Source organism: Microtus oregoni, unplaced genomic scaffold, assembly GCF_018167655.1.
Source record: "Microtus oregoni isolate MIOR12 unplaced genomic scaffold, Mior012 000011F_ref0000422, whole genome shotgun sequence".
Classification (NCBI taxonomy): domain Eukaryota; kingdom Metazoa; phylum Chordata; class Mammalia; order Rodentia; family Cricetidae; genus Microtus; species Microtus oregoni.
Window position 1 is genome coordinate 50,819,808 of NW_024543070.1, and position 60,450 is coordinate 50,880,257.

Consider the following 60,450-nt stretch of genomic DNA (forward strand, 5'->3'; position numbering starts at 1 on the left):
CAGCAACCCCCTGGTGGCTCACAGCCATCTATAATGAGATCTGATTCCTTCTTCTGGTGTGCAGTCACAACACTGTATACATACTAAATAAATAAGTCCTTAAAAAAAAGAGCCAAGTGGTGGTGGCGCACACCTTTAATCCCAGCACTCAGGAGGCAGAGACAGTGGCTTTCTGTGAGTTCAAGGCCAGACTGTCTACAAAGGGAGTTCCAGGACAGCCAGGTCTGTAAGATGCTAACTTCAGGCACAGCCAAACACCATGGTCTCCCGAGTTTGCCTGTTTTTACTTTTTTTTTTTTAATATTTATTTATTTATTATGCATACAATATTCTGTCTGTGTGCAGGCCTGAAGAGGGCACCAGACCTCATTACAGATGGTTGTCAGCCACCATGTGGTTGCTGGGAATTGAACTCAGGACCTTTGGAAGAGCAGGCAATGCTCTTAACCGCTGAACCATCTCTCCAGCTCCCTGTTTTTACTTTTGTTGGCTTGATTCATTCCCGGCATGCTCTTCTCTGGAGAAGGTTTCATTTCCCCAGTTTAGCTCCGCAGCAGAGACACCACCTCAGTCCTTCTGGTACCTGGAGGTTCTGATGCTGCCTCTCATTGGCTTAGCTTGAGTCACGTCAATTTCCCCTAGTCATGATTGCCTGGGGCTGGAGTCTGCCTACCCCTGTAGCTGTCAGGTGAATCTCCATCTTGTCAAAATGGACAGGTGGCTTGGAGCTCCATCTGAACCATGGTGACTGAGGGATGGGTAGTGCCCTGAAATACATCAGGCTGATGTTACCCTAAGAAGGGAAATGGTCGAGACAGCTGCTGCTCCAACTGGGACTGCATTTGGCTGCAGTAACAGAAAAGACCATTGCACTGCTAGAAATAGGGTTATATATTTCAGTCAAAAGAATTCCTGGGCTAGAGTGATGCTCAGGGGTGCCTGGTATTATATAATGCTTGTTAGGTGACTTCTGAGGCCCAGGCGGGAGAGACAAGGCAAATACCGTTCTTCCAGTGGGGTAGGGTGTGCTAGGATCAAGCCTACGCCTTGCATGTAAGGTTTTGCAGTTGAACCCAAAAAATACAAACTGACTTCCATTATTGGCTAGAAATACTATCTGTCCCCCTTGACTACATGGGAAGTAGGAAGCCCAGTGTGCTTGTCACATTAGCTGGCCATGGGGGGAGGGATGTTGGTCCCAGCCAGACCCCATAGGTACTGGTGCTCAATTATACATAAAGTAGCATCACTCGCATGTGACCGATGCACGTCCTCCTCTATACTTCAGCCCATCTCTAGATCGCTTATAATCCCTGATAAAACATAAATGTAACATAGAAAGTTGTTACACTGTATTGTTTAAGGAATAATGACAAGAACAAGAAGTAGCATCTATACTCAGGAGGCAGAAACAGGTGGATCTGTTTTTGAGGCCAGCCTGGTCTATAGAGTGAGTTTAGGGCAGCCAGGATTGAGAAGAGGGCACCAGACCTCATTACAGATGGTTGTGAGCCACCATGTGGTTGCTGGGAATTGAACTCAGGACCTTTGGAAGAGCAGGCAGTGCTCTTAACCGCTGAGCCATCTCTCCAGCCCCTGTTGATTAATTGTTAATCAAAGCCGCAGACTGGACCTGAGGACTCTGAGGGCCACTTGTGCTTTTGCCCTCCAGTCTGGGTTGCAGCTGCCAGCAGAAGTGAAGGGAGTGTTCAAAGCCACGAACAGCCAGCCAGTGTCTACTGCTCCTAATGTACCACGCTGAGACTGGAAGATAGCATGCCAGTACTTGAAACATTTGATGCAAACCCTGTTTGTCCCTCAAAAGCTAAACACAAGAGCATAATCCAACCAGGTTTTCTCTGCACAAGCCTGGCTACCATCAAAACATGACTTGAGACTTCATTGATATGTGTAGCAAGAATGTAAACCTGGCAGGCAGGTCTAGCCTGTGATCCAAGGGGAGCCCACTCCCAGGTGCTCTCATTGGGGAAGTGTGGGGACTGTAGGTGTCCTGGGCTCAAGGCGGGGAGCAGAACAGGTACGGGTGACAACCTGAGTGGGTTTCTATTCTGCACTATAGAGACTGAGACCTGGAAAGGGATGAGTATGAAGTTGAGAGCTGGGCGGTGGTGGCACACATCTTTAATCCCTGCACTTGGGAGGCAGAGGCAGGTGGATCTCTGTGAGGCCAGTCTGGTCTATAAGAGCTAGTTCCATAGTTCCAGGACATGCTCCAAAGCTACAGGGAAACCGTGTCTTGAGAAAACAAACAAACAGAAAGTGTGATGTTGAGCCCAGAGCCACTCCAGTGTCAGATTTTCTGCCAGTTTGGGCTTCTCTGCTTTCTGTTTCCTCCTCTCTGGATACAGAGGCAAGGCTGCTGGGTGTGGCCAAAGAGTTCCCAGTGTGACACTCAGAATAGTGAGGAATAGAGAACTCTTAGGAGCTTCACCCAGAGGTGGCCTGGGACTGAATGGTAGGTAGATTGAGGCTACTTCATTTTGTTGTCCAGCCATTCTCAGCATGGACTCGTAGTCCAGGATGCCTCTTGAGCCTTGGCCAAGGTGTCCACATTCCAGCTAGCCCCAGATCAGAAAAGGAAGAAGAGACGGGAGGCACCCATCTTTAAAGGGTGCTGTCAGTTAGCCCTTCTGCTGCCAACCTGTTAATCAGAACCCAGTCAGTGACCACACCGAGCTGCAAGGGAGGCTGGGAAACACAGCCTTTATTTTGGGTGGCCACATACCTTGCAAAGGAGTTTCATCAGTTGCCTGAAAGGAAAGAACTTACCCTACCAGGGATAAAAGTGTGACCTCATCCGTCTTCCGGGTGTTCCAGTAAGGGCCCTAAATCCTCCCTGCTCCTGACTCCACACCCACATGCAGGAGTCGGAGAGCAGCACAAACCTCAGATGATGTCAGCATTGTCAGAGTAGGGGGTCTACTGCTGGATACCTGGCACGATCTAGGGATAGCCTGACGGCTCTGTTCTTGTCCAGTCACGGACTTCACTGCTCGCGTTCATGCGGCAGCCCTCCAGGCTCTCCATCTTCTCAGAGAGCTCCAGTCCCTCTCCTGCAGAACCTTGGCATCCTAGATCCTCTTAGCACCGCCTTCTTCCTCAGCCTGGACTTAGCTGTCACTTCCTCATGAACCTCTTCATCTTCCTCTTATTTTTCTTTTTAATGGCATGTGCACCCGTGAATGAATGCAAGTGCCCTTAGAAACCAAGGGAGCGTGTCAGATGCCCTGAAACTGGAGTTACAGCTGGCCTAAAATGGGTGCTGGGAACCAAACTTGGGTCCCCTTTAAGGCAGTACATCCATTTCTCCAACCCCAGGAATACCTTTTAATTAATTAATTAGTTAATTTGTTTATTTACTTATTTGTTGAGATGGGGTTTCTCTGTGTAGCCCTGGCTATCCTAGAACTCACTCTGTAGACCAGGCTGGCCTCAACCCCCGAGATCCACCTGTATGTGCCTCCTCAGGGCTAGGATTGAAAGGGGTGCACCATCCCTGCTCTCCCCACCAATACCTTCTCTTCCCATCAGACCACCCTCTGCAGTCACCTCACTGTCCCGTGTCCTTTGTCCTGTCCTGCACCCCTTGCTGTGGACTCTGAGTCAATAGCAGAACTGTTTGATTGAAGGACTGTGCCCCATGGTGGAAGGTGGTCAGTAAACACTTGTGAAGGCCAGCACACGTGGGAATTCCCTCAGAGAAGGCCACAAGCGGAAGGACAGTTTGTGACGCAGGTGTCATTTGAGAGGGGGAGGGATAAGTGAAGGGGGGAGTGAAGGCGGTCTGATGAGCTTCAGAAAGCTTTGGGGGGGACCAGGGCAGTAAGGTGCCAGACACAGAGATGACTAGGCTGTGTAGTTTTGTATAGTACAGATGTACTGTCATCTCAGAGCTAAGATGTCCCCCAGAATTATGTTTGGCATGGCCACGCTTGTATTTCTGAGTCCGTGAGCATTATTTACAGATCTGGGCTAGGTATAGTTCAGTGGTAGAGTAGCCTAGCACACGAGAGGCACCAAGAAAAACAAAAGGTTTCGCGTCATTCGCACGGAACCTGTCAGAACCACCGTTTGAATCAGTCCAGGTAATCCCCGAGTGACCCAAACTCCACTTGGACCCATCTGGCTCCTAAGAACCTGGGGTCCCTGGCTGCAAACCTGGGGTCATTTTCTTTTCTTTTTTTTTTTTTTTTTTTTTTTTTTTTTTTTTGGTTTTTCGAGACAGGGTTTCTCTGTAGCTTTGGTGCCTGTCCTGGAACTAGCTCTTGTAGACCAGGCTGGCCTCGAACTCCCAGAGATCCACCTGCCTCTGCCTCCCGAGTGCTGGGATTAAAGGCGTGCGCCACTACCGCCCGGCTGGGGTCATTTTCTAAACAGTCCAACAAGACTGGGTTCTGGTACTTAGTTCCCAAGATAGGTAGCCATGTTTTACAAGAGGATAAAGCTCTTGCCGAGTGCCCCTCCACAGCCTCTGGCTGAGGTGAACTTAACAGTTCCAGGATGACCAGTCTGTCCCTAGGGAGAGCTCATCCTCTGGGGCCAAGTTCACTAAGGACCCACAGTGGGTTAGGTACTGTTGGAATAGATCCATTCGCAGAGTGGGTCTTCCTCGTCTAAGAAGGATGGGGGAAGAGGGAGGGTGTCAGTGAAGTAAATGTTCCAGGATAGGAGAGGGAGAGGCCCTGCCAGTGTGGTGTAGGAGAGGTGACTTGGAGTGGTCACTGGTGTTAGAGTGGGCTTTGTGGGGAGAATGACTTCTACACAGAAAGTCAGAGTTGGGGAGACTTCAGGTGGAGAGGACCTGTGTGGGTAGAAGGATAGCTGGGATGTATCCCCAACATGGTGTGCTTGGCGTGTGAGTAAGGGGAGGGAACAGGACAGGCCTGACTGCTGGATCCTGCGCAGGGCTTGGCTTTTCTTAAAGACAGGACCTTCATAAGCTGTGTAGGCCATTTGAGCTCTGTACCCAGCAGGCCTTTGAATTGTCACCAGGCTGGGTGTGTCTCAAAGGTGGACCCTTTGGTACTCACTGATGGGTACGAGAGAAAAGGGGAATTTCGAGGCAGACGTGGTGGCACACACTTGAAAACCCACCCTCAGAAGGCGGAGAAGAGCTTCAGGAGTTCAAAGCTCGCCAGGGTTTCATGAGACAACTTAAAAAATAAAACAGAGGAGGTGGATTTTGGCCTGAACAGATGGAAGGCTTGACTGTGGGAGGAGCAGGTTTGGGATGGAAAGTCTGGAGCTGTTTGAGACATGCAAGTCTGAGGAGACCTAATACATGCGGACTTGGAGAGTTGGCAGTGTCTCTGGGAGCTGTACATATGTAAATGTAATATTTCACGCAGTGTGAGGGCCCGTGCCAGCTTTCCTGTGTTCTGGGGGCTGGGCTGAACCTGACAGCAACTGTGGCCTCTTCCAGGAGATCATGCATGCTCTGAAGATGACCTGGCACGTGCATTGCTTCACCTGCGCTGCCTGCAAGACACCTATTCGCAACAGAGCCTTTTACATGGAGGAAGGGGCGCCCTACTGCGAGCGAGGTATCCGGTGGCCTAGGAAGTCGAGGAAGGCCTGGGTTGGGGGGCTGTGTGACTATACACCCTCTTTTCCATGACCCCATTACCAGACTATGAGAAGATGTTTGGCACGAAATGTCGAGGCTGTGACTTCAAGATTGATGCTGGAGACCGCTTCCTGGAAGCTCTGGGCTTCAGCTGGCATGACACATGCTTTGTTTGTGCAGTAAGCACACCCTTCCCCCCCCAACGTGTGTGTGTGTGTGTGTGTGTGCGTGCGTGTGTGTGCGTGTGTGTGTGTGTGTGCGTGTGCGTGTGTGTGTGCGTGTGTGTGTGCGTGCCTCACCACCCCACACCCATCTCCTGCCTGCCTGAGGGATGAAAGGGCCTCTCCCACTCCCACCTGCCTAGTATGACTGGACCTTCATTGTCCCCAGATCTGTCAAATCAACCTGGAAGGAAAGACCTTCTACTCCAAGAAGGACAAGCCCCTTTGCAAGAGCCATGCCTTCTCCCACGTCTGAGTGCCTTCCACATACTGTTGCCGCTCTACCCTGCCTGAGGGGTGAGAAATCGAGAGTAATCACCCTCAACATTTCTGTGTAGAGCTGGCAGTGGTTGTCCCAGCCCCAACTCCTGGCCGGATCCTGGGGTTCCCTGAATCCTGTTTCACCTTCTTCACAATCCCCTTACTTCACTTCCATCACCGTCACTCACTGGTGCTGGCCATACTAGGCCCGGTTCCAGTGCCACAATAAACCTGTATCTAGCTGTCTGCCTCCCCCTTTGCATCTGAAACAGTAGGACTTCAAGCAGAAGGGTGGGGGTTAAGACGGTTTTTGGAGCCGAGCCTCGTGTGAATGTCGAAGCTGCATAGTCACTGGGAAGAAGGTGCGGTGTAGACCCCATGTGCTGGGCCCAGTGCCCACAGCTGGGAAGGAAGCCACTGGTCAGGCCTGCCTTGGAGGCTAGGGTATAGCTGGGGGTGGGCGTGCAAATGTGAGACATGGCCCGCAGTGACTACCAGGTGAGCCTGCGTGTCATCTGCCGGAGAGGGGAGCCAGAGTGCCAGGCTCAAGCTCTAGATGGGAGTCTGAAGTGTCCGAGGAGGTTCCAGGGAAAGTCAGTGTTGGAGACGGGACCCCATGACAAGCCGCAGGGATCCCTGGACAATGTTGCTAGGAATCCAGTATGTACCAGAAGCTACCTACCCGTCATATGATTGTCCCACCCACCTTGCCAGGTGCCTGCAATTCTTTTTTTTTTTTTAACTTTATTTTATATGCATTGGTGTTTTGCCTGCAGGTATGTCTGTGTGAGGATGTTAGATCCTCTAGCACTGGAGCTACAGACAGCTATGAATTGCCACGTGGTTGCTGGGAATTGAACCCAGGTCCTCTGGAAGAGCGGCCAGTGCTCTTTAACCACTGAGCCATCTCTAGCATACAATTTTTTTTAAGGCAGGGTTTCTCTGTGTGGCCCAGAACTCACACTGTAGACCAGGCTGGTCTCAAACTCAGATTCCATTGCCTCTGCCTCCTGAGTGCTGAGATTAAAGGTGTGCACCACCACTGCCCAGCTTTTTTTTTTTCCTTTTAAGAGTTATTTTTATGTATGAACATTTGCTTGTATGCATACATGCATGTATGTCTGCATCTTGCATGCCTAGTGACCCTGGAGGCTAGAAGAGGTCATCAGATTCTCTGGAACTGGAGTTTAGATTTTTAGCTTCCATTCGGTGCTGGGACCCAGACCTCAGTCCTCGGACTGATTCCTGAGCCTTCTCTCCACCTTGATGCCGTTGTTCGTTGTTCGGTTTTTGAGACAGGGTCCTTCTATGTAGCCCTAGAGCTCTATGCTGTCCTAGAGCTCTCTGTGTAGACCAGGCTGGTTTCTAACTCAAAAAGATCCACCTGCCTCTGCCTCTGGAGTACTGAGATTAAAGGTGTGGGCCACCATGCCCAGCCTTGTTTGTTTTCTGAAACAGGTTCTGTCCTGGAACTCATTGTCTCCTGGCCGGCTTCAACTTAAGTTGGTTCTCCTGTCTTAGCCTCCCCAATGCATCATGACTTATCTGTTACACCCTGGGTCTCTTGGTTACCTCTTTTTTTTTTTTTTTTTTTTTTTTTTTTTTTTTTTTTTTTTTGGTTTTTCGAGACAGGGTTTCTCTGTGGTTTTGGAGCCTGTCCTGGAACTAGCTCTTGTAGACCAGGCTGGCCTCGAACTCACAGAGATCCGCCTGCCTCTGCCTCCCGAGTGCTGGGATTAAAGGCGTGGGCCACCACCGCCCGGCTTGGTTACCTCTTTTTTTGTTATTTTGTTTTGTTTTGTTCTGCTTTGTTTTTGAAACAAAGTTTAATGTATCCCAAGGTTGGCCTTGGATTTACTATGTAGCTCAGGGAAGATCTTGAACTTCAGAGTCCCTCATCTCTACTTAAGTGCTGAGATAACACCTGGTTTTATACAATGCTGGGAATCGAACTCAGGGCTTTGTACATCATAGGCAAGGCGAGGACTCTATCAACTGAGCTGTAGCGTCTAACTTTGGTTACTCATTTTCTAGATGCGGCCCAGAAATGTTAAGACATGTAACCAAGGTAACCAGTACAGCCTCTGGACCAGGAACAAAGCTGGCTGAATTACTCTAAGACTGGTTGGTACTGAGTTATGTTTGTAATCCAGTCAGTACTCCTCCAGGAAGCCTTCTACCCTGTGCCATTTATGATTTTTTGGTTGGTTAGATTTCTTTTTGTTTTTTGTTTTGATTTGGTTTGTTGTCTTTTTTTTTTTTTTGTTTGTTTGTTTTGTTTTTTTCGAGACAAGGTTTCTCTGTGGTTTTGGAGCCTGTCCTGGAACTAGCTCTGTAGACCAGGCTGGTCTCGAACTCACAGAGATCCGCCTGCCTCTGCCTCCCGAGTGCTGGGATTACAGGCGTGCGCCACTACCGCCCGGCCCTGGTTTGGTTTTTTAAGACAGGGTTTGGGTTTCTCTGTGTAACAGCCCTAGCCGTCCTGTCCTGGAACTAGCTCTGTAGACTAGGCTGACCTCGAACTCACAGAGATCCCCGTCTCTGCCTCTCGAGTGGTGTGTGCCACCATTGCCTGGCTCATTTATGGTTTTAAAATTTATGTGTATGGGTCTTTTACCTACATAGATGTATGTATTCCACTATCATGTGTGGTGCCTGTGGAGCCTGAAAGAGAGCTTTGGATCCCCTGGAACAGTGGTTACAGATGGTTGTTCACGCTAAGTGCTGGGAATTGAACCCCAGTCCTCTGGAAGAGCAGCAAGTGCTCTTAACCACCAAGCCATCATTGCTGCTGTATTTGATGGGTTTGGGTGGATTTCCATAGAGGCACATCATTCCCCAGGGTTCCTACTTAGCGCTGATGCCTTCTACCATTCTAGAGGGACTATCATCTCCTGTCTCAAACCTGAACAGGTGGGGAGCTGAAGAGGGGACTCAGATCAGAACAGCCTAGTGTGCTCACGGCATGTGCTCTTTGCGGGGTGGGGTCCCTGTCTTAAGTACCTTCAGGATGATCCCTTTTTATGAAAACAAGGTCTCAGAGGGCTGGTCTTTGCTCCTGCAGAGTCTAGAACATCTATATAGAAAGTAAATGTTTGCTTAAGGAGTGAAGTGTTAAGGGTGTTTAGAAGATAGTTCTCAGAAGCAGCTGAAGATGCCCGCTAGATTCACCTTAGCTTCAATTCAGGAGTGAACTTGGGGCAGGGGCAGGCACTCAATATAAATGCTTGTAATTAACACCTGGGGAGAGCTGAGGCCCAGGCCCCAGCAGGTAACAGCAGAAGTGAATCAGGTAGGATGTGTTAGTCTTTCAACACAGACATGCTGAGCATATTAAACACAGCATCTTTTAGTTCACAGGGAAATGTACTCTCCTGTTTCTCTTGAACTGTGAAGCCCTCTCCGGCCATTCTCAGTTTCCATGGATACCAAAGAGCAAGAGCACAGGGTGGGTGGCAATTGTTGCCAGGCGCCCTTCTGGGGGTAGCCACCCCTTGTCCTGAACACAGGGCCGCCATGTCCTCCAAGCAGGGAAGCCAGATTTGCCAGATAGCAACAATGTGTGCGTGTTCATGTGTTTCCTGTGGAAGCTGGTTTTTTAGTATTGGCAGCTGCGCTTTATTTTTTTTAATCCTGTTTTAAAAATAATAAATGCCAGCCAGATCCAGTGTGAGGATAGCTAGGGACTCGGCACAGAAAACGGACAAGGGACCTGAAACGGTAACACAGAACTGGGCACAAAAAGCAGAGGGAGCCGCCAGGGACAGCATGACAGCCTGCAGGGCACCCCTGCAGGACCTCCATACAGGCCAAGAGCATGTCCAGAAGTTGCCAACAATGTCAACCAGGCAGATAAGGCCAAGGAGTCCCCGTGGTATTTCAAAACAAGGTGACATTTGCCAGATCAGTTTAGCAAAGAGCTGGGCCCCTGCCAGCATTAAAGAGGAACAGGTGTATGTGTGGAGAGCATGCAGACAGCTCTTGAGAGGCTTGCGGGGGTGTGGGGGGTGTAGAGGCCCACAGTCAGCTAAGCACAGGATAAGGGTAGGGAGCAGAGGTGTGACTGAAGACAGATAGCTAGAGGGCTCACGAGGGATGTGACGAAAAGCAGTGAGGGCCACATCAGAGGAAAGATGAAGTAGGGGAGAGAAATACCAGACACTATCAGGCAAGTGCTTAGGACCTAACTACTCTGTCCTGTCACCTGTTAAGAGTGATGGTTCAAAGCCCGATGGTGGCACATGCCTTTAATCCCAGCACTCGGGAGGCAGAGGCAGGCAGATCTCTGAGTTCAAGGCCAGCCTGGTCTACAAGAGCTAGTTCCAGGACAGGCTCCAAAGCTACAGAGAAACCCTGTCTTGAAAAACAAGAGTGATGGTACAAGCCAGGCATGGTGGCATAGGCCTGGAATCCCAGCATTCTGGGAAGCAGAGAAAGGAGGACGGTGGGAATTCAATGGCAAACTGCTGCAGAAAGCTAGGCAGGCCAGAGCTGTATGTTAAGACTGTCTTTAAAAATCAAGAAACAGGAACCTAGGCTCAGAGAGGCAAAGATGGCATGTCCAGAGCCAGCCCAAATGGCAAGAAACCGCTGTTCTATGGACTAGAGGTGCAGGGACTCCCCACTGAGCTCTCCTGTACCTCCCCCCACCCTTTGATAGCCTAGCGCCCCCCCCCCCCTCCCAGCTCCAAGATCACCCTGTTCCCAAGCTGGAGTGTGAAGCTGTTCGACTCGAGCCTACACTTGGAAATGAATGTCTTTATGCCAGGCAGGAGAAGCCATTAGCTCCCTTGGAGAGAGAGCAGCGTCCCCAGCCAACAGGGCAGAGTCCATAGCAGGGGTTGGCGTGGGCAGCCGGTGAGAGAGGGGCTTTTTCCTACTTTGGGCAACTTGAACTCCTTTGCAGTCAGCAGGGAGGGGTGGTGGCGGGCGAGGGACTGCTTCTCCAGAACTAATGCTTCTCTGCTGCCTCTTCCGGGCTCAGCCCCACATGGCCTGGGTACACACAGAAGGCGCACATCCGCCTCTCCGAGCCTCGCTACAGGAAAGGAATGGAGGCGGTAGGCTAAAGGGCTTGGTGGCTGCCCACCCCGGGAGCAGCAGGTACAGAGATCCACAGCCATCCTTGAAAATATTGAAAGGGGCCAGGTGGTGGTGGCGCACGCCGTTAATCCCAGCGCTCAGGCGGCAGAGACAGGAGGATTTCTGTGAGCTCGAGAGTTCCACTACAGGCTCCAAAACCACAGCAAAATCCTGTCTTGAAAAACCAAAAATAAATAAATAGAGACTATTGGAAGGGGCCCCTTACCAATGGGAAGAAAGAGGCTTAAACTAGAGTCCAAGATCATCATAGTGGGAAGCAATGCTTACTGGCTCAGAGCCAGGAGAGAATTCAGGACACCTAGTGCTTCGGAGATTTCAAGAGTAGTCCAGGAGGACCCAGGACCTTTTGCTCAGCCCTGGGGCCATTAGGTCAACTCAAGTTTCAGCCACTGACAAAAATGACCAGTACTTAGGGACTGTGTAGATGAGGAAGAATTATTGCTGAGATTCAAACTCACTTAAGAAAAAAATGGAGATAATTTTCCAAAACTAGCTGGTGGCTTCAGCCATGGCAGATGCTGGATACAGTGATGGCGGCTTACTCTTCCCCTTAGCTCTGCTTCTTCATGGGGTCCATCACCAGGGCACAGCTGGTTACACTGAACTGACATGGGTCACAGGTCCCGAGGGTACAGGGAAGAACACAGAGATAAAAGCAGGAGCAGCGAGGAGATCTGAGCGCAGATAAACGGCCTCTGCTCCTTGACTCCATTCCCACACCTCTCAGCCTAGCTTCTGGGACTGCTGAGTGATGTTTAGTCCACGATCGAGGAAATCCCTGTGCTGGGGAAGGAGTGAGCGTGTGTGTTGTGTCTGTGTGCTATGCCATGCTGAAGCCACATGGACTTTACCACTCGATTGTGGGCCTCTCGGCAAGTCACTGCCCAAGCCATCAACTCACCCAGAGCACCTGGTGTATTTTTGCACTTCAAGTACTTCCTAGATAGTGTTGAAAAGAACCAACTAACTGGCCACATTAGATTGTGTCTCAAGGCTCTCTAATCCTAGTTACAAGAGTGGCTGAGGCAGGAGGATCACAAATTCAAAGCTTGCCTGGGTTACAGAGTGTGTTTCAGGTCAGTTTGGGCGACTGAGTGAGACCTTGACTTTAAATTAAAAGGATCAGGGCTGGAAGATGGCTCAGCAGTTGGGAGCACGATGACTCCTCCAGAGGACCCAGGATCCAGTTCCCAGCACCCACAATGACACTCATAATTATCTGCAACTCCAGTTTCAGCGAGTCCAACACCCTTAACAGATGTACATGCAGGCAAAACACAAAAAATGCATACAAAATAAGAATAAATGCATTATTTAAAAAATTAAAGTCATTAATCCCAGCACTCGGGAGGCAGAGGCAGGCAGATCTCTGTGAGTTCGAGACCAGCCTGGTCTACAGAGCTAGTTCCAGGACAGGCTCCAAAGCCACAGAGAAACCCTGTCTCGAAAAAACCAAAAAAAAAAAAAAATTAAAGTCAGGTATTTTTAATTAAAAAAAGGAATAAAAAGGGTCTTATATAGCTCAGATCCATCAAATTACCAGTAGGCAAATCTGTGGGACATTTTCTTGATTACTAATTGATGTGGGAGGACCCTGCCCACTGAAGGGGTGCCACCCTTGGCAGGTGGTCCTGGGTTGAATAAGAAAGCAGGTGAAGAGAGTTAGGAAGAGCAAGTCAGTGAGCAGCACCCTCCATGGCCTCTCCTTCAGCTCCGCCCTCCAGGTTTCTGCTCTGACTTCCCTGCATGTTGGATTATAACCCGTACAATGGAATAAACCCTTTTTCCCCAAGTTGCTTCGGGTCATGGTGTTTTAGCACAGCAAACAGAAAGCTAACTATGTCTCTTCCAGGGCTGGGGGGTGGGGCAGAGATCACACTGAAGCCAGACACACATGAATGAGGTGGGCATTTGTGCTGTAGACCCTGCCTCAAAGCAAAGCAAGCCACATACGGATGCTTCAGATCCGCCTAAGGTCACACCAATGGCAGGGCACCTTTGGGTGACGACACTAGTGTTGTGAGAAGTAGAGCTGATGTGCTTGGCTCAGAGCCAAGACGCTGGGATGATGCCTGGGAAGCGCTAAGTGTCTCAAAGATGAGGGGAATCTGGAACTCAGAAACTACCTAGATGTGCTAGGTAGGATCTTAAGGGGCAGGATAAGGCCAGGGAAGGCTCCTCCCGCTGATGCTAGAAAGTCCTGTAGCCCACATGCTCCCCTCAGTGTTGAAACCTTTGAAAAGTGTGGGGGAGCACAAAGTGAGAGGGAGCTGGAAGGTGGGGAGGAGGGCAGGGCTGCCAGGAGGAAGGGCAGGGGGTTCCCATGCTCTAAGTTGCCATCCAGGCCTATTTTATCCTGCCAACAGCCTCTTAAAAGGCAACACAGAAGGGGGATGTGTTCTAGCCACAGGCACACAGCAAGGAGCTGGTTTCTGAATCTGGATCCTGCCTCTTCTCATCTTTTCCATTCTAGGGACCCAAAAGCCACGAGACCAGCCTCCTAGTGTGTGTGGGGAGCTCCGGGGGTGGGAGAAACCAATTTGTCAGTGATGTGAAGGGTGATCAATGCCAGGGGTGGCAGACAAGAAGCCTGGTGGGAGGACCTCCAAAGTGCCACCCACCAAGACTGGGTGTGGTTTTCAGGGGCAGCTAAGTGGCTGCAGGGGGCAAGGTGGGGGGGGGGCAGGTGAGCAATGGCTATCCTCTCCCACAGATACAGTCAAGGAAACAGCTACAATAGAAGGCTGAATTGGTAATTGGAAATGATGACCTTGGCTAGAAAAACTCTAAGAAACTTGGTGACTGGGGGTAAGGAGGAAACCCCATGACTTATAAGCAGTGGAACGCTCCATCCTTTGAAAATAAGAAAAGCAAGATGGAAGGCTGTGGGATTTACACACTACAGATTCTTTTTTCTTTTCCCCTTCAGTGCTAAGGAGCTAACACTGACTGGACATGAACTCTTCAGCTCACTCAGCTGTATCTCCAGTCCTAAAACTGTTTCATTTCTGGGTTGTTTGTTTGTTTGTTTGATTTTGAGACAGGGTCTCTCTGTGTAGTCTGACTATCCTGGAGCTTGATAGACTGGCCTTGAACGCATGAAGATCTGCTTGCCTCTCCCTCCCAAACGCTGGGATTAAAAGCTTTTGCCACCACCACTCCAGGCTTTTGTTTTGTTTTTGAAACAGGGACTCTTGTGGCCCTTGAGCTCCCTATGTAGTGGATAATGTTCTTCCTGCCTCCCTCACCTAATGCTGGGATTACGGTCACCATCATGCCCACCAGGCCTGAGATGGCAAGCCAAATACGCTGACTTAAAGCCTGCGATTCCAGCATTCTTACCCAGCGTTTGAGGCCAGCTTGTAGTGTAAGCTCTGTCTTTAATAGCAACAAAAGCTAAACAAGGGCCAGTGGGATGGTGCAGCTGGTACCAGTGCCACAGCCAGGTGACCTGAATTATATCCGTGGAACCCGTGGTGGAAGGAGAGAACTGACTCCCGAAAGATGTCTTCCGACCTCCACAGGAAGGCTGCGGTACATGTGTGTGCCTGTACTCACACACAGACACTAAGACAATTTTGTTTGTTTTTTTGAGACAGGGTTTCTCTGTCTAGCCCTGGCTGTCCTGGAACTCACCAGGCTGATCTAGAACTCAGAGATGGGCCTGACTCTGCCTCCCATGTGCTGGGATTGAAGGTGTGTGCCACCACCACCCGACTAAATAATTTTTTTTTTTTTCGAGACAGGGTTTCTCTGTGGCTTTGGAGCCTGTCCTGGAACTAGCTCTGTAGACCAGGCTGGTCTCGAACTCACAGAGATCTGCCTGCCTCTGCCTCCCGAGTGCTGGGATTAAAGGCGTGCGCCACCATCGCCCGGCTAAATAAAATATTTTTAAAAACTAAACAGAACGATAGATACAGATGGGAGGTAAAGTGGGCGTGGCTAGAGACAGTTGGTAGTCTGGTGGGGAGGCGGGGATCTGAGGAAGGAGCCCTGCACTGTGTCTGTGGGGTATGAAATGAACTAAGCAGGAGGCTGGGGAGACAGGAAGGGTTGGAAGCAGGAAGAAGCAGGAAGGGGCTGGTGCCAGAGATGCCTATGCCTAGACCTGTACCTAAGCCTGCAAGCCTCCTCCCTCGCCAGGAGGGCACTCTTCATGCATCTAGTTATACAGCAAACTGAAGCTCTGTCCTTGCCCTCGTCTTGAATCCTCACTATCTCCTTCTGCCTTCAGCACTGTGTTCCACCTGCATCCAGGGCCCAGGACTGACCATCCCTGAGGTTCACTGTAGATGTGAGAAACTGCCAGCAATAGGGGTCCAAGGGTATGGTGGGCACCCAGCACTCCTGAGGCAGGGGACCGTGAAATGCAGAGGGCTTTTTGTTTGTTTGTTTTTGGTTTCTTGAGACAGGGTTTCTCTGTGTAATTATCCTGGAACTTGCTTGGTAGACCAAGCTTGCCTCGAACTCACAGATCCACCTGCCTCTCTTCCTGAGTGCTGGGGTTAAAGATGTGTGCCACCACTGCCTGGCAAAACTCAGAGGTTTTAAAGCCTCCCCTCCCCTCTGTCCAATTCCAAACATTGCAGTGAATGTACCTACTGGCTTCTGGGTATAGATGATTAACCACATCAGAACCAGGAGACCCATAGCAAACCACCACCCCCTCTTCACAGATTAGCCCCGGGCAAAGCTTGGAGGGATCCTTGGTCCTCTGGTCGACAGGAGTGTCTGGAGGCCATTTCTGTGCCTCCACTTCCCCATAGGAACTTCTCTGAGGCTCCGGGCCTTCTGTGCTCAGAGTTTTGGGAAATAAAAGGTGCCAGAAATTTCACTCTGGAGTGGCTTTGGAGGTGCCCTGCCTTGGAGACCATACTTGGGGTACCTTCCGAGGTATGGAGTTTGGAAAAGAAGACGTGATTTCCTGGATACCCCATCCAGGAGGCAGAAAATGATTGGTATCGTAAGGCGTGAGCTAGGGTGGGGTGGGAATGGCTGAGACAAGGTCATGGGCTAGGTTTAGGAAGAGGGATCAGAGTGGGGTTCAGGCAGAGGGTGTGGTGTGCGGTGCTAAGCAAGGGCCTTTAGCTGGGACAGAATGTGCAGTTGGCCCTGGATGGCCCTGGAAGTGATGGTGGTAGACCAGAAAGGGTTCTTAGAGAGGAAGTGGGCTATTGACAACCCAGGCCTGGCTTTATGGGGAACTGAATTTGGGGCAGGGACAGGGTAAGGACCAAAATGGATTTAATGTAAGGTGGGATGGACCTGGGAATCGGGTGAGGCTAAGCTGGAGTTAAATGAATCAAGGGGTTCAATGGACCAATTATTTTGGGAAGGCAGAGAAGGATGAACCTGGGCCTGGGTAGGGCCTGGAATCTTGGTGGGTTTAGGGCTGAGGAAGGGGGTGTGCTACTAGATTGGTGACCAGGACAAGACAGGTGCATGAGACTGGCTCTGGGAGCATGGTGGAAGCTTGGAGTCCCGGTACAGGCAAGCAGGGAGGCGGGCATGGGGGCGCCCCGGGGCAAGCTGGTAAGGGGGGGCGGACCTCCCCCTGGGCCCGGCCGGGGCGGCGCTAGGACCGAGCGAGCCGAGGGAGTGAGCCGGGCGGAGCCAGCGCCCCCCGCCCCCCGCCGGCCGGCTCCCCTCCCCCGGCCGCTGGCTCGCTCGCTCTCAGCGCTGCAGAGGTTCTGAGGCGGCGGCGGCGACTCCCTCATCCCCTCCCTCCGGTGTCGGTCGGTCAGTCCGTGCGTGCGTCCGTCTGTTCGGCCTCGGTCCGGCCCGCAGCATGGCCGGCGTCAGCTTCAGCGGCCACCGCCTGGAGCTGCTGGCGGCGTATGAGGAGGTGATCCGGGAGGAAAGCGCGGCCGACTGGTGAGCCCCCCGTCCCTGCCCCCGCCCCTGGCCCCTTTGTCCCCAGGCCGCCACCGCGCCTTTGTTTCTCGGAGGCTCTGCCACCGGGAAGGGAGGGGGGATACCCCGAAATGGTGCAACGGCCTGGGAGAGCCGGGGAGGGGCTGCCTTTGTGCGAGCCGGGGGAGGGGCCGGTCGGGCCAGGCGGGGCGCGCAAGCCGGGGAGCCCTGAGGCCGCCCTAGGCGCACTGGGGGCGCGGGAGCCGGATACCAGCCACGCGGACGTGGAGCTCAGACGTGGAGCTCGGGGTGCTACGGCCCTGCCGGAGCCCATCCCCCTTCCCCCCAGCCTCTCTCCACGGCCCGGGGGACAGGTGTGCACGGGCCAGCCAAGGGCACCTTCGCCACCTTCGAGCGGGCGAGGACCGGGTGGGGACGGGGCGGGGACCGAGCTAGCGGAGCTAGAGCAGCCTGCCCGGCCACAGCACAAAGGAAAGCTAGGGCGGGGGAGGAGCGCAGAGGGCCGGGGGGCCAGCGTGCCCCGCCCACCGGGGGCTTCTCAGGGTTGTCTCCCCCCACATCTGGGGTTGGGGTGTGATAGATGGAGTTCACTGCCACATGGTAACCACGAAGTGACTCTTTTATCCCTCACGGGTCGCAGAGGAAGAGAGGTAGGGTTGAGCCCTTCTCTCCCCTTCTGAAGGAGGAGATCGCTAGGACTAGGCAGCTAGGCAGGAAGAGATCCAGGAGATGGACCCAGGCAGCTTGTCTAGATGGTCAGCTAGGAGAAGGCATGGTGGGAGCCCACTGAGGGATACCAGAATGATATCTGGGACCCTAGCCTAGTCACTCCCCAGCATGGGGCTGTCAGCCTCTTAGGAGGGAAGTGTGGACTTGATTCTCTCCCCCTCCCCAGCTGTTACCTTTTCCAGGTGGAGGAGGCTGTGAACCACCTGCTCTGGGCTGAAGCCCCAGGGTGTCAGGGCAAACCAAGGGGTTCGATGCCCCCATTCTGAACACAGCCCCCAAGTATTCTTTCTTCTCAGGAGGCAAATCCCCATTTTGTATTTAGGTCTCTTTTCACCTCAGGCAGGAAGTAGCCTCTTCTTGAGAAAACTGAGGCAGAGTTGGGGCTTGTCTGAGGGACCCCACTTGGGCTGGCCTCACTCTCACCCTGGGAGGGCAGCCAGGTAGGGGGCTGGAGGAAGGCACAAAATAGCCAAGCCTCCATGCCATGGTACTGCAGCACTGGCGGGCAGCCAGGCCTAGGGATGGACTCCGGAGACAAGTTCTTGTGTCTTGCAGGTCAGTTATAGGAAAAGCTGCACAGGCCGAGCAGGCGATTCCCACATTGTTGTCCCAGCCCTGTCTCTGGGGGCGCTGAGATCATGGGAGGCTATCTGGGCAAGTGGCCTGGTTGGCCTGGTGGAAGAGCCGGTTTGGGGGTATGGCCCTGACTGTGGAGAAACACCGCTGCTGAGAACCCCGTCTTTTTCTCTAGTCTAGGGGGTGTAGACAACCTCACATCTCTTAACCCCTCAGATACCGGCGGTCCAATTCTGGGGCTACCCAGCCACTGCCACCCCACATCCTGCTCAGCAAGGCATGGGCTTTCACCACCAGCAGCATCCATGTGGCCAAAGGGAGTTAGTTATGCATCCCTGGCATGCGTCAGCCCCATCTGGGTGGTGTGTGGGACACACACAGATGCACATATGCACCCTCGCATGCATGCATGTTTGTTTACTCCCGAGGGCCTAAGCCTAAACAGCATGTTGTCAGAAGGACATGAGGATCACATCTTCCTCTTTTCACACAGCCGGGAGCTGGGTGAGACCTCTAGGTTCAGTGCAGACCCTGCATTTACTAGTTCAGGGGGAGGGGCAATGTTCTGGGTTCAGATGTTGGGCCATGAGTATTTGGTGTCTTCCTCCTCTGCCTTGATTTTGAATGTGGGTGTGGTGGAGCTCGGGGTGACTGCCCCTAGGTGGCAGGGTCTCCGACATGGGCCACTGCTCTTGTGCTGGAAGCGGAACACTGGGGAAGTCCAGATTGGAAAGGCCAGCAGCAGCACCCTGGTTGTGTTATGATTCATTGTGTGAGAAGTTCCTGCTCCTCTTGAGTATTCTGAGAAAAGAGGAGGCTGGGCACAGTCCCTACAGGGTTTTCAGGGCCTTTCCAGTTCTGGCTCCCTGCGAGGATGCTGGTCCTCAGTCTTACCTTCCCCTCCCAGCAGGCCTGGAGCTGCTGAAGTCAAGCTCTCACCTTGCCCTAGTCTCGTTTCCGTGGCTTAGATGTTTGATAAGACTTTGTGTCAACATTACAAATCCCTCAGGTGCTACTTCATGCTGGGCCCAGGACGGAGGACAGTGTGTGTTAGCTGAGTCCATCAGAGAGCTGACAGTCTGTGGCGGTCACTGTCCCCAGGGTTTGCTGCTACTGAGCGAGTCCACCCACAGTCACAGTCCCCTTGTCCCCATCTACTTTTCCCTGCTTGCTCCCCAGCTCCCACCAGCCAGGCACCGGGTGCTTGTGCTGTGTTAGAGAAACATTATCTGGCAGGGTCTGGGGCGTGAAGCTCAGGCTGAGGCTGCCCGTGGAGCTGGCAGTGGCGTCCTGAGTCGTCTTCACATAGAAAGCAGCACAGTGCAGCTCTGGGCAGAAAATGTTCTCCAGAAACGAACGTGGGAACCAGTGTGGCCCAAGTCTGGCGATGAACACAATGGCCGTTTGGAAAGGTGGGCTGAGCAGAGCTGAGAGACGGAAGGGCTGGGACTGAGCGAAGAAGGAAGGGTTGTGGCCCTCGCAGGGAGGAAGGGCCGTTTGGAGGGGAGTGGGCAGGCTGGAAGGGGCCTCAGAGGATTGAGGCTGAGACAGGCAGCCCCTCCCAGGGAGTTGTGATGCCCGGAGCGGTGTAGGAGTCCTGGTGTTTTCTCCGTGTTTCAGCTGCGAGTGGAGAGGGCTACACCCTATTTCTTTGAGGGCTCTTTGTTCCTGGCCATGGGTTAGGGCAGCCTGACAGGTGGTGGGACAGCTGTGCTGGGAAGCAGCTGTCAGGGCAGCGGCTGGGGCAGCAGTTGCCCAAGGGCTCCAAGACCTACAGCCCACCTGTGTCCCTTTGTGGAGAAAAGCAGGGGAGGGGTCCATGAAAGGGAGGGGCAGCAGGGCCCACTTGGCCCTCCTAGCAACTAGGGCTAACAACCTCTGGGGGAGTGGGTGAGACCCTCCCTCTTTTTGCTCCTTTCTACCCTCTTCTCTTCCTTCCCCCCCACCGTCCTCTTCCTCCATTTTTTTCATTCTCTTGTTTCTCTACTTCCCTCCGTTCTCTTGTCTGTCCTCTTCCTCCTCCTCTCTGTTCCTCCCTTTCTTCCATCTCCCTTTTTTCCCCCGTTTCTCATGCACCCCAGCCTCCTGACTTAGCAGATGGGAAATGGGTATTGAGAAAGGGTCTGAGCCCATCTCAGTCTCAGGGACCACGCTTCTCTCTTCTCCATGTATCTCCAGCCTGTGCCTGTGTCAGGACGGGTGGTGGGGGGAGAATCTCGAGGTTACCTTCCACGAAATGGATGCTGTGGTGTGCCTGCCCAGAGTGAATGCAGAACAGAAAGAGCTGGGAGGGAAGGAAGCCCTGGTCTACACGGCAGTCCTAGGAGGCATCAGCTAGGACAGAGGCAGCCTAGGGGTTAGAAGACCGGAAGTGTTAGAGTCTGGGAGTGACCACAGTGACCTCATCCCCATCTCAGAGAGGGAGAGATTGAGTCTGAGGATGTCCCCGGGGTCCTTTGTGTTCGAGGAGAATACAGCTCTGGTGGGCTGGTTTCTGTGCCAATTGCTGGGTTGCCATGGTTACCAGGGGATGCCCAGCATTGAGCACCAGATTCTTCTCCTCCTCCCTCCCAGTAGGGGGAGGGGCAGCGGGTACCAAGGCACGCACCAGGTAGATTCCTGGCTCTGGCCAATGAGGGATGAGAATCATGGTCTCCAGGGAACAGTAACCAAGGAACCGTTGCCTTGGAATCTCCGTTGCACACCCGCTCCACTGGGTTGTGGGCTGCCAGGGCTAGGGCCGGACGCTGAGCTGACTAGGCAGAGATTTCTCCCCCACCATTCCCTGATTGCCATCTGACCCAAGTCTCCGGCTCAGCGGAAATGATGCCTGGCCTTGTTATCACAACCAACCAACAACCAAAGCTTTCCCCCTCCTTGCCCTGTTCTCTGCCCTGCCCTCCCCCCCCATCACTCTTCTTCCCTCATGCCTTCTCCACCCAAAATTGGCTGCCTAGGACCTGACAGTTCTATGAGCCACCCCTCCCTCTCCCCAGGGCTCTGTACACATATGAGGATGGCTCAGATGACCTCAAGCTTGCAGCATCAGGAGGTAAGAATTCCAGCCGTTCCTCTTCCTTCCCACCACCTACTCTGGCTGTTTTGTTGCCCTCCCTGGCTGCAGTTCACTTTCCTGCCTCCGTCCAGCAGACCCACTTGTCGGATGGTGTCCTTCCTCTTGTCCTCCCTGCATTCTTCAGGGTGTAGAGGGAGGGAGCCTTGTTTCCCATTTGGCTTCCGGGAAGGCACAGTGAGGAAAAGGAACTTGCCTGACATCACACAGCTAGGGAAGGGGCCTAGGAGGGTGGCCAGGCTCAGCATGACTTTCTTTAGTGCTGGAAGACTTCCTTGAAGCTTCGTTTACCTTGCTGGGCACTAGCACCCGGTAAGACGTACGAGGTGTCATCGCTGAGAGATGAAGATGTATGAACAGACAACTCTTCAGTCCCACCTCGAATCAGGCCCAGGAGGGTTCAGAGGCAAAGCACCCCTTCATTACACAGAGATCTGGGCCTCTAGCTCGCGGACTAGAAATCCCCTGGGCGTTTTAGGCCCTTTGTAGGGTCAAGGGTGTAGGAGCTTGGCCAGCCCTGACACCTTCCTGGTTCCCCTAGAAGGGGGTTTGCAGGAGCTTTCGGGCCACTTCGAGAACCAGAAAGTGATGTACGGCTTCTGCAGCGTCAAGGACTCCCAGGCGGCCCTGCCAAAATATGTGCTCATCAACTGGGTATGCAGCTGTGGGATGGGGCTGGGAGCTGAAGGCCCCAGAGTGGTCGGTCGCATTCCACCCATAGCCGCTGCTAGGGAAAACCCCACACTCGTTCTTAGGAACATAGCCTGGGCCTGCAGGATATCGGGCCGGCAAGCTGTTGCCTTCCTCTTGCCCTGTCCTGAGCACCTCTTCACCGGGTACATTGTAGGTTGGTGAAGATGTACCTGATGCCCGAAAGTGTGCTTGTGCCAGCCACGTGGCTAAGGTGGCTGAATTCTTCCAGGTATGTGGGGACTGGGTCCAGAGGGGGCAGGACCAGTCAGCCAGGGCCGGGTTTGTTTGCTAGGAGTGGTGATGGGAGTTTGGATGCCACCTAAACGCTGCTTTCTTACGGAAGGGTGTTGACGTAATTGTGAATGCCAGCAGTGTGGAAGACATAGATGCTGGTGCCATCGGGCAACGGCTCTCCAATGGACTGGCACGGCTCTCCAGCCCAGTATTGCATCGACTGCGGCTTCGAGAGGATGAGAATGCCGAGCCGGTGGTCAGTGCATTCCTGGGACCTGTGTGACATGGTCCCTGAGTTGGGCCTCCCCAGCCCCTCGTAGCCCTCACTCTGCATGTGTGAGTATTGGACCGTTGAGTCTCCTTCTGTTGCTCATTGTCAGGGCACTTGATTTTGCAGGGCACTACCTACCAGAAGACAGATGCAGCCGTGGAAATGAAGCGACTTAACCGGGAGCAGTTTTGGGAGCAGGCCAAGGTGCGCAATGCTGACCCTAAGCCTTCAGGCCCAGGTGGCCCTGCTTGAGCCTTCAGGGTAGTTCTGACCTCTCCCAGCTAAACGAGTAATCCCTTTTCGGTCTCTGCACATGGGACTCATTACCCCCAATTCCTAGGTCACCTCCCCAGCCTGGGTGGGAGTAGAATGGAGGGGCCAAGGCTGGCCTGGGCTCAGGGCTTGTACTTCCTGGGTGTGGGGTGCAGAAGGAGGAAGAGCTGAGGAAGGAGGAGGAGCGGAAGAAGGCCTTGGACGCCAGGCTCAGGTTTGAACAGGAACGAATGGAGCAGGAGCGGCAGGAGCAGGAGGAGCGGGAACGGCGCTACCGAGAGCGGGAGCAGCAGATCGAGGAGCACAGGTGAGGCTTGGCCCGAGGCAGAGGGCCGCCTACCCCCCAGCCCACCCTGAAGGGTGTGCTTGTGCTTCTCATTCCAGGAGGAAACAGCAGACTCTAGAAGCTGAAGAGGCCAAGAGGAGGTTAAAGGAACAGTCTATCTTTGTAAGTCATTTTCTGGGGCTCTCCTGCCTGGCCAGGAAAGTGAGGGTGGTCCATGTGTTCTGGGGTCCTCTGGGGACATCAGTAACCCTCCAACACTGCCAATACTGGATATTCTGGGAACATACATGGGCATCAATGTCATGAGTGTGTTAAGCCCAGCACCTGGTATGGGGGTGTGGGCTGGTGTTTGAGGGGGAAGGCGGCGGACACACTTCTTTTAGATGCCTAACTCCAAATTGGAAGAGAAAATCCACGTTGACCCAGCCCCTCACTGACCTGGCTCCTCCATCTCTTCCCGCTTGGGGTCTGGGGGACTTGGGGTATATTAGTCATGGGCTCTGCACTTGGGGGGGCTTGAGAATTAGGCTGTGTAATGAAAGTGACTCAGATGTCCTGAATGCGTATAGACTGGTGCTTTCCATACGCAGGGTCTCTAGAGCCCCCCTCTTTCCATACACAGGGTCTGTAGAGCCCCCCTCTTTCACTGCTGCTGTCCTAGTCTATGTTGTGTCTCCCCAGTCATAGCAAGGTCTTTTGAAAGTGGCTTAGTTTCATTGCGATCTCAGAGGTGTGCATGTACACAAAAGTGACGACTGTCGTGACTTTTGTCCTTGCCAGTCACCAACATCTTAAGCAGTGGCTACAGGGTTCTTGCTGTTATCTTACAGACCATCCACTGCTTTGGGTTACCTCATGGGAAGGTAACTATGTAGCAACACTGTAACCAGCTGTTAGGGCGGCCTTTTGATTTCAGGTCCTGTAAGGAAGGTCCCTTGTGACATTGGAATTTATCACCAGGTAGCATTTTCTTTTTAGCTTAGGTATTCTGGGGAGCTGTGCTTCCTTGTTCCCTGTTAATAAGAGTTTATCTGCTTAGATTTACTTACTTTTACTTACTGCGTATGAGTGTTTTGCCTGCATATATGCCTGTGTACCATGTGCCTGCAGCATTCCAAAGATGGATCTTCTGGAACTAGAGTTGCAGGTGGTTGTGAGCCACTGTGTGGGAGCTGGGAACCCAACCTGGGTCCTCTACAAGAGCAGCAGAACTCTTCAGCACTGAGCCACTTCTCCAGCCCCATGGTTCCCTTTTTGTCCTGGGTTCTAGGGAATTCTCATGTATCAAAGTGCTTAGGCACAACAAACAGCGCTCCTACCCATATTGCTAGAGCCTTGCTCTCTCTCCTAGCCACCCTGGTGTTCACATTGTTCACAGTGAAAGCCTCTGTGATAAGCTGCTCTGTTCCTTTATTATTTACTTATTTAGTGCGCATGCGTGTGTTTGTGTGTGTGTGTGCGTGTGCGCTCGTGTGCATGTGCATGCATGTGTACGTGTGTGTGTATCTGTGGTATGAACAGTGCATTCACCCATGCATGCACCTGTAGTGGCCAGAGGTTTACCTCTGGTGTCTTCCTCATCGCTACCCACCTTGTTTTTTGAGACAGGTCTCTCTATGAACCTGGTGCTTACTGTGTTGGCTAGACTGTCTGGCCAGCGAGCCCCAGAGGTCTTCCTCTGCACCTCCAGTGCTGTTACAGATGTGTGCTGCTCTGCTGGGCTTAGTATGTGTCTGCTAAGAATCCACACTTAGATCCTCATGCTTTATCCACTGAGCCGTCTCCCTAGCCTGCCTCTGTTCCTAGCTTTGATTGAAACAAAGTAAAGGAACCTGGTGAAACTACACTAAGCAAGTTTTAAGTTCTAGGTTATGTGCTCAAAAGCAAAGAAGGTCTGAGCCAGGCGTGGTGGCTCGTGCCTATAATCCCAATACTAGGAAAGCAGAGGTAGACATATCTCTGTGACTTTGACTGGTCTACACGATGAGTTCAAGGCCAGCCAGTGCTACAAAGTAAGACCCTTTTTCAGAATATAAGAAAAAGGTTCAGTTCTTCACCTAGCTTTTTTCCCTTGCCCAGCAGCCACTTCTGCCCAGTTTGCCCCATGAATGGCAGGAGATGTGAAGTGAGAGGCTTTGGTGTAGTGAGTGTCCCACTGAACAAACACATACCGACCTTTTGCTGGCCACTCACACAGACTTGGGTCTTCATCCTGTGTTGCTCACAGAGGATGAGGGAAGTGACCCCAGAATGTAGTGCCATCGGCAGGATCTGCCGGGAACTCCCTGTGGGGACCCAGAGAAGGAAATGACCTGAGTGAGCCAGAGACTTGGTTGTGCCCAAGCCAAGGTCTTAAACTGGAGAGGCTGAACTACAGGGGTGATGATAGGTCAGGCATTTGGGAGGGATGGACTGATCTCCATGGCAAAGCATGGGCTTGGGAAACAGGCTGACTATTCTAGGCACTGTGACTGTAGCATCAGAGGACATTATGTCCACATCTAGCAGAGTATGTGGGCGCGCTGGAGCTGGCCTAGATGGTGGGGCTGGAGGCATGAAGAAGACTAGATAAGACCGGGGGAGAAGAATGTAGCCAAGCAAGGGGCCTGTCCACCTATAGTCTTCGGTTTCAGTCTTGAAACCTAGGTTGTGAAAATGGGAATGGGGACTGGGGGGGACTACAGTGAACAGAGTGGCACACTTCCAGGGAAAGGCAGCTTCTGTATAACTGGCTGCCATGGTGTTGATAATCTAGGGGCCTGAGTATGCACTCAGTAATATAGCAGTGGCCCAGCATTTACAAGGCCTCGAATTTTGGGGGTGGGTGTCAGGGAAGGGGGACACACTGAGACAGAGAAAATACAAACTAGATACTCAGGGGCCTGTGAGAGACCCCATCTCAAAAAAACAAAAGCCCGGTGAGGCAGGAGAATCGTAAGTTCAAGGTCAGCCTAACAGTTTAATGAGATTTTGTTTCAGAATAAAAACAAAGGACTGTGGGTGTAGTCACTGGTAAAGCCCTGGCTTGCCTTCTGTGAGGACCTTGGTACAATCCCTACTGTGACAAAATAAGAAACCAGATTCTATTTTCAGTCAATATGAAACACTTTTATTTTTTTATTTTTGGCTTTTTTGAGACAGGGTTTCTCGGTGTAGCTCTGGCTGTCCTGGAACTCACAGAGATCTGCCTACACCTCTGTGTCCAGAGTGCTAGGATTAAAGTCATGCACTTCCACACCAGGTTCAGAAATGAACTTTGGAGTGGCAGCAGCTTAATTTATGTGGTTTAAAAACCTGCCATGGGGGCTTATGATCTGGCTCAGCAGTGAAGAGCACTGACTTCTCTTCCATAGGACCTGGGTTCAATTCCCAGTACCCACATTTTGGGAGCCACCTGTGGCTCCAGTTCTAGGGATCTGACACCCTCTTCTGGACTCTGAGGACACTGCATGCACATGGTGAATGGACATACATGTGGGCAAAACACTGACACACAGAAAAAAAAAATTAAAAGTCGCTTTAAAATATGGCCTCAGAACAATATCCCGTCCACAGGCCACATTCATCCAGTGCTTGCTGTAGCTTACGTTAGCTAGAAGGCAAGGGATACTCCAGATAGCCCTGGGTGCCTGGTTAGATGTAGAAGTGAGTGAAGGAGGTTCCCAAGGACTGGCTAGTCTGTGGATAGGGTGGCTGGAGACAATGAAGATGCAGAGAAGGCTGGGCAGCTGGGTACCAAGGGAGCAAAGTGCCACCTTCGAGATGCTGCTGGGCTGTAGAAGAGATGCTCAGGACCCTGTCCATTTGGTTTCCAGGGTGACCAGCGAGATGAAGAAGAGTCCCAGATGAAGAAGTCGGAATCAGAGGTGGAGGTGAGAGCTGGGAAATAGCAAGTGAGAAGGGCAAGGGCTGGCTCAGCTGCTGGCCCTGTCCAGTTCTCTGACTCTTTCCTTGTGTCCTCAGGAGGCAGCTGCCATTATTGCCCAGCGGCCCGACAACCCGCGGGAGTTCTTCAGACAGCAGGAACGAGTTGCGTCGGCCTCTGCTGGCAGCTGTGATGCGCCCTCACCCTTCAACCACCGACCAGGTAGTCCTTGGCCCTATCCTTGCCCGATCCATGCTCCTCAGACTGTGGCCCTAAATCCCTTTGGGACGACTTCTTGGAAAACAAGCCTTGCCCAAGGACTCCTTGGAGAAGGCAAGACCCCTTCAGTGTGTTTCCAACTACAGCTTTCCAGGTGGCAGCACCTACAAAGGGGCTGGGTTGAGGGGCTATGTCAGTGCTGGGCATTGGCTGAGCGATGGATAACCCTCAAGGCCTGCTGGGCAGCTTTGCTGTAGATGCAGACACGCTGCTGGCGTTGGGAGCTTCCATGCAGGGCTGGACTAGGTCTGGCCTGAAGGCTGTGGATGCATGTAGGGTGGGGTCTTGCTCTGGCCTTTCGTTTGAGCATCCTGGAGCAACTGTGCTCCGGGGTCCCCTGTTTGGCTTCTCCTTGTGTAGCTTCTGCCTCCCCTTGAAGTGCCCTTCTGTTTCTTGTCTGCTGGTCTGAGTGTTTGCATCCACTGTGAGCTTGGTCATGTGCTGGGGTCCCAGGAGCATGACAGACTAGACTCACTCGTGCTGCTGCTCAGAGGCTGCGTGAGCCCGTGTGTGTATCTGCTGCTGGCTGGTGGGAGGCATCAGAGGGCTTGAGGCTGTGGCCTAGCTTGGCTGAATGTAGACCCTGGCTGAAGGTGGCTTGAAGGGGGTGGGTGAGGCCTTGGGGCAGGGGTGGGGGAGACTGACCCTCTCTTGTCCTCTGTCTTTCTCTGTCTGTCTCTCTTGGCAGGTCGTCCGTACTGCCCTTTCATAAAGGCATCGGACAGTGGGCCTTCCTCCTCCTCCTCTTCCTCCTCTTCCCCTCCACGGACTCCCTTTCCCTATATCACCTGCCACCGCACCCCAAACCTCTCTTCCTCCCTCCCATGTAGGTAGCAGCCCCAGGCCTCGGCAGGGTGGGGTAAGGAGGGCCCCGCTTCCCAGCAGCCCCCTCGCCCTTTCTCCCCCAGCCTGACTGCTGACTGCTGGTGTTTATCCCCAAAGCAGGTACTACCTGCCACTTGTCCCTGGCCCTGCCAGGCACTGGCCCCTAGGGGCCTGGTTTACAGGGTCTGGAGCAGTAATCTGGCCCCTGGGGGGCCTGGGGAGCTCACAGCCCCCACCCATAATCAAGACAAGGTGTCTAGTCCTGACTCCACCTGGCTTCCCAACCTTCACTGACTAGCCTGGGCATTTGTTCCACAGGCAGCCACCTGGACAGCCACAGGAGAATGGCACCCACTCCCATTCCCACCCGGAGCCCATCTGATTCCAGCACAGCCTCCACCCCTGTCACTGAGCAGATCGAGAGGGCCCTAGATGAGGTTACATCCTCACAGCCTCCACCCCCACCTCCACCACCCCCACCAGCTCAAGGTGAGAGAAGAGTTCCACCTGTATCCATCCTTCCATCAGTCTCTGGTTGCCATAGTAACATAGTCCACTGCTAAGGAAGTGGCTTTAGCTGCGAAGAGCTCTGGTGTTGCTGCTATCAGACCTACCTTCTCCTAACCTCATTGGCTCATCACTGAAGTGATCATATGGCCTTCCTCCCAGGGCTCCCCAGTGGTTTAAAAACAGCTGGTGAAAGGGTAGTGAGGTAGAACTGACGATGCCAGAAGATGCTCTGTGGTAGTTCTTCATCAGAAGTCCCTAGCTCCCTAATCTTCAGTAGGTGGGCAGGACACTGTAGATTGGCTCAGGGCATCTGTCCTTGCCCAAGGGGGGTTGACTGCATTGTGTCCTTCATGTGTACTGTGACAGAGGCCCAGGAGTCTACCCCGAGACTGGATGGTGAGGAAACCAGCAAGGGGGCCGAAGCTGCAGCAACCCCTCCAGCCTGGGCTGGCTCTACAGAGGAGCCCCCTCGGGCACAGGAACCTCCTCTGGTGCAAAGTAGCCCCATGGAAGACTTGATGTGCACAGAATCCCCAGAGCAGGCTGTTCTGGCTGCCCCTGCAGAGCCTGCTGCCTCTGTCACCCCAGTAGGTGATGCCCATGCAGCTGACACCATTGAGACCACCACTGCCACTACTGACACCGCTATTGCCAACGATGTCACCCCTGCCACTGCCAGCCTCATTGATCTATGGCCTGGCAATGGGGAAGAGGCCTCAGCACCTCAGGCTGAGCCCAGGGTGCCTACACCACCCTCAGGTGCCGAGGCGTCCCTGGCAGAGGTACCTCTGCTGGATGAGGCAGCCCAGGACCCGCTGCCGCCAGCTGGCGAAGGCTGTGCCAACCTTCTTAATTTTGATGAGCTGCCAGAACCTCCAGCCACATTCTGTGACCCAGAGGAGGAAGTAGAAGGGGAGCCACTGGCTGCCACCCAGGACCTAAATATGCCCTCAGCTCTAGAGGAGGCAGACCAGGTCCTGGAGCAGGAGCTGGAGCCAGAACCTCACCTTCTGACCAATGGAGAGACCACTCAAAAGGAGGGGACCCAGGTGGGACGGGGAGCCTGGTGGGAGGAACAGTAGCAAGGGCTGAGGGGCCTGGGCTGATGGCTTCTAGATCCCTACTGAGAAGCAGCTCTATTGACTCCCCTTTCCATCTCTGCCTTTGTTCCCTGGCAGTCAACTGTGTTCCCTCAGCAACCACTCTTGGAGTCCTTGGTTGCCAGAGAAACAGGCTCAGTCCTGGCAGGTGGGGCCTAGTGGCCTATGCTTTTTTTTTTTTCTTTCTAAAACCTAACAGGCCAGTGAAGGATACTTCAGTCAATCACAGGAGGAAGAGTTCGCCCAATCAGAAGAGCTGTGTGCAAAGGCTCCGCCTCCGGTATTCTACAACAAGCCTCCAGGTAGTTCTTCCCTGGATGAATGGTGGAATTACCGTGACAGAATGGGATTGGAGGGCTAGCAGCGGTGTCACTAAACACAGTTGGCACAGCTCTTAGAGGGTGGGGGTGAGGGCGGGGACACACTACCCAGCCCTCTCCTCTCCCAATATATCCTAGAAATTGACATCACCTGCTGGGATGCAGACCCCGTACCTGAAGAGGAAGAGGGCTTCGAGGGTGGTGATTAGTCGTGGCAACTGTTCCCTGGCTGCCTTCGCCAAGGCTGCCCACCTGCGGTAGCCTCTGGCCAGACGGCTTGCAGCGCCTGCATTAGCAGCGGCCCCGCCTGGCACCCACTCTGGACTCCGGCGCTGGCCGGGGATCTGTCCGCTTCCCTACCCACAGGGCCTGACTTTACAGCTTTTCTCTTTTTTTTAAAGTTGATAGACTTGTACAGTTGACTGGTTTTCCTCCCGTTGGTAGTTGAGATGATGTTACAGATTTTCCACCCCCTTCCTGCCCAGACCAGATTGTAGCTTAGTCTCTGCAAGGCCGACCAGGGTGGAGGCCTCACCCTGCTTGGGACCTGGTGGGGGTTGGGGGTTTTGGTGGGAAAATGTTCCCCCCATCACTTTTCCTAGTTTTATGTTTCTTGGAAAAAATATCACTTTGTATTCTCTATCCAGGGCTTCAGATATTTTGCACGAATTTTAACACATGGCAATAAATGGCTCGTGGGCTCTGGCTCCCTGGGACCCCTTCCCTTCTCTTCATCCTCGCTGCTTGGTTGAAAGGAATTATCAGGCCCACCTGGGGCCCCTTGGCTTCCCGCCCTCTCCTGCCGGGCAGGTCCCAGGCTGGAGGTCCTAGGCGTGACTCAAGTCAGGGCTTATAGATGGATCCAGGGGTTTGGGTGGCCCCTCCCTGATTCCTTCTTCTCTGCTTGGGTTCTTTTTCACATTAACTTTCCCCCTCCCCCTTTCTTTCTTCTTTTTCTTTAAAGCACAAACTTATGTAATGAGTCGCGCTCATGTCTGATAATAAAGAAATCCAGATCCCTTTGGGCCTGCTGCTCTGGGCCTCCAGGGGTTGATCTGGCGTGGGCGCCGGCTCTCACCCACTTCCCAACTGCTGTCACCTCCGAGGCTACAGGGGGCGCACCTCTCTGTTACCCTGTGGTATCAAAAGCAGGCTAAATGGAGAATGAACATCCTGCCCCTGAAAAGTAACCGTCGGTTCCCAAAGGCCTGCACATTTCTGTATACACCTCCCCACACACACCAGGTCCAACATGCCTGGTCATTAGCACCTTGGGCGTAAAGCAGCTGGCCTTCCCCTCCGCTTGTACCAAAGCAGATCACACACCTTTATTATCCTCAAAATGTAACAAACAGGGTAAGAAATCCCACCCTCCCCCCCACCCCTCCCTGCAGTCCAAGGGAAGCATTTAAAAAGCCCCGCAGTCAGGCTAGGAGTTCGCCTGTGGGGCTCGGGACGTCGGGCGCCCCTCTATACGGCTGTAGTCCTCCCGAACAAGGGGATGGAGACCGGCAGACGCCAAGCTCCGTGCTCCAGGGGCTCGCGGCTGCTGAGCTCTGAGTCGGTCCAGCTGGGGAAGACCCGGCGGCTGCGGTCAGCCTGCAGACAGAGGGCAGGGCAGGGGGCAGCGGGCCGCGGGGCGCTGGGAAGATGCAGCGCTGAAGTATAGCCCCGGTCCAGGAAGAGAGGCTTGTAACTCGGAGGCGGCTGCTCCTGCTTCTCCGCGCTGTCGCGGCGGCTCAGAAAGGGCGTGACGATCTTGCGGTAGAGCCCGCGAGTGTCCGTGAGCACCTCGCTGTAGGGCGGCGGCGGCTCGGCCATCAGCACCGCCTCCTCGTAGCACGGCGGCTTAGACATGTCCGATTCCGCTGCGGGATGGGAAGCGGGCTGTGAGGACGAAGCCGCCGGCCCCAGCCTCCCGCAGCCACCACCACCCTAGCCCGCTTCTCGCGGTGCATCGGCAGGGAGCGCTCGCCTGCCGAAGCGCAGCCTTACCTTGGCGCGGGTAGCTCCAGGGCCGAGGCGGCACGGAGAGGTGCGGTGGCGGTGGGTGCGGCAGTGCGTGATGGTGTGGGTGCGGATGCGCGTGCGGCTGCGCGGGCCCGTGGTGCAGCAGCGGGTGCACGTGCACGTGCGAGTGAGCGTGCACAGGAGCCTCCAGACGGCTGCGGTGCGGTGGTGGCGGCGGCGCTAGGCCCGGAGGGCTTCCAGCCAGGCTGCCTTCAAGCTCGAGGGGCTCCAGCTCCAGAGCACGCAGGTTCTGCTCCCTCAGTCGCTCCTCCTGGCGCCGTTTGAGGCGGCGGCGCAGGAAGCTGCAGAAGCAGCAGAGCAGGACGATGAGACCCCAGATGAGCCAGAAGCCGGCGAAGCACGTGAGGAACGTGTAGGTGCCCTGGGACATCACCATGGCTGCGGCGCAAGCGGCAAGTCCTCGGCAGCTTTACTGGACGCTGGGCTCCTCGGCGTGGCCCCGGGGCCGCGCCACGCTCCCAGGTGCCGCCAGCGTCACTTGGGGACCTGCGGCCGGGGGCTGCTTGCGGCGGGGCTCAATGGGCGCGCATGCCGGCGGGGGGCAACTTTGGTTTCCGCTCCTTTCCATGGCGCCGACCGGCGCAGGCCTGCTTCACCCGGGGCCGCGAGCGACCTGCGGGGCAGACACAGGGCTCAGCGAGGCTCGCCGGAATCCCGGGTGACTCCCGGACTGCACCCGCGTCCCGCGCAGGGCCGGGGATGCCTCCTTGGTGGGAACCCCCGCACTCCCCGGGGGCTGGGTGACGTCACTGAGGGATGACGTCACGCCCCGAGGTTTCCCTGATAGGGTTTCCCCGAATCGAGACCGGGCCACCGCGTGCCGGCGCGACCCAAGGCGGGCCAGCAGGGGGCGCGCGGAGTCCGCCCGCAACCCCAGGGTCCAGCTTCGAGGTGGTTTCCGAGGCTGTGAACCCTAGGGCACTAGGATGGTCTCGGCGCGGTTACTTTGGGTGGGGAAAAGGACAGTCCATCAACTGGAGGTCCACTAGCAGCCCGCTTGGCGCCCAGCTTCTGTCCTGCTTCCAAATAGTGGCCACGCCTGTAAGAGATTGGCGGGTGCCTGCCCCTGCATGCCACCGGCCCAGCCTTTGTCTGTTCCTGACGCGGTGTGCTGGGCGTGGGCCATGCGCTCTTTCCTTCCTCCAGGCGCCACTGCCAGCCGGATTCCAGCCCCAACTTGACTTCCCTCACCACCTACTCATGCGCAAACTCCACTTGGCTGTGCCTCTCTTACTTCCAGCCCTCCCCCTCCCTTCCACCAATTCCTTTCCCTCTTTGGAGAGGGGTGGAAAATCTGAGGAGATTTGTCTTTCGGACCCACCTCCTATCACAGCAGGGGGCTGAGGAAATCTCTGCACGGGGAGAATTTAGAAGCCCTGACTGCTTAGTTAAGGACAGCAGGCAACAGAAAGGTCACCATCCATGCCCACGGCCCTTTTTGAATGGCTCTACCAGGGGCATTGTTAAAACCCAATCCTTTGGATAACGAATTATTTCTAACTCACAGCTGAGAACGGGAAGCAGCTAACTGCACAGATGGCAGTGCTAATTTGAACCTCGGCCTAGCAGCAAAACCCTGGCTGGAGCTTGTGGGAAGGACGGTTTTCCAGGAGCTGAGAAAGGGCCTGCCCTGGGCACACCAACCCTCACTCAGCTCTGGTGCCCACAATCATCTTAAGACCCAGGCTGAAAGGATGCCAGGCCTAGGCCACCCCACCTTACCCAGATGGCTCCTGTCTGCCTCTCTGGCTGCCTTCAGCCATGTGTCACTTGGGGTCCATGCCAGTCCTATCCTCCTGGGCCCGCGTTCCAGAGCAGACAAGGGTAGGAACAATAGCTCTGCCCGCCCCCTCGACAACCCCACCATGAGGCTGCCATGGTGACGCAGCCCAGATAAAAACACGATGCTGCCAGTCACCGGGAGTTAATTAAATCTGTTGTTCTCCTTTCCTCGAGCCCTCAGGAACGGGAATGTTCTGAGGGAACGGGTACTAGCTTGAGGTTTCGGCCAAAAGGGCAGAAACAGTCCTGGGGCAGAAAAAGTGTTTCCGTGGTTGGAGGTAATGGCGCTTGATAAATTAGAAGCATCTGTCAAGAGCCAGGTGGGGGACAGCACGGGTGTGCAACTATGAAGATGGCTTGAGCCCAAAAGACACAAGGCATCAGGGCTCTGAGTATATAAACTAAAGGAAGCTTTAAATGCCTGTCTAGGTCATCAGAGCTTGTCTCTTTTGTCCATGGACATCTCTGTTGTCTTTGAGACGGGTGTCACTATACAGTACAAACTGGCTCAGCTCAGGAGCGGTCCATCTGCCTCTGGCTCCAGGCATGATTGTAAGAACATTAACACCACCTTGTCACTTCTGGTCACGCCACTGTTTGAAGGATGAAGTGGCACCCTTAAACGACTCCTTTCATGTCCTACAGCTTGTAGGAGGTGTTAAGGGTCAGTCTGTATCTGCATCAGTCACTGTCCACTGTCCACATGGTGAGCTGGGGATGAAAATTCAGTGTGTGTGGGAGCGCTCAGCACGTGAGAACTTGGTAGTTAGGTTAACTAGTAGCCAAATGTGTTTTCCTGTTCCTTCCTGTCAAAGGTCTTGGACCACCTGTTAAGCATAGCTCAGGGAAGTACTACAAGATGGAGAGAGACTGGCAGCTTCAGGCTCAACAAGGATCAAAGCACAGAATCTATGTCCAAAGGGCATCTAGCTTAGCAGACTGGGCTTTAGGCCAGACACCAAAGACTAAACCCCGAATCTGTGTGCTGCTCTCACTGATGCAAGTCATTCTGCCAGGACCAAGAAACAGCATTCACTTCACTGTGTGCAAACTGTGGGTTAGAGAGAAATCTCTGCCTTGAGAACACACCGCCGAGTCAGCCTCTGACGACATTCTGACTGTCCACCTAACACTAAGTACACGCTGTTACGCCTAAAGTCTCCCTCCTGTATACTATCTACTCCACAGCTGCTCAGTACACAAGCACCAAGAAGGGCATTCAGATCTTTTGAAATGTTCTACTGATCAGGACAAAGTTTTCGAACCCCGCGGTCCCAGGGCTCTTCCCTGGCTCTGCATGCTTTGACCCTAGCTGGGGGAAGCTGCGGACTCAGACCCAAGTGTTCCTGCCTCCACACCGTTGACAGCAAACACCTGCGGCTTGTCTGCCTCCCGTTGGGAACCCTGCCCTCCAGATGGACTCATCTTCCTATCTGCCATGTTAATAATTGTCTGTATTTCCTCTTTCTCTTTATTCTTGCAAATTACTAAACACTGTCCAGTATTCCATGTTGATTTGTGTAGCATTCTGGGCATATGCTTTGCTGGGTTTTCTTAGACCATCCTGGGATTACACTAAGGGATGAAAGCAAGACCCACAGGGCTTTCCTACCACTCTGTTGCCTGTTTCCTCATGGGTCACCATGGAAGGGGATGAGCTAGCCTCTGCAAAGGGTAGAGTTGTCTGCTTCTGGGCTGAGGGTGAATGTTTCAGACTCGAGGGATCTTGTCCGGACCCAAAAGCTAGCACCACCGTCACTTCATTCAGTAGGTCTGGGTGAGACTCCAGTTCTCATTTTTTCATCTTTTATCTCACTGAGTAGCCCAGGCTGGCCTTAACCCCATGATAATCCACTTGCTTCCACTTCCTAAAAGCTGTGATTACAGGCAAAAGCCACCACACCTGGCTTCAAAGTTCAAATTTCTAACAATTTCCTAGTAGATTTGAAGCCAGAGAAACTCTATGACCTAGATCTTGGCCTCCAGAATGAGTTCCTGTCAGGGCCTCTTCGCCTCCTCCCTGCTCTGGGCTGGGTGAGGACAAAGCCTAGCGATCTTGGAATGCTCTAGAGGGTACTGAAGGCTCAATTGACCGACACACAGAAGCTAAGCGCCACACGCTGAAGTTACTGGAGGTGTCCAGTTATCTGTTTGATATTTTAGGGGTAGGAGAGGGGAACATTTTAGGCGCTGGGCCAGCATATATTCATTCTTGGGAAATATTACTGAAGAAGAAGCCATTGCCCAGTTTTTAGCCCTCATGGGGCTTTTGTTTTGTTTTTTCAAGACAGGATTTCACTATTTAGCTCCAGCTGTCCTGGACCTCGCTATATAGATCAGGCTGGCCTTGAACTCACAGAGATCTGCCTCTCTCAGTCTCTGCCTCCCAAGCACTGGGATTAAAGGTGTGCACCAGTAACCTGGCCCTTGGAGTGGCTTATAACCAGGTCAAAGCTCTAGTCATCTATGAGTAAAAGAAAAAAAAATGATGCAGAGGCAGGGAGTAGAGAGAAGTCTGGTCACAGGGACTCTGAGTGACAGGGTGCCACTCTGGGCATCAGCCTGAGAAGGAACGAGCAGGCCGGAGACAGAGTGGCGGTGCAGTGTGGTGTACTGACGGGTGGGTGGAGGAGAGCAGCTGCCACCCGGACCCTCCAGGCATCACTGGCTTCTACAGCTGTGATCTCAGCAATCCTTGAGCAGCCCAGTCCTGACAGGAAAGGGTGGATCAGGGTACATAGGTCTACACCTCCTCCTCACACCACCCTGGATGCACTGAGGCCAGAGCGAGCTAAACTTGTTGCAGCTCCCAATGTCATGGAGCTGGCCATAACCTTACTTTTAGTAGGGCTCAGTACTGGCTGGGACCCTGGCCTTCAGAGTCCTGACCTACGTCTGTGACCTGACTATGGCACAAAGAAACTGCGGGACATCAAAGACTGGAGCCCCAGTGGATCTGCAGACACAAGCATTTCTTTTTGCACTCATTTCTCAGGTCTGGCCCTGCTAGGGGCAGTGTGGGAAGAAAGGGGCAGGATATCAAAAGCCCATACTCTGCCAGGCAGTGGTGGCGCTCACCTTTAATCCCAGCACTCAAGTCTACAGAGTGAGTTCCAGGACAGGCTCCAAGGCTACACAAAGAAACTCTGTCTTGAAAAACCAAACCAACCAAACAAACAATATTCATATGAAAACCCTGTTCCTGTGGTTTCTTGTTTCCCTTATTCGGCATCTTTGTTCTTGCAAGGGAGGAAGCCTCGTGACAGGGAAAGCTAAGGCTCACGTCTTTTAAGGAACAGCCTGTTGTAACACGTCAAGCACTCAAGGGAGGTGTGAATTCAAATCCTGTTTCTTTGCCTGTAGAACAGGGATGATAAGACCTGCCTTAGGGGCTGGAGAGATGGCTCAGCAGTTAGGAGCACTTGCTCTTCAAGAGGACCTTGGTTAAGTTCCCAGTACCCACATGTGATTCACAATGATCCAAATCCAGTTCCAGGAGATACGACGCCCTTTTCTGACCTCCACAGGTGCCAGGCACACATATGGTGCACAGAAATACAAGCAGGGAAAATATTGAGATTTGTCCAATAATGCCTACGGTGGGGGACGAGGACAACTGAAGTGAAAACACTTTAAGCCCAATGTACACACCTGCATGTGGCCAACTGATGACCAGCAACCCGCATCATGGAGGTGGCCTGGCAGAAATCACCCCACTGTACCATGGAGTGCATGCAGTCTAAATAGAGCTAAGACCTTCAACTTTAACACAACTCATGCATGTGTTTTGTTGGCCAATGACTAACAATTTTGAATATTCATTTTGTTCCCAACATTTGCATAAATGCCAGTTTTTATGTTTGATCTCAAAAACTGGATGATCTAGACACACAAAGTCCACATATTGTATCGGTGACATGAACGGACGAGCAGGTACCTGGTTACATCCCTCATCCCCAGTGCTCCTGTGACCCAAGGAGGCATTTGGGTTTCCAGCCTCTGAGCCGGACTGGCTAATCACTGGGCCCAGCACTGTGAGGCCTGTATTTGCCAGACTTTCTCATAATCACAACAAGCTGTGAAAGTTAGAGAGCTATGTGTTTAGAGACTAGAGCTGGGGGTTTCCCTGGGGGTTAAGGCACTCAGACTGAGGCTTGGGCTCAGTTAGAGGAGAAAATGGAGGAGGGAGAGAGGAAGGCAGCTATCAATAGCACACTCTCTACTGAATGTGAAGGGGGAGAAGCCGGCTGATTCAGCGGGAAAGGTGCGCCAAGGCTTGAAATAGGGAACTTCCTCGCTAGAGGAACATGAAGGGAGGCTAAGAATGTTCCTCTGGCAAGCTCCAGAATCCTTTCCTACCTGGATCACCTGGGGAACAGGGGCTGTGTCAGCAGGAACCTGCGAGAGACCCAGCTCCACCGCCGGCTGGGTGTTTGACCTTGGACAAGTCTCTGCACCTGCTGAGCCCCTGAGACTTCAGCTCTCACAGGGGTAATAAACTTACCTTGCACAAGTGCTCAAAGGATTAGGAGATTATGAATGTAGAGCACTCAGCTCGCACACAGAACAGGCAGAAAGCATGAAAGGACCTGTGACTAATTCCCCAGGTCCCTGCCTCTGGGAGACTCAAGCCTGACTCCCAGGCAGCATCCATCTAAGGGCATCTTGTCCCAAGGCCTCAAATGCTCCAGGTCCTGGGCACCAGATACTCCACAGGGTGGCGGTGGTCTCAAGGGTGCTGTATCTGAAGCCTGTGGTCAGGGCTGGCATCTGCTGAGTCAGGCCCTACTGGAGGGAGATGCATTTCTGTCTCCAGCACATTGCCTGCTGAAGGGAGGTTGGGAGGGAAGCCAGAGGTCATTTCCTCTGACTCAGCAGCCATTGGGGGGCTTCCATGGACAGGACACTTCCATGTGGCACTGGCCTCTTTGCAGGCCAGCCACCATGCCACTACACACAGTCAAAGCATTGTGCACAGTCAAGAAAGGGGCACTGTGGTCCAGACAATGAGCTGGGTCGCTCCCATCTGGCCTGGGACTCAGCTCCCTCGGGTCAGCAATGCTCTGTTTCCATCCCTCCCAGGAGAATGGGGGCCAGGAACACCAAGTGGAGGCCCATCGCGGGCCCATGATCTGGCAGATGCCCTGGCCATGAGGGGAGACGCTGGCTAGGCTATTTCCTTTTTCCTAGTAAGAAAAATCACCTCCGAAGAATGTGATTTTGGGCCAGGTCGTGTAGCAAGGGAATGAGAGACTACCCTAGTGGTGGTATTAGTAATGGTAGTCACCCGGCAGAGACCCCCAGACCCAACCTCCAGACCTCCTCCACCCGAGACAGGCCCAGGGTCTGGGCCGCCTCCACGTTTGCAGCCACCCTAGGAGTCCTATTGCGACGACTGCAGCCACGTGGGAGCCGGCTCGTGCCCACGGAGCCGCTCGTCCTCACCCCCACCCTCGACGTGCTCAGGCACACCCAGACCGGCCAAAGGAGCGAAGCCCTCTCCACAATGCACCCCCTTCCCCTCCCGCACCCCCGGCCGTAGTGGGGGAGGGGGCGTCGCCACCCCGCAGTCGCGTTGCTGGGGAGCGCAACCCCGTTGCTGTGGCAACGGTTTCCAAGCGAACTGGTGGCGGCTCGCGCCCGGCTCGGGCTCCCTCGCTCACTGGCGCTCTCCTTCCCCTCCTTCCTTCCCTCCGGTGTGGGCTGGGGGAAGGGCTACCCGCTGTCCCGGTTAGGGTCCGGGTGGAGATACCAGGTTAAGGCTCTGAGCCACCCACAGGGAGGGTCATTAGCCCGAAGACCATCTTCCGCCCGCGCCCGGTTCCGCCCGGCCCGCAGCCGTCGCGGTACTCACGGGCCCAGGCATCCTCCTCGAACTCGTCTTCCTGCCTCGGGGCGAGCGGCCCAGCGGACAGAGGCCCCAGCTTGGAGCAGGCGGTAGCCCGGGGGAGCAGACAGAGGCAGCGAAAGCCGCTCCGAGCGCTGGGCTGGAGGCGCGGGACGCGCGCACGGGCGCGTGCTGAGCCTGGCGTGCGCGCGCGCGCAGCCAACAGAGGCACCCCCCCACCCCCTGCCACACGCCGCCGAGGCTGCTGCGAGAAGGGGTGCCCACCTGCCCCACCCAGACACGGCACACGCGGGTGCGGGTTCGCACTACCAAGGGCATCCTAACACAGAGAAAGTACACTCTGAACAGCGCCTGGCAACAGGCTACCCAAAGGCAGCTTCGTGGCATAAAGCGGCCATACACGCAGAATGCTTAGCAGAGCAGCTGAGTTCACGAACCCAGACACTCACACAGCGTAACCTGTACATGTCCAGACATGTAGTGGGGGCAGGGGCTAGCGCAAGCCAGCACCCCAGTGTGGCCTTCTCCTAACTCAGGACCCCACCCACTCTATTCAAGAAGGCATACATTACAACTTGCCTACTGAGAAACAACGCAGACCCCCACCTGAGCGCTGCATCTCCAAGGCGTGCTCACCGCAAGGGAACAAATACCTTGTAGAGCAGGCTCCATTTCAAGCTTGACCCCAGGTATACTACTGACCTTTCTGTTTCTACTTCAACTTCTCTATGGTATTAAGGGTGATCTTCCATAAGTACCTCCCACCGCATCAAATAAGGGACAGTTAGGGCTGTGAGAGTCAAAATCTTAGCCCTTAGAAAAAGGCTCATATAACCAGTGAACCCCAAACTAGCTTTGGTCACAGTTGGTTCCAGGAGTTTTGAAAGTTGGCATCAAGCACAGTGTCCCCCAAAGATGGTATGAATGGTGCCCACAGTTCAATTTAAGCTGTGCCACCCATCCCTAGTGAGCCAAGAACTCCATATCTCTCCTAGTAGTTCTATTAAAAACAAGTGAGAAGCCGGGCGATGGTGGCGCACGCCTTTAATCCCAGCACTCGGGAGGCAGAGGCAGGCGGATCTCTGTGAGTTCGAGACCAGCCTGGTCTACAAGAGCTAGTTCCAGGACAGGCTCCAAAGCCACAGAGAAACCCTGTCTCGAAAAACCAAAAAAAAAAAAAAAAAAAAACAAGTGAGAAAAAACACAAAATCCACAAGTGATGTTGAGGACTCATGCCCACCATGCCCTAGGATGGGAAAGGATATCTACTTCAAATAGCCACCAAGTGTCCAGTTCCTCTTTGAGCATGAAACCCCAGGTTTCAAGGGGGTTGTCATTGCCCCCACCTATTCATGGGTACCATCAAGGGTTAGATGCCAACAAAAATTCTGTTCCAAGATACACTGGACACGTTTCAAATCTGGCCACAAGGATTCCAGAGATTTAACAGTTAGATTCAATGATGCCAAGACAATCAATCAGCTGGAGAGCCTTGCTTCTGATTGTCATACCCTCCTGCGAGGAGTTAGCAACTAGCAGGGGCCCCTTTTGTCTGTTTTTTTTTTCCCCCTCACAGCTCAGGCGATCAAACCCAGGCCTTTCACAAGTGCTAGGAAAGCACTTCCACCACTGAGCTACACCCACCAGCCTCCCATGGCTTTTGTTTGTCAAGGTTTGTGTGCCTATGGCTGTGTTGGAACTCACTTTGTAGACCAGGCTGGTCTTGAACTGAGATCCTCCTGGCCATGCCAGGAGTGCTGGGATTAAAGGCGTGCGTGGCTACCTTCCATATTCTTAACAACCTACAGCACTTCTACCTGGACCACATGTGTTTGGCTGCACTGCATATGCAATGAGATAAAAGCTCTGCACTATGTAATGTGTGTGGATGGGGATAAGAGAGAATGGTTTGCCAAAGATACAGTAGTGTGCTCTTCTACATGGTGGGTTAGGTACTTAACCCTTCGGGACCCTCCCAACCTCCAGCAGAGTCACCCCAGCTTCCAAAGGTGGCTGGTTCTTACCAGCTTCAGCCACTCCTTTCCCAACCCATGCTCATCAGCCATTTGATGGGCACAGCTGGCCTTGTCCTGGAGTACCGCCAACCCCATCACGCTCAATGTTGTCCCCCAAGACTTAGCCCTCTAGAACCCTCTGCCACAATGTTGATCATACCAAGCCCGCGTCTCCTTGCCTACCATGTTAGCTCAGAGCTGGCAGGGACCTGGTCTCCACTTGGGTCCCTAGTTCTCACCATAGGACTGTCTAGGGAGTGGAACTTTGACAGTGTTGTTGGGAAACTTTACAAAGGATTTAAGTGACCCTAACCTTAGACAAGAAGTTTCCTGGATGCCTCTTAGCCCAAGGGAGGTTGCAGGGCCTGGACCAAGTAGCAGGCAGAGGATTTCATGGCCTTACACTCACCCTTGCATACTTTCCTTCATCTGGCTTGCTTTCTACCCAGCGCAGAACCCTTGCACACCCTTATTTCCTTTGCATGGATAGAAGCATCGACAAACATTCTATATGCTAGGAGGCCCATGCTGGCAACTACTGCTGTGATGGCACGTACACACAATCCTAACACTACACAGGAAAGCCAGAAAAAGGGAAAGTTTGAGGCCAGCCAGCTAGCCAGGGAGCACCAGTGACTCCCCAGCTGTTTGAGTCTCATAGTCGATATGCAAGGAAACGGGCACCCTCAGACAAGAAAGGGCCAAGCAGAGTCAGCTTCAAAAGTTGCCAGACTAGAAGTGTAGCCACGGCTGTCATGTTCACAGCATGTGGTGCCCAGCTCACAGGCAGGGTGACTCCATGGAATCCTGGGAAGTTAAGGACCCTGGGAGGAATTTGTACAGTCTGGGAGAAGTTTTTTGTTAAACAGCTCTTGCTCTTCCTTCTCCCGAAATTTGCACAGACTCCTCCCTTCCCCTAATGGATCCTGCTAATTCTTCAGGTGACTGCTTCAGGACCTGTTAGTCACTAACTTCAAAAACTCAGGTGGCTGGTCCCTCCTACCCCTGCCTCACCCTTCCTACTCAAACCACCCAAGTAACTCAGATCATCTTTGGTCACCCACAGGAGAAAACACAAAGCAGAAGGCCAGATTAACAGACTCAGGACTGGTGTTACTCACAACACCTCCCATTGGCCTCTCCACACCTCTCAAGTTTAAAAGGCCACTTTGGCCTCGGAAAGTCTAAAACCCAACCAGATACATCTACCTCTGTAGCAGTCAAACATACAACCTAGCTGGTGTCCAAGCCTGTGTTCCACTTAGGAGTAGAAAAACCCAGAGACTGAGTTCCCACACCAGGGTCTGGTTGCTTGTAAAGTCCTGAAGATTCTTGGGCTTTTGAAGGGCAGCCCCTAGTCCCCTTCCAGGTTTGCCTCCAATCCCTTTTGACTGTGCCAAGAAACAGGAAGAATCCTTGAAACACGAGAAATAATTTAAAAAAAGAGACAAGCGGGGTGGCTGCCAGGCTTGTGCTCAAGACTGTATTCTCACAGAGACACGTGGCAGCTCACATTGGTCACACAAAGACACGTGGCAGCTTACATTGGCTTTAAATATGCAAAAGCCAGGGCCTTTTATGGTCCCACGTTGTCCTAACACTAACATCAGGACGGCCATCACAATCTGGGACGGGCCAGGGCTAGGGTCTGGGCTTAGGCACAGCCTTACCCCACCCTCTTCACACACTGGTATACACTCAACCCCTACCCCCAGCAGGCACACACAGGGAAGGGTGGATTATTGCTGGGCACATGTCTACTTTTATGAGGGATTCTGGAATGTTGGAGGGGTAATTCTAACCCCTCCTATGGCCTGGGCTGGGGCACTTCTGAAAAATGTATCTTCAGAACATGACCCAGAATAAGGGATAGTATGCAGGTGACCCATCTCGTGGTCTGATGGGTCCCAGTCAGTTCAGTCTGTGGTTACAGCATGGCCCAGGCCTAGAGGATACAAAGCCCCCATTTCCAGCTCTAACAAATGCTGAGAAAAAGTGACAGCACTGGGCAACCAGAAGGTGGTGGCTTAAGTCCATGACAGGCAGGCACAAGGCTAACTTGGAGGTTGGTGGTGACCAGTGCAATGCTGGGGTCAGAGGTCTGACCTGGCCCATACTCTGCTCATCTGGACTGGGCCCAAGAAGCCTAGAGTTTGGCATTGGCTCCTCTGCCAGCTCCTGGCTCTCCCAGCCAGGGCTAGATGCCCTGGGTGCCAGGCTCAGGGTGGAATTAAGATCGCTCTGGTAGCTATATACATTCGTACAAATACATAAATACATAAAGCCCCGAGCTCCACAGAGAAGAGCTGAAGGGACGCACCTTTGTCCCAAGATGACCCAGGCCTTGTCAAACTCAGCTGGGCCAGGGACGGAGGACACTGGGGACAGTTCCGGCTGTGTTCCCCAGACCACGACTTGAGTGGACAATGGGGGACACCACTGTGCAAAACTGTAAACGTCACTGAGAGTAGCTGCTACCGCCAACCACTGGTAGGGGCCTCCGCCTGGGGGCTAGAGGCGGGTGGGGAGCTCTTCCTCACTGTCGCTGCAGTTCCCACAGCAATCCTGGAGGGACAGGGAAGACATGAAGGGAGAGAGGCACAGCAGGTGCCATTAGTCACCATTAAGGCTGACCAAGGCCAGTGTCATGCCCAGAAAGGGGGTGTGGGGTTCCCACAGTCTCAGAGTAGCAGCTCGGTCCAAACATGGATGGTGTCAGGGTAGAGCTTTCTAGCGACAGACTGCAGGAGACTAGAAACCTCCCAGGATCCGCAAGGGCAAGGCCTTTGTCCATCCCCTGGACAGACAGGCACAGGGAGACAGATGCTAAGTAAGGTTAGCAGCTGGAAGGGGTCAGGGTGCAGGGGAGAAGCAGCAGGGAGGGAGCGGGTAAGGTGGGCACCAGACTTCTTTCTCCTACATCTCGCCTCTGCCATGGAAGGGCTGCCTGGGGCTCCCCACAGTCGGGCAGCAGCCAACCCATGAGGAGCCCACACTGCTCACCTCTGGAAAGAGAAAAGAGGCCATGAGACCAGCCAGGCGTGGGGGACAGGCAGGAATGAGGCTGGAGGATGCCTATTCCCAGTGTAGGTGGGCACCGGCTCTACCTCCCACCCACTATGGAACAGGCTGGGGGCACAGGTCAGACACTGGCAGGACTTACTTGGCGACTGAAGAGCCTGTGCAGCAATCCCTTCTTGGGGGGTGCAGGTGGCTGGCCTTTCCAGTCCAGGTCTGGGGGAACTGACCCATCCAGCCCAAAGACATTGAGTTCCTGGAAGCACTCGGTCTCCACCATCTACCCAGGAACAAGTGGCTGTGAGAGGGGGCCCCAGGGATACCCCTCCCGGAGCCTGCCCCACTTGCAGGGTAGTCCCTACCTCATTCTGCCAGGGGATGGACACGCTACCCGTGGCAAACTTCTGGTAGAAGTCTTGGTCGGTGGGTTCCAGATCCACCCCTTTAACTGTAGAGAACTGCTCGATGTCCAGAACGTCCTTGCAGTAAATGGCCTGGGGCTGGGGGTAAGCAGAGGGAGGGGTCAGCAGGCCTCGATCTCAATCACCCTAGGCCTGGATCTGCCCTGATGCCTGCTGCTCCCTGGTTTAGAGACAGTGGCAAGGCACCCCACACATTTTTCTCTGAGGCAGGTTTCACCCATCGACTAGGGTCATGACTCTTTGCTGAGCAGTGACCTAATAAGGCTTGGCACAGGCCTAGTAGTAGGCTGGGCTGGCCGCTTGCATGAGACTGCCTGGGTATGTGGCTAGTGGTTGGGGTGGGAAGGGGAGTACTGGCTCCCTGTATAGGGACTGGTGAGGGTCTTTAGAATGTACAGAACTGGAGTGGTTTTTCAAATACCTCCCCAGTTCCTCTGCATTCGAAGACCACTTTCTTTTCTATCTCTACACTGCTTTCAAAATCTTACCACAAAGGAAGTCAATTAAAAAATTATCATGAGCTAGAGGTGTAGTTTGGTGGTGTAGAGCATTTGCTCAGTATGCTTGAGGCCCTGGGTTCCATCCCCAGCACACATACACTATCTACTAACCTACCTACCAATACACACATTATCATGACTATCATGCATTTGTGTGTCTGACCTGGGAAAGTCCAAAGCTCCATAAAAGACATAACATTTGTAATTTCATATCAATGTATGTACTAAGGCAGAGAGAATGCTTGAGTCTGCGAGTTCAAAACTGCACAAGGCAGTACAATGGACCTCATCTCAAAATATAGCATTATTCCTGATAGCCCCGCCCCCAAAAAGAAAGATACCCTCATGCCAACTATGAATAAAATTCATATTCATATAATAGAATATTATTCAGCTTTGAAAAAGAACAACGTATTGGTGTATGCTTCAACACGGATGAACCTTGCAAGCATTCTTAGCAAAAGAAGCCAGTCCAAGTATCCATCTACTCACACAGAACTAGTGAGTTCCTGGGACAAGAGGGGAGCATTCAGAACCCTGATGGACATCAGGTCTTGTCTGGGTTCTGAAGAGGCTGGTGAAAACATCCTGGCCTTATGTGCTGACAATCACATGACTCTTTCAATTGAACTGCATACTTTAAATGGGTTACCTTTGTGAATTCCATTCTAATAGAGTTGTTAAAGATATATTGTCAGCTGGGCATGCTAGCACGCTGTTAATCCTAGCACTCAGAGGCAGAGGCAGGTGGATCTCTGAGTTCATGGTCTACAGAGTAAGTTCCTGGTCAGCCAGAGCTACAGAAAGAAACTTTGTCCCTAAGAACAAAGCCAAAAACAAACAACAAAAAATTGTCAAGTGCTGGCTCAGAAGTTAAAAGCTTACACTGCTCTTCCAAGAGGATCTGATACCTCTGGCCTTCCACAGACTCCTGAATTCACATCTGAATTCACATGTACACACCCCTACACAAACACATGCAGGCCATTGCGTTCTTAATTAAAAAAACAACAACAACAAAACAAAAAGGCAGGGCTGGAGAGATGGCTCAGAGATTAAGAGCACTGACTGCTCTTCCAGAGGTCCTGAGTTCAATTCCCAGCAACCAACCACAAGGCAGCTCACAACATCTGTAATGAGATCTGATGCCCTCTTCTGGTGTGCAAGCAAACATGCAGACAGAACACTGTATACATAATAAACAAACTACTTCTAATGTTAAATTCCAAGACGTTGACTTTATTTCTAAATTTGAGCCACTGACCCATAGGCAGTGTGACTACCTCATTAGAGAATATGCAGAGTGGGAATCAGCCTGTGCAGATATCACAGTGTGACTCCTTCATTAGAGGACAGAGTGGGAATCAGTCTGTGCAGATATCACAGTGTGACTACTTCATTAGAGGACAGAGTGGGAATCAGCCTGTGCAGATATCACAGTGTGACTCCTTCATTAGAGGACACACAGAGTGGGAATCAGCCTGTGCAGCAGCTCTAGCCTGAGGCAGCAGGATGAAGTCAGACCTGCTTGGTTCAAGTGCCAGCCCACTAACAAGGCTCACCCTCTCGGTGTGGGTGAGGTCTACCATCTGAGCCATCACTCAGCTTCCATCACCACCCGCCCGCCCCCCACTAACATGCCTATCTTCTATGACCCATTCCCACACCTCATTTAGGGCTGAGCCCCCCACAAAGGTAGCCTGCCGTGCTTAGAGCATGGAATCGTTCCTGCTCTACACATACTTGCTCCAGCCAGACTGGCCTCATAGCTGCCCTTCCTTGTCCCTAGGCTGATCCTGCCTCAGGGCTTTGGTGCCTGCCTGCTCCTTTTGCCTGTACTGCCCATGTTCTCAAATCTTGGCATGATTCTCTCTTCAGTTCTACTTAGGCATCAGCTTCTCAGAGATCACCCTGTCTAAAGTGACTACACCTCCTCAGAGCTGCCTTCCTAGCCTGTTCTCTTTCCTCTGTCACTCAGTTGTTTACTGCTTTATTTTGGTGTCTCTCCATTAGAGCATAGGGATGGCCTGGCTCTGTGGGCCTCATTACCAACAAGGCCTGACACATATGATATCCAGGTATATGTAAAAGCATAAACACATGTGGTTGACAGCCACCAAGCTGGTGAGCCCATCGCCTGAAGGCTTTCCCAGGTGCTCCTGGCAAGCTGTCAAACACAGGACCCCGTCTCCACAGACTTAGGGGGGACGCAAGCTGCCACTGGAACAGAAGGCATGTGATCCAGGTACCCAGTGAGGCTCTTTGGCAAACAGTCTCAGAATTTCCTTTCGAGTTCTTGAATAGAGTTGCTCTCTTTCCACTGGGTAGCTGGCTAGCTAAGAAGATGTGAGGTTGAGCTGCTAGGCCACCAGTGCCACTCCCTGAGAAAGATGCCCGAGAGGAATCGAGTTGCTGCCATGCTCCTGAAGCATCCCCATGTCCACCCCCATCCTATCCTAACACTAAAACTCGTGCATGCACACACACGAATGCTCATACATACACTTTCTGGAGGGCAGCCCAACCATTAGATGGGTTTTTCTAACATTTGCACTGAAAGCGACCTGCTCATTGCTCCAAGCCCTCTTGCACCCTGGCTTGACCTGACCCCTGGCCTGACCATTAGCAAGGGTGGGTAGGACTTACATCAGGCTTAAAAGGTGGTTCCAGCATCCCAGCTCCCAGCCGCTTGAAATTCAGTTTCTTGAAAAGGGGGTGCTCTTTTACCTCCCGGGCACCACCTCCACGACACCCCAGGCGCTCAGCAGGGTCCTTGCTGAGAAGCTGTAGCAGGGCATGGGTGGTTAGGGTTTCTCTGGGCAGCTGAGGTACCCCCGGCTCCAGCCCAGGCCAGGCCAGGCCAGGCCAGGCCCACCTATAGCTTGCAGTAGTACCTGAGAACAGAGCGAGCGTGCCTGTGGGGAAAAGTGCTCTGTGTATTCCTCGGGCACCTCCTTGACCAACCTCTCTACTTCTTCCCGCTTGATCTTCTTCTTCCTCTGCTGGAAGGGTGACTGGCCTGCAATCATCTCATAGAGGAGGCAGCCAAGCGCCCACCAGTCAGGGCTGAAGGTATACCGCTCATTCTTCACTACCTCCGGAGCTGGGCAGGGGCACAGGAGTCAGGGCTCGGTAAGCAGTAGGGAACAGACAGCCCTCAGGCCTCAGAAACAAAAACCAGGGGATCAGTACAAACACTCATTGGCTGGGCAGGCATTTCACTGGCCTGGTGGGACTCAGGCAGTATAAGAAACCACATCTCACAATGGGAGCTGATGTGGCCCTGAAGAGGGTGGGTGTCACATCAAGGTCACCATGTCTGACTGTTCTTTTTTGTTTGTTTGTTTTGCTTTGCTTTATTATTTTTTTTTCTAGAACAAATTGGGTTTTGTGTGTGTGTGTGTGTGTGTGAGTTTGTGTGTGTGTAGATCCCAACGCTGGAGTTTGGTGAACACAGGGCCATGCACACGTAGCCGTATGAGCTATCTCGTACACACCCAGCCTCAAATCCCCCACTACTTATTTTTTTTTAAACATGAAGTTGTCTGGCTTATTAAATGTTGGCAATCAATTCAAATTATTCTAAAAACAATTAAACTTCAGGATTCATGTAGGCCCTATCAGGACCATGTAGCCACTGACTTTAGCTTCTGGATTTCATGAGGGGAGGAAAAGACCCACTTGCTGGTACCTCCACCTGCCGGGCACCTCCTGCAGAGTCCCCCCTCCCCACATCTCTAATCTCAAAGCCCTCCAGGAGGCAGCTCTGAGGAGGTTTACAGCAGAAGAAAGAGAGGCTAAAAGTGGAGTTATTAGCTCTCAAGATGGAGCCTGGAAAACCTGGACTGCACTGGGTTCCACAGTCACACGCTAGGAGGGCTCCACTGCCTAGATCTTAGACAGGCATGATAGTCCAAGCATGGGCCATGCAGGGGAACAATGGGCCATGGAAATGCATTTGGCTTCCTTAACCTTCACTCCAACAGGTCCACCCAATCCTTGGAGTTCAATAAGCACCCAGCAAATGACTAGCAGCTTCACAATGGGGAACTGGCTAAGCCCTGGTCTCCTAACACACCACCATCACCACCACAACAACAACAAGTAGCAGTTTTGATATGGGTTATCTACTCTGAGATGGAACACACACACACATCGCCAAACAGCAGTGGGTAGGCCAGGCTAAGGACAGCATGGGGACCCAGGAGACTGGACTTACCCATGTAGCCCACAGTGCCCACACGGCCTTTGATGGTCTGGCCCTCGGGCACATGCACAGCCAGTCCCAGGTCAGAGATGCGGATGTGGCCTGGGTGGGGTATTGAAGCAGGTGGGTCCACTGACAGGCCAGGCTTTCCCATCACATCCCTCCCACTTGGGCCTTCTCACTTCTCACCCACCATGGTCATCCAGCAGGATATTCTCTGGCTTTAGGTCCCTAAGGGGAGAAAAAAGGCAGGGTCAGATGCTGCCGTTTTCCAAGAAGCCAGACACAGCCAGCCTCTCGTAGCTCAAGTGCCTGCTGGGATCGGGCATGGAGCAAGGTGAAGGACTCATTTGCTGCCAGGGTAAAAGAGCCCTGCTCTCCCCAGGCTGCAGCCAACTCAGGGGAGCAGGGCAAGGACCTCCAGAGCCGGTACTTTAGGAGCCTTTTAGGGCAGTGAATCCAAAGTACTGAGGACACCCACCCAGTGGGGGGACCCATCTGGGAGGAGGGAATCCTTGGACGTCATCCTTGGACTTGGTCACCCTTGATGGTGCAGCTCCCTTCCCCTGGTGGCCAACTCTACCTTCTCTGTCACATGAGGCTACTCTTCCATCCCCTCTGAGGCCGCAGTGAGGCTCAGGGGAAAGCGCCATCCATAAGCAGAGCTCTCTACTACTGAGCCCACCTGCAAGGCAGGAATGACGGTCTCCCAGAAAAAGAACTCATGCTGGAAGCAGGGAGCTGACTAGCTCAAGGTCACACAGAGAAGGGCGACAAAAAGAATTCACACAGTGGTCCGGCTAGATCCCAAAACCTAGGCATGAAGCACTCAAATCTATCAAATGTGGGTAAGTTTGTGCCTAGAGCCAGTGTTGGCTTGTGGCTAGACAAACCCCCAGCGCACTGTCCTTCCACTGGCTGGCTTGATAGACAGCCTTATCTGCCACTATCATCTAACTGCTGCCCCTGTCCAGGAAGGACCAGTCCTGGAGTGGCCATCCCAGAAGCTCAGCCCCACCTGTACACAATGCGTTCCCGGTGCAGGTCCTCCAGGCCGCAGCAGATCTCCGCAGCATAGAAGACAGCCCTTGCTTCAGGAAAGCCAGCTTGGCCCATGTGGTAGATGTGGAATTTGAGGTCGCCTCCATTCATCAATGTCAGCACCAGGCACAGCGCATCCTTTGTCTCATAGGCGTAGGCTAAGCTCACCTGTGCTCAGGAGAAACAAACCTTCAGGCAGGAGCTGTGGGGGTGCCTGGGGTGTGCGAGTGAGTGTGTGTGTGTGTGTGTGTGTGTGTGTGTGCGCCTGGGGTGTGTGTGCGCGTGTGTGTACACATGTGCTAATAGCAGCCACCCAAACAATCTTCTCTGTGCCACTCCTTAGGGCTCAGCAGGCTTCCTGAGCCTGAAATAGCTCCTACCCCACCCTTCTTAGGTACTGCCCAGGGCAGGAAGGGCAGTCCCTTTGGCAGCAGGGAGGGACTTTAGCCTGGTTGGGGGGGAAGGCAGATGTCAGTGAGACCGTAGGGGAGGGAGAGAGCTCCTTGTGTACTTACTACAAACCTACTGTTCACTTTTTCCAGGATCTGCTTCTCATTGAGCGCCATGGCCTCCCCTTTCCGCTTCTTGATTCGTTTCTTTTCCAGTTTCTTGCATGCATACATCTTGCCTGTTGCCCGCACCTGGCAGGCACATACCTGTAGCCGGGGTAGACAGGAACAAATGGGGGCCAGCCATGCTCTTGCTGGAGGCGGGAAGGTCCAGGGCTACCATACCCCATCTAGTGTACTCTGCAAAGGCACCAGGAGGCCACTCACCTCCCCAAAGCCACCTTTGCCCAGAACTCGATACTGCCTAAAGGTGTTTTTGGTCACTGGCTGCCTATAGGCAAGAGTAAAAGAAACAAATATTTATGCAGGGATTCCCACAAGGAAACCCCACAGCCTTGCCTACCCCAGACCAGCCCACAAGGAGCGCACCTTTCCAGCCACTTCCACTGCAGAAAACGGTTAAAGTAGATGCTGTCGAGGTAGTCGGCAAAAGGGGCCATGCTCAGGTACTCGTGGGTCAGCCTGTAGAGAAAGGAGCAGCCCATAGGGATTGGTCCCTAACAATCCCAATCTCAGCCTGAAGGCCCAGGCCTCCCATTGTAAGTGTGCTCAGCCCACAAAGCACCATCCTTGTCCTTGGACAATCTTCTCACTAATGCACTGAGCAGGAGACATGCATCCCATGCTGAAACACAGAGGGAGGCCACTGCTAAAGTCCAACAGCGTGGACAGGGAGAGGAGCTGAGCTTGCCAGGGACTTCAAGGACCACAGAAGCCCCTTTCCTTAGCACAGTTCTAAATTGGTGGGGATGGAGCCTTACCGGGTCAGCTCTTGGAAGAGGTCTTTGCAGGGTCCCTGCTCTAGCCGCTGGGCACAGTTACTCACCAGCTGCCGGGGAACTTCGGGGATGAGGTCAGGACCCTAGGGACAGGCCATGGACAGGTCAATGCAGAGGCTCCCTTGGACAGCTGCCTACGCCCAAGGCAATACTGCCAGGTCTGTGGGTGCCAAGGGTGGCTGTGGATGGGTAGTGCACTGGCTGCGTTTTTTGCTGAACTCCCTTCCTGCCCCCTCCCGCTTGAGACAGGGTGAGTGAGACAGCCACTGGCAGGCTGCCTGACCCAAGCTCAGCCCAACCCCTGGGCTCTATGCCCATGGTGCTGCCTGGAACAGCTCCAAGGCACTCACTGCCCAGGCTGTGGTCACTCCTCTGCCTGTTGTCGTCATCTCTCCATCACGGCTCACTCACCGTGTGGCTCAGAAAATTCTGCATTAGTCGCCGCCCACATGCCTTCCGTTTCTCATCAGGGGTCACTTCATACTCAGCCTGCAGGGTGAGAGGCAAAGAAGCTGGAGGCTGAGCGAGGTGACAGATGTGGGGGGGAAGGGCGTGGCCAGGACCTCTGCCTGCCCTCAGCACGGTACTCACCACCCCATCCAGGAAGGCAATACAGCGGGTCAGCTCAGGCCTTGTGGCGCAGAACTCACGAAATAACAGGCGCCCAATGGGCTGACGCTCACACAGGCTGTGGTAGTCACGCTCTGCAGGCCAAGAGGGGAGCTGCTGGGTCACAGGGCACTGTGGTCTATATACCCCTACATCTGGGATCTGATAACTTCTAGCTCTGAGAGCGGTAGCCATTATCTTCTTTAGAACCCTCACTGTAACCCTCAGGTGGGTACCACTGTTACCCCAATGAAACCTGGGGGCTATGGGACCCAGAGAGGTTGATCAATTCAACTCTGTCACACAGCCAGGAGTCTGGACTCCAGAGCCCAGGTCTCCGGGTTCACAGACGTGCATGTTACAGTTCTGGGGTTGGGTGTGGTCTGTGAGGTTCCGGCCCGGCCCAGCCCAAGCCTACACCTGTTGCCTGCCTGGCGAAAGTGCGAGAGGAAGCTGTGGCTTCCGCTGCTCTCAGCTGGGCCTCCTTTCCAAAGCAGGGTACATTCTACCCACATGCAAGCCATCAGCAGGGACCTGGGACACCTCAAGTGCTTCAGATCCTCACCCAAGAAATAGCATCGGGGTGAGCCCTTGTGCCCCTTCTAGAAATAACCAGATCATACTTCTCTAGCTTTGATGGGTGCCCTCAGGTCATAAGCACAGGACTGGTGTTCCAAACCTGTTGGCCCAGGCTGCCTTTCCTCCCTCCAGTCCATCATACCAGCTCTCCTCTTCCCCATGCCCACTCCACTGACACCAGTCAGAACCGATTCTCTCCCTTCCACCCATTTCAAACCCAGGAACCGAAACTGGGCTGGATCATGTAGTCTCAGTCTTCCTGGGCATTGGACACCCCCTTCCCCTATGGTGCTCCTGTGACCCAGGGCAAGGTCTGGCTGGAAAGGATCCTGCTGGGTAGCCTCCCCTCTGCTCTGGCAATCCGGGGCTTTACCCACGCCTCACCAAGGCTGAGCCGAAGCTCTTCACACTGGCTGATATGGGGGAATTGCAGCATCTGACGCCATTTCTTGCTTTTGCCTTTGCGATTCCCGCCACCACCTGCAAGAGCAACCAGGAGCAGGGTCTTACTGGAGTCCTGAGCTACCACACACTCCTGTACACCCCAGGAGCTGGGTCTCCCTGGAGTCCTGAAGTACCATAGACTCCTACCTGCCCCTTACAAGTTCCAGTATACACATGGTCCTTCTGGGCAGCCATGCTAAGGGATCCCAGGATGAGAACCAGAAAGAGCAGTGAGGACATTTTTGCAAGAAGTTTGCCTCATTCACTCCCTACTCAGCAGGAATTCTACAGGTTAAGAAAGTAGACAAGAGCCTGGCCACCTACAAGCCTTTAATCCCAATACTCAGGAGGCAGAGGAAGGTGGATCTCTTGTGAGTTCCAGGATAGCCAGAGCTGTTACACATATAGAAATCATGTCAAAAAAAAAAAAAAAAAGAGAGAGAGAGAGAAAGAAAGAAAGAAAGAAAAAGAAAAGAAAGAAAAAAGCAAGCAAACAAAAAAGTAGCCAAGGGCATCACAGTGGAGAGGGTCACCAAAGAAGCCGAGGCATGCCAGCCAGAGAATCTATGTGGTACTTGATACCAGGGACAGCCCAGGCAATCCCCCAGGCCCTTAACACCAAGGATTGCACCAGAACTATCTCCCTGCCCACAGGAGGGCTGGCATTCAGGATGCCCCTACCCCTGCCTTGATGCTTGCCTACCTAGGTGAGCCCCTATCTGTAGCTGCTGGGACGCCTCCAGAATCTGAAAGGTAGGGTAAATGTGTGCTTCGGCAGTTCCCACCCCAACCTGCTGAAATAGTGAGGGGGCGTGAACTGGAGGTGGGGTCTCTGTGAGATCAAGACCAGCCTGGTCTCACAGTGAGTTCCAGAACAGTCAGGCCTACATAGGCAAGGTCTCAAAACTCCACACTGCAGGAAAACAGAGCACGTCAGAAAGAAAGCCACACAGGTCTTTGGGACAACACACTAAGGATGGCGGGAGAGGACCAGGATCGGGAACTTTTGGCAGTCACTGTAGCACCCACACTACCCAACTGTCGTGGCACCTCCAAGGTGAGTGGGGGGAGAAGGAACTGTGTCCAGCACTCAGTAGGGTTGTGGAAAGAGGCAAGACCCATCTCCAATTCACTGAGGACCTTAGGCAATGAATTTCCCTTGCCTGGTCTCAGTTTCCCCACTATTGTCTCCCCTTGACCCAGTGTAAGCAGTACAGGAGGAAAAGCTGCCTTCTGGGAAAGGGGCAGGGCTGGGTCCCTGATTGGGCTCCCGGAGGAAGAAGGAAGTGCTGCAGTGTCCCCTTGAGAAACCCTCTGGTGGCCCTGCTACAGCCTATACCCCACGTGCCTCAGTCATTGCTTCACTGCAAGTAAGAGACCTCTACTCCTTAACCAATGGCAAGGCCTCCCCCGAAGAGGAACTCCTCCCACTCTCCCTCCACCCCGGTCCCTCACCCAACCCTCCATTTGCTTGCCTCCCCCAGAAGTCACTTCCTCCTCTCCCTCCTCCCAGCTCCAGAGCAACAAGTCACATGCAAATGTCCTGTCCTAGAACTGTGGGGCTATCTGTGGGGCTCCCCTCCACCCAACCCTGCCCTCCTGTGTGCCTCTGCCACCTGGGAAAGGAAGAAAATCCAAGTGAGGGTGCACACCCCCAGGGCCATCCCCCCAACCAGATAACACACAAGTTCCCAAGAAAACTGAGTCTCTGAGTGGTGAGTTCAGAGCCTTAACGTGACAGTGGGAGGAAATTCAAGCCCAATCCCAAATTCAAGTTCCTTTCCCACCTCTAACATGAGTGGCATTTATTAACCGCCAAATGACCTTTGATCCTAGCACTTGGGAGGCAGAAAGCAGGTAAAACTGAGTTCGAGGCCAGCTTGTGGTCTACATAGCAAGCTCCAAGTAAGTCAAGATTATATAGGAAGACCATCTCAAAAACAGAATCAACAAAAAAGAGTCAACTGTATACATAAACCACAGGTTTGCCCACTCCTGAGGGTCACTTGGAAAGCTGACCCCAAGCTGTCAGCTGTTTGTGAAATCACTGATACCACCAGTTAGTTCAAGGGTAGTGGGAGACTCCACGACAAAGAGGCTTTGCTCAAAATTTCTATACAGAAAAAAAAGGAACAGTGGTGTTAAGAGACAGGAAGCGTGCCAAAGGCCAAGCAGGTGTGTATGGGTGGGGGTGGGGGAGCATAGCCAGTTCACGAGACAGGTCCTCGAAGGGGAGCCACTAGTCCCAGCTATGGTCATGCTATCCCGTGCCTCACCCAAGATCCAACAAAGACTACCCAAAGGTACCTGCAGCGCTGGCCCAGTAAGGCAATGCCCTCAGGGGCCTGAGGCTAGCCCTAGGAAGTGAGGCCTGGCCCCAGCTCTCCTTACCCCTCCTCCCCAGCAGGCTGGATGACAAGGCAGAACAGACCAGCAGATGCCCCCAGAGGCTGAGAGGAAGGCCCAGCCCCTGAACTTGATAAGGGACTGGAGATAAGATAGCCTCCCCTGGGCACTAGGGACCCAGTCTGACCATCCCACTTCCAGGCAACACCTCCTGGGTGTGACGTGCCCTGGGTAGTAAGAGGCTATCAGGTGCCTCACCACACTGGGGGCTTCTCAGAGGTGCTGTAGACTCTACTGGGCACCTTTAGTCCTAAGCCTGGGTCAATTACAATCTTGCTGGGTAATCTGGGTTTAGTCGCTGGTTTGAGCCTCAGTTTCCCATCTGTAACCTGATTTAGAACAGTGAAGCTAATGACCCCTTCAGCCGGGCAGCCCATCAAAAAGTGGAAAGCTGCCACCACGTTCCTGGAGTTCCAAAAAGAATCTTGTTCGTTGTTGGTCCCCCAGCACCCTGGACAGAGTGGGGCAGTACAGGTGTGTCTGGTGATTATGTCGCTGAGGTAGGGAGGCAGTGAGTTTAATGTCTGGTCCTGGGTCACCTAGGGCCCTCACAGAGCAGGTGTAAATTAGCATCTGAAGTGAAACCAATAAGCAGACACCCCGAAGCACATCCATGTGCGCACGCACTAATTCCACAAGACTGGTTTCCAGCCAAGCTTTTCAACGAACAACCCAATATGCTCGGTCCCATTTCTTTGTGCGTCTGCCCTAACAGGTCGTTGGCTTGCTGTATGCAAAAATCGTGACCCATTCACCCGTTTATAGTATCCAGAGTCTCCTAGTGAGTGGTAGTTCTGCTGGTAATGTACGTGTCCACAAGTTTCCCCATGTCGGCTGGGCTGTCTATGCAAAGGCTTGGTTCATTCATTCTCCAATCTTTACAGATTACCAACTTTGTGCTGTTCAGGGCATCTGGGCCTGGGGCACGTGGGCACCTTCCTGCCTCTCACCTAGAAGAGGCCTCAGATACACGCTCCTGGGGCTCGCGTCCCATCTTTTTCTCTTCCTTCCCTTTCTCCTTTTATCCCCCCACACCCGCCGTGATGCCCGCAGCGCGACCCCCGCCCCTCCTGGGCCCTTGGTTCCGGGGGCAGGTGCCGGGGGCAGGCCGGAAGGGCTCGTATCTGCGCTAAGAGTCCGGGTGCAGACTCCAGGGCACGAGGGTAGCTGGGGCCCGGGCGACCCGTGGAACTCCGAGGTCGCGCGCCCGCGATCCCCGCACCCGGGCCTGGCCGCCCGCCTGCCTGCCTCACCTTCCCGGGCCTTGAGTAGCACCGTGTTCGCTACGATGTTCTCGAGCTCCATGGGCTGCAGCGCCGCCCGGCCCGCCAGGCCGCGCCGCCGGCCGGGACCGCCCGCGAGAGCCGGAGCCGATGGCGATCGGCTCGGCGCGGCTCGGCTCGGCTCGACTGACCGCGCCGCGGCCTCCCGGGCCTCCCCGGCCTCCCCGGCCGCCGCCGCCCGCCGCGCACTCTGCGCCCCTCCCGGGCCACCGGCGCCGTCCCGCCCCGCCCCGCCCCGCCCTCTGTTTACTTGGCTCAGTCAATAGGCGAGCGGACGGTCCCCGCGCCAGACTGCTATTGGTCAGTCTCTTCGTCCTGCCCCGCCCACGGAGCCGGGAACTCGCTCCGCGCGGGGAGGGGGCGGGCCCCGTTGCGTTGCTTCTTCCTGGTTGGACTGCGGGCGGGACTCAGCCCCTAGGTTCGAATTTCTAGGCCTTCGTAGGATGCTGAGCTGCCAATTAGGGCCGAGCCTCCGCCGGGGAGTCGGGGGTGGGCTCTGGGGGGCCACGCCCAGGAGACAAAGCGTATGTTTGGATTAAGGAAGAGTCAACCATGCAGCAGTGCAATCTGATTGGGTCATCGGATGGGGGCGTTGACCGAGTGCCTTTGGCTCGCCGATGGGATTTCTAGGGTTTTGTTGCGATCACGCTGTGTAGCCTGCCGGCCAGCGGGTAACTGAGTTAGCCTGTGCGTCCTGTCGTCGTCTCTTGGGTCAGCTGCTGCTGAAAGGAGCACGTCCCGCAGCGAGCAGACGACGGAAAGAGGCTACTGCCTCCCCACCGGCGCCCGCCTCCAGCCCAGCCGCCCCCGCCCCGCAGCCGGATGTTGTGATTTCTCTCCTCCCACCCTCACGGCCGCCTTCGGCTTCTACTGCCTTATAAGGCAGCGCTACAATCCCAAATCGTTGAGCTTTCGTTCACACCCATTATACAGGTGGGGAGCTGAGCCGCTGGACGTTAAGTGGCTGACTGCACGCCGAGACTGCAGGAAAACAAGTCCCAATTTTTTGCAGCTCGTCAACGCAGTTTAGTTCAATATCTCACTTCCTCCTCCCTATCCCTTTTCGCACAGCAGGAAACAGAGGCTTGCCCAGACTCGGGGATTAAGGATCAACCGGATTCAACTAAGTGTCTTTGATCCATATTCATCCTTTCCTGCAAAAATACAGCTACTGTGCCAGGCTCCCAGCCAGGTGCCGGATATAGTGGTGACAGAAAAAAAAAATTAAACTCTCAGTGCTTACGTGCTAGGCGGGAAGAAAGGTGGTAATAACCCTGTAAGTGAGCACAATAATGGGTGGTTTTAGAATGACGCGTGCTGCTAAAACAAAAGATCTAGGGATATAGCTTTGTGGTAGAGCGCGCTTAGGATGCCCAAGCCCAAGTTCATTAAAGAGTCCAGAATGGATCTCAAGATGTGACATTTGAGAAGATCCAGCCGAGGCTTTGCACATAAAGTAAGTTTAGCCAGGGGAAAAAAATGTGGGCGGCTTCAGAGTTCAGTGGTCTGAGGTGAGACAAGAAGCAAGGGTGTCAGCTAGGTCGTGGAAGGTATTGTGGCTTACAAAGAGGGGTTTGTTCAATGATATATGAAGTCCACAGGCAGGTTACTTGTACTTACAAACGATAGCTCTGACTAGTGACTATTAGGCACCAAAGACTGTTGTGTCCAGATGAGATCCGAGGGCTGGGGGAGAATGGGCTCATTTGAAGTTTTGGTGGCATGGAGGATGCAAAGAACCATCTGGCCAAAGAAGACTATGCATTCTCAAGGATCTGTAAAGGTGACTGCTGAAATGACTTAGCTGGTAAAGGCACCTTTGGCCAAGCCTGACTAAATATGAAGACCTGATTTTGATCCGGGGTTCACATGGTGGAAGAGGACAATCAGCTCTGCTTGTGTTCTACCTACACACAGTCAATTAAGTAGTTAATATAAGTAAAGAAATACATTTAAACCAGTGCAGCATGAAGAAGGATTTGTAGAGGAGGGAAGGGTGGCTGATTTATGTAGCACCCAAGGGCAGAGCATCTGTGCAGTTTATGGGTGGGGATTGGGGAGATCGAGAGGTGCATAAAATGAGGTTAGCATCTTGGATGAAGCCTGGATCAAAGAGGTCCTCAGACTTCATTTTGAGGGTGCTGGGGAGTCATGGAGCCAGATTTTTAAGTAGAAGAGTATCTTTGCTTTGCTAAGGGGCTCCAGGTTGCTCTGTAGAGATGTGTTATGAAAGGCAGGCACTCTGGTTTGGTTCCCTCTGGGAGGAGTCCTAGGAGATACAGAGGCAAGCCCTGAAACAGACTAGAGAAAGGAAAACGTTTTACCCTCTTGAGGCCCTGGTAGCATGACATGTTTCCAAGCAGATCTTTGAAGCCAAGGAAGGAACCAACGCAAGACAGCTGGAGGTCAACTTGCAATTCATTGTGGGAGCAAAGCAGGGGTGGAGGGTCAGGAGAGAGGACAGAGGTGTTAAGCCCCCTCTTCCTGGCATGGGAAATTCAACAAAAGCTGTCCAGTCTCTTCCAGGTCTTCTTAAATTACCCAGAGTCTGGTTTAACTGTTTGCAACCTAGTATTTGGCTAAGACAGGGAGTAGATCTTTTGGGATAAACCTTCAGCAGAATGGTGGTACCCTGGGGTCGCAGCAGCCAGGTCATGTGAACAAGTAACTTGAGAGCATCATTGAGCTGGAATTAACAGGAGATGAAGAGAAGATACCAGTCACAACTCCCAGGTTTTAGAGATGGTTGGTTGGTTTGTTTATTATGTGCATGGGTGTTTTGCCATGGGTGTCAGGTTCCCTGGAACTGGAGTTACAGACAGTGATAAGCTGCCATA

The 60,450-nt window shown here is 53.5% G+C and overlaps 4 protein-coding genes across 9 annotated transcripts in view; 2 read left to right on the top strand and 2 right to left on the bottom strand.

Moving 5' to 3' along the window:
• The window catches only part of Pdlim7 (PDZ and LIM domain 7), a 15,940-nt gene extending 9,635 nt beyond the window's left edge, over nt 1-6,305 (top strand). For all 4 annotated transcript variants that reach the window (XM_041660628.1, XM_041660629.1, XM_041660630.1 and 1 more), the window contains 3 exons: nt 5,444-5,564; nt 5,651-5,766; nt 5,978-6,305. In XM_041660628.1, coding sequence (XP_041516562.1) covers nt 5,444-5,564; nt 5,651-5,766; nt 5,978-6,064 — 324 coding nt within the window. In that variant the 3' untranslated portion in view covers nt 6,065-6,305. The remainder of the gene's footprint in view (nt 1-5,443; nt 5,565-5,650; nt 5,767-5,977) is intronic.
• A 10,497-nt stretch (nt 6,306-16,802) lies between these two features.
• On the top strand, nt 16,803-30,431 carry Dbn1 (drebrin 1). 2 transcript variants are annotated; one of them, XM_041660464.1, is made up of 15 exons: nt 16,805-17,046; nt 21,348-21,403; nt 21,966-22,078; nt 22,272-22,346; nt 22,461-22,607; nt 22,749-22,826; nt 23,051-23,202; nt 23,280-23,343; nt 26,997-27,053; nt 27,145-27,268; nt 28,014-28,151; nt 28,469-28,639; nt 29,027-29,709; nt 29,960-30,062; nt 30,219-30,431. In XM_041660464.1, exons 1-15 carry the CDS (start codon nt 16,961-16,963, stop codon nt 30,287-30,289), a joined length of 2,118 nt encoding a protein of 705 aa, XP_041516398.1. In that variant the 5' UTR covers nt 16,805-16,960; the 3' UTR covers nt 30,290-30,431. The 2 variants fall into 2 exon arrangements, with proteins under 2 accessions (XP_041516399.1, XP_041516398.1); XM_041660465.1 differs by lacking the exon at nt 28,014-28,151 and having other exon boundaries at nt 16,803-17,046.
• Nucleotides 30,432-31,467: 1,036 nt separating this feature from the next.
• On the bottom strand, nt 31,468-39,904 carry Prr7 (proline rich 7, synaptic). Its single transcript, XM_041659626.1, has 3 exons — nt 39,748-39,904; nt 32,076-32,724; nt 31,468-31,948 (listed from the first exon to the last, which is right to left on the bottom strand). Exons 2-3 carry the CDS (start codon nt 32,485-32,487, stop codon nt 31,551-31,553), a joined length of 810 nt encoding a protein of 269 aa, XP_041515560.1. The 5' UTR covers nt 32,488-32,724; nt 39,748-39,904; the 3' UTR covers nt 31,468-31,550.
• Nucleotides 39,905-43,215: 3,311 nt separating this feature from the next.
• Nucleotides 43,216-57,816, bottom strand: Grk6 (G protein-coupled receptor kinase 6). Of its 2 annotated transcripts, none has more exons than XM_041660104.1 (16): nt 57,584-57,816; nt 53,865-53,960; nt 52,884-52,996; nt 52,704-52,781; nt 52,275-52,375; nt 51,883-51,975; nt 51,721-51,784; nt 51,460-51,600; nt 50,922-51,112; nt 50,097-50,134; nt 49,916-50,005; nt 48,591-48,799; nt 48,343-48,480; nt 45,137-45,274; nt 44,920-45,054; nt 43,216-44,321 (listed from the first exon to the last, which is right to left on the bottom strand). In XM_041660104.1, exons 1-16 carry the CDS (start codon nt 57,633-57,635, stop codon nt 44,268-44,270), a joined length of 1,731 nt encoding a protein of 576 aa, XP_041516038.1. In that variant the 5' UTR covers nt 57,636-57,816; the 3' UTR covers nt 43,216-44,267. The 2 variants fall into 2 exon arrangements, with proteins under 2 accessions (XP_041516038.1, XP_041516039.1); XM_041660105.1 differs by having other exon boundaries at nt 43,216-44,761.
• Between the last annotated feature and the right edge of the window lie 2,634 nt (nt 57,817-60,450).

Bases quoted from the DNA above. Each gene is read 5' to 3' on its own strand.
- Grk6 (XM_041660104.1), bottom strand. From the start codon at position 57,635: ATGGAGCTCGAGAACATCGTAGCGAACACGGTGCTACTCAAGGCCCGG. The intron at 48,800-49,915 runs GTAAGTCCAGTC...GCCCCTGCCCAG, and splicing joins GGGCACTGTGGGCTACATGG to CTCCGGAGGTAGTGAAGAAT. The intron at 44,322-44,919 runs GTAAGTCCTGCC...CTGTCCCTCCAG, and splicing joins ACAGGCTCTTCAGTCGCCAA to GATTGCTGTGGGAACTGCAG.
- Dbn1 (XM_041660464.1), top strand. From the start codon at position 16,961: ATGGCCGGCGTCAGCTTCAGCGGCCACCGCCTGGAGCTGCTGGCGGCG. The intron at 21,404-21,965 runs GTAAGAATTCCA...TGGTTCCCCTAG, and splicing joins CAAGCTTGCAGCATCAGGAG to AAGGGGGTTTGCAGGAGCTT. The intron at 22,347-22,460 runs GTATGTGGGGAC...TTCTTACGGAAG, and splicing joins AGGTGGCTGAATTCTTCCAG to GGTGTTGACGTAATTGTGAA.
- Prr7 (XM_041659626.1), bottom strand. From the start codon at position 32,487: ATGGTGATGTCCCAGGGCACCTACACGTTCCTCACGTGCTTCGCCGGC. The intron at 31,949-32,075 runs GTAAGGCTGCGC...CCCATCCCGCAG, and splicing joins CTGGAGCTACCCGCGCCAAG to CGGAATCGGACATGTCTAAG.